General features: G+C 34.6%; 3 protein-coding genes, 1 long non-coding RNA gene, 1 other non-coding gene and 3 pseudogenes across 5 annotated transcripts; 4 read left to right on the top strand and 4 right to left on the bottom strand.

Annotated features, from left to right (window-relative positions):
* Positions 1–2,067: 2,067 nt before the first annotated feature.
* On the top strand, positions 2,068–2,956 carry LOC120198336. Its single transcript, XR_005523360.1, has 4 exons — positions 2,068–2,148; positions 2,367–2,467; positions 2,555–2,796; positions 2,863–2,956. It is a non-coding gene; the product is annotated as an uncharacterized LOC120198336 (long non-coding RNA).
* A 5,117-nt stretch (positions 2,957–8,073) lies between these two features.
* Positions 8,074–8,897, bottom strand: LOC120198034 (annotated as a pseudogene).
* A 423-nt stretch (positions 8,898–9,320) lies between these two features.
* On the top strand, positions 9,321–11,088 carry LOC120198124 (annotated as a pseudogene).
* A 1,760-nt stretch (positions 11,089–12,848) lies between these two features.
* Positions 12,849–13,351, bottom strand: LOC120198123. Its single transcript, XM_039199504.1, has 3 exons — positions 13,262–13,351; positions 12,967–13,177; positions 12,849–12,862 (listed from the first exon to the last, which is right to left on the bottom strand). The coding sequence occupies exons 1-3, from the start codon at positions 13,349–13,351 to the stop codon at positions 12,849–12,851; spliced, it is 315 nt and encodes a 104-aa protein (XP_039055435.1).
* A 985-nt stretch (positions 13,352–14,336) lies between these two features.
* On the bottom strand, positions 14,337–18,440 carry LOC120197951. Its single transcript, XM_039199349.1, has 7 exons — positions 17,947–18,440; positions 16,663–16,722; positions 16,314–16,562; positions 16,009–16,085; positions 15,240–15,316; positions 14,658–14,790; positions 14,337–14,568 (listed from the first exon to the last, which is right to left on the bottom strand). Exons 1-7 carry the CDS (start codon positions 18,374–18,376, stop codon positions 14,413–14,415), a joined length of 1,182 nt encoding a protein of 393 aa, XP_039055280.1. The 5' UTR covers positions 18,377–18,440; the 3' UTR covers positions 14,337–14,412.
* Positions 18,441–19,696: 1,256 nt separating this feature from the next.
* Positions 19,697–19,767, top strand: TRNAG-GCC. The gene has a single exon. It is a non-coding gene; the product is annotated as a tRNA-Gly (tRNA).
* A 3,388-nt stretch (positions 19,768–23,155) lies between these two features.
* LOC120197824 lies at positions 23,156–43,862 on the bottom strand (annotated as a pseudogene).
* Positions 43,863–55,733: 11,871 nt separating this feature from the next.
* LOC120198122 lies at positions 55,734–58,279 on the top strand. The gene is made up of 9 exons (XM_039199503.1): positions 55,734–56,253; positions 56,335–56,431; positions 56,644–56,685; positions 56,776–56,859; positions 57,018–57,072; positions 57,171–57,262; positions 57,383–57,501; positions 57,719–57,776; positions 58,262–58,279. Exons 1-9 carry the CDS (start codon positions 55,754–55,756, stop codon positions 58,277–58,279), a joined length of 1,065 nt encoding a protein of 354 aa, XP_039055434.1. The 5' UTR covers positions 55,734–55,753.
* Positions 58,280–60,948: the final 2,669 nt, after the last annotated feature.

Below are 60,948 nucleotides of genomic sequence, written 5' to 3'. Positions count from 1 at the left end.
TGAAATCTGCTACTTTTTAACCTAATTAATCCAATAAAACTCATATCCAAAATATACCCAAAATAGATATAAATCATTAATATCCAATCGAAAAATAAAGAGTAAATAACAATAAATCAACAATATAAAACACTCATCAATAATGATAGACAAATGGTGGATGAAGGTCGAAATAAGATTGAGAATTTAATTTACTTCAGAAATGTACTAAATACGAATGTTTTAAGATTTAACAAATACTCGGGCTAAAGTAGAAGAATATGTTGTGTTAGAAAATTTATGAAGGTATAAGTTGCATGATATTTATAGTTCCAAGTATGTTTAAAATAGTAAAAGTTATCTGAACATTAGAGTAAAATTAAGAAGAAGAAAAACATTCGAACGTTTGGTTAAGTGAAGATGTTGATAGATGACTTAATTGATCAAAGTGTGAAACGCAAAAATTTCAAATTGAAATCATTCGACAAATTAAAAAATAAAATTAAATATTAAATATATTAATATGAAAAAAACGGATTAAGCCTATAATAAACGAGATATTATCTTATATTCACTCTAAATTTATCAAAAATATCAAGATCAATAAATTTTAATAAAGAAGATTAGATTCTTTTGAATATTGCATAAACTTTTAATTATTTAAGGAAAAATGGTGAAAAATTAATAATTTAGACCAAGTTTGAAATTGTTTAGTAAATTACGTCCAAATGAATTGTTATAAGTAAAGGCATCCACAAATGATGAAAACAAAATTGAAGTACCAATTAAGAAATAAATAACAAATGCCGAAAACAATTTCAAATATCAATTAGTTTTTTTAATAGAAAAATATATTAAAAAATTAGTTATATTAATCCAATTATAGTTGGTAATAAGATTTTCAAAATGAGAGGCTGTACCTTCTCTTCATTCTAATTACATATTTGCCATCCATTTCTGTCTATTGAGAACTTGTCGGCGAGTTGATCGCGAGATTACATTGAAGATACTTTATGTTTGACGACCGCAGTCGACCGATTCCTTACCTATTAAGCTTATCCTTTTTGTAATTAAACCTGAAATGTAACATATTTTCGTAATAATAAAATAAAAAAAATTAAAGAGCTTAATATTTTGTCAATAATTTTTAAAATAAATTGTTAAAAACTCTTAGTTGATATCTCGTTTTTTCTTTAAATTATGAATTTAATATTTATTTATGAATAACTTTTTTCTGTAAATAAAATTTGTTCAAAAAAATTACATTTTATTTTATTTACAAAGGCCAAAATTTTATTATACATGAGAATTCAAAAAGTGTTCGGCTTATAAATACTGTTATCGTCCTATTTAACGTAATGAAATTAATTTTAAATTAAAGTATTAAATATATTGTTTTCTAGCTTTATTTTAACGCTATATATAATGATGTAATAAGCATATTAAAAATTATGTTAAAATAAAATAGTTATGATAAATTATATAAGATAAAATAAATTGAGATTAATGATAAAAATTATTTAAACACCGACAAAATCTGAAAACAACCTAAATACAATATGGTACAAAACAAATATGTCTATCTATTTAATACCATGAATACCAAAAGAGTAAATTACAAATTTCATCACTAAACTTTACTCTCTCTCCTATTTTGCTCGCTAAACTTTAACAGTTTTCAATTTTCTCATTGAATTTAATACATTGGGTTTTTTTAATCACTCCAATATTAAATAGTTAACAGCGTTAAAACGATTCCGTTTTAAATAAACAAAACTTTTATCGAAACGACGTCATTTTGCATCTATATGAAAACTCATTTATAACGCCGTTAGTGAGAAAACGACTGAGTGACCAAAAAAACAAATGTACTAAGTTTATTGAAAAAATTAAAATATATTTAAAGTGTAGTGAGTGAAATAAGTGAGAGTAAAATTAAGTTACTAAATTTGCGATTTACCCGTACCAAAATAACACGAAAACACATGAAACGGACATTCTTTCTTTTCTTTTTTCGGGAGAACTTGTGACAGTAAAAAAAAAACATTATAAATAATGAAGTGCTTGGAGAGCCATTGGGCTTCACAAGTTCTTCACTTTCTCCTCCCTCCTGAGCCAGTTTGGTGCGAGTAACTTGCAGATTTCTAATCATCAAAAAAAGACTTGAAGGTTAGTTTTGTTTATAAACTATTGAATTTCTCAGTTTATATCTATGAGTTTATTGGATCGCTGCATATCAATTTCCAGTTTCTCATTCTCCCTTATTTTTCTTTCCAAAAACGTCATTGAAGCAATCAGCAAGCATTTTATAGGATACTTTGGAATCTTCAAAGAAAATAAACTACTCTTTCAATTATTATTTTAAAACGCACCGATGTAACTTGCAGAAATGGGGAAGAAAATGAACCATTTGCTGGGCTCAACTAACCAAACCCTAGGCAGGGTTTCTCAAAAGAAACATCTTAGGTCAAAGAAACCCAAGTTTGAGGTATTCTTTTTCATTCTCTTAATACATACTTTTCTTGGGTTTTTGCCTTCTTATTTATTGTTATTGTTTTTTGAAACTTGTGTTTAGATTGGCAAAGGAAAACCAAAGCACAACCAGAGAAAGGATAAGAAAAAGAAGCATAGGACTTTGGCCACCCAGATTGCAAAGCGACTGGACGAGTTTCCTTTGATGTTTGCTGAAATTAGGGCAAACAATCAGCGGGCGAAAGAACTGATGTCTGAGATCGACGCTCACATTCTTAATCAACTTAAAGCTTGGGATGATGAAGACAACGGCTTTTGAGTATTTGATATATATATATACATCTGGTAGGTTTTCCCCTAACTTTATCAGTTATCTATTGGAATTTTGCCTGATGGAACTCAATTTTGTAGGAAACTTAAATCCGGCAGCTTCAGATGAATAAAGAGAAGATAAGACCAACAAAAAGTTTCGATTTCTTAGGGTTTCTCAGTTGATCTATCTGTCAAGAACTCAAGTGGGTGTGTTTCTGTTATTGAAAGACAATCCGTTTGCATCATTTAATATTCCACTTTAATTTGGGTAATAATCATTTCTGATTCTTGTTGAATGCTGACTGCATAATTACGTGAGTGATGCATGCATAAAATATTTACCCATCATTATATGCATTAGAATGCACTCTAACTACTTTAGTAATACAAGCATGAACCAAGAGATTTTAGTGGTTACAAAATTATTATTATTTCTTGAGGCCTTGGGTTTGAACATCATATATCGAAGGATATGAGTGTTCATTGTCAAAAGGTTGAAAGTTTTTGAACAACTATGGTGTGAAATTATTTTTCCTTTTTTGATATTCCACACATCTTGTAATGTAAATTCCAAGTCATTGTTGCCAACAAGTTTTTAATGACATAGTACCAAATTGAAACATGAACTAAACATTATGTATGATTTAAAAAAAATAAAATTTAGATACTAAAATGAAATAAAAATGATAGTTTAGGTACTAAATATGTAGTTTACCCTTGATTTTAAGTCGTGAAGATTCAATTTTGGGATGATTTTGAAACTATTCTTTAGTTTAGGCTGTAGCACGAAATGTGAACTTTAATTGGTTTATATGTTATATAAAGGGAACTAAATTAATCTGGGTAGAGTAAGAGTGATCAGACCAGTGAACCTATGGCCTTGGAAACATGTGTTTTCATCCACCATAGGTTTTGAATCTGAATTTGTAAACTAAGGTACATGTAAGCTTCATTTCCATATGAATACATCCCTCGGATTTATATTTTGAGTCTTGAGGACTCAAAGTAGACTAAATGATTATAATTTTGAAATTTAGGAAAAGTGAGATTTTTTTTCTTAATGTCGTAAAAATAAAATTTAACTAATATTTGACATGTTTTGATGTAAATTGTTACATTTTTATTATATAAATTTTTATTTTTATTTTTATTTTTCAAAAATAATTAAAAGGTTTGAATTTTATTTATTGAGTAGATTGAAAAAAAAATCAATTTCAATTGAACCTCATTATGTTTTTTTACCTTCTCAATTCCTAAGACTTTGCTTTGATTATTTCGAATTGATCCACATCTTGTTTGAATTGTTGAGACCTAAAGGCCATATGTCAAGCTTTATTGACATGATCGATTTATGAGTGAATAAAATAAACCCGAGTATGGCTTAAATCTCTCTTGTTGAGTTTTCATTATAAGGCTTCTCTTACTCTACTTCCACCTATTTAATATGTTGTGCTTTTTTTCAAATTGTCCAAGTGAGTTTTAGATCTTGTTCATCTTAATTGAACACTGACTTAGACATTTAGCTCATGTTTCAGTACCTACGACCGTACGATTTGCTAGATCCGACTCTAACCATGTGACACATGCACCTAGTGTTCCTTGCAAACTAACCGAGTTGTTCCAGCGTGCACATTTAAAAGGTTACAAATCCCAAAATCTAAATAGATTCTAATTATATATTTTTTAACACTTATAAAGATCAACTAAATGCATAATGGTTCAATCAACGGGAATTAATTAAAGTGGTAAGCACCTTGATAATGATTTCTAAGTCTTGGTAAACTGGAATTGTCGACTAATTTCCTTTGAACCCATTCAATCTTGAGGCATCCACCTTGGGTTTGAGTGCAACAACGTCACGGTTGCTTTGCACAAAATCAATTCTCCTTTGAGTTCTTGTACCACTTTCCTAAAGGCCATTATCTCGGCTTCAAAAGCATCGCTCCTTTAGCCCATATTGTTCATCGTCTTATTAAGCAACCCCTACGTCTCTTCTTTGAGCTCATCTTCCTTGGAGTCCAGCTTGTCAAGACATATCTTATGCGAGTCAAGTTTCTCCTTCGTATCCTCCATGGATCCTTCAATTCATATGACTCTCTCTTCCAACAATGATAAGATGTCCCTCGAGCGTTTCCTCTTTTGCTTACCAGATCGAGTCTCCATACTCTCGTGTACGGTAACCTCGCTTTCTTGTTGTGCCATCACAAAACAACTTCACTCGCAAACTTGGTTCGGATATCATTTAATTTCACGGGGCTAGAGTCAAATTTAGCAAACCACGTGGTCTTAGAAATTGAAGCATGAGTTGGACTAAGTCAACCTTCAACCTAGATGAACACGCCCTAAAACTCACGTAAGCAACTTAGAAAAAATACAGCAGATTGAATGAGTGGAAGTAGAATAAGAAAAGCCTTAAATGAAAAGATAAAAAGAGAGATTTGAGCCAATGCTCGGATTCATCTTGTTCACTCATAAATTGATCATGCCAATTGAGGTAGGAATAACTTCTCTTTATACTCGAGTCTCTTTAAAATTGATGGTGTCCTAATCGAACACAATATATTTACTCCATCGACTAGGATTAAAAAGTTTATGTACAAGCCGAAGTCTTAAGACAACTCAAAGTTTATCTTTTATTCTTGGATCCTAATTTGACTAGGTCTCTATTTAATTGATGGGTTGAGTTTCTCAAAGATGAGCCTTTTGGATGGCAGCAAGCACAATCCAACTTTGGTGGACCTATTGGTCACGATGCGTTACAAGAAACTACTAGGACGTATATGTGCGCACAAACCTTAGTCCGTGACACAAAAATGCATAAAACATGATGAAATATGGATAGCTGACTGGATTATAAATAAATAAATAAAGGGCTCAAAGAACTACTCATAATCTTTTTGTATATTGTTGATACAAAACTCTAACAACTCAAAGAAAATATTGAATATGTTTTTGTAAGTGAATATGAATCTGAACGCATGATTGGTAAAAAGTTATGATTTTTTTTATCATCTCACTTTTAATTATTTTTAAATAAAATTTATAAATATATTTTTATATAAAATATTTTCACTCGTTTTATATGTGTGACATAATTTAGTTTAATTTTATATTTAAACGAGTAAAAGGATGGTTAGAAATTAATAATAAATATGGATGTTGTGTTTAAAAAGCTATGATTTCAAAATTGATAGCAGATGAAAGTAATAAAATTAGACATGGACCTTTTTACTATTTTCAAATTCATGCACATCGATCTCTATTTAGGTACTTTTGAAATAACTTAGTAGTTTAGCATATTTGAAATTCATTTATTTAACACAAACTAAGCGATTTTAGTTGTTAAGAAATTGTTATTATTCATTGAGGTCTCGGATTCGAACACCAAATATGTAAGAGTATATGAGTATTCAATGTCAAATAATTGAGAGTCTTTGAACATATATTACCTTGTATACACACTAGGCTAATAAAAAGAGAGAAATTCATCTATTTATAAAAATGGAATGAACCAACGACAAAGCTATGATAAAATATTGTTGGGACAAGGCACATAACTTAAAAATAATATGAACTTATTACGTATTTAATCTAAAATTAAAAGGGTAAAAATATAATTTTATTTAAATTTAAATTGATATGGATCTAAAATACTATTAGACTAATAATTTTAGAAGAGACAAGAGTCATTCCTACTCTATATACATTCGTCTCTGGAACGAATATCAGTTAGTTTCACTATCTATTAATTCAGTGCGAAAATATTATTATGGAAAATATATTTTATTTAAATTAATTGTAAAATATATTTTTAAAATTATTTTTGAAAAGTTATATAAATGGAGGATAAACCTATTTAAAGTTGGATTATCCGTCTAGACTTGAAGACTTCGTCCTGAATATAGGAGGGTTACAAAACCCGAAAATTTTATCTCATTTTTTATTCGGTTCGGCTTTTAGCCTGACCTGGCTCAATCATTTATAATTTATTTTATATATTTTAAAATATAATTCTATAAATTATAAATAATAATTTTAATTTATACCATAAAATCTAAGGTAAACTATGTATTTAATCACCCAATTATTCTCGTGATTCTATTTTAGGAATCCAACTATTTTTTTTTTCAAAATGATACCTAAAGTTACGTTTTTGTTTTGTTATCTTATGGTGACATGTCAGTATCATCGGTATTGTTTTTAACGGTGGGTGACTAAAACGGAATAAAAATGTAAGTTTAGGTATGATTCTGGAGAAAAAAATAGTTAAGTGGTAAAAACAAAACCTAAGAAATAGTTAGATGACTAAATACATAATTTATCCTAAAATCTTACTCAAAAACATTAACTTAGAAATCCAAACCCACACCTTAATATCTACAAGTCTGGTTAAAATCAGATATAAAATAGAGTAAATTTGCAGTTAAATAGGAATTAGGAACAACAAAATGAAGAACTAAATCTTAATATCAAAGAGAAAGGGGGGAAAAAAGTAAAGCCGAAGAAGATGATGAGACTTACTTGGAGTAGTAAAGAATCCCCATTTCTGGAATTGTAAGCTTGCTTTGCTACTGATGACTTACTCGCTCAGTCTCACAAATTTATATTCTTTTAAGTCAACGCAAGACTTATTAAACAAATTATTACTATCTAAATGCCTGGCATTAATTATTCATTTTCATTATTCTAATATGCTAACACTTACACTAACCCACATTAGCCATGGATTCGTTCTTATCCTCACTAATAAAATACGCAATGTAATTAATCTTTGGCTTAATATAAAATATGGTCCAAATTATACCTCTTTTCTCATTTAGGTGTCTAAATATTTTTTGATTAATTTAGGTAACGTTTTAATGTTATCATTTAGGTGCCTACGACGTAAAGACCGTTAAAAAATGTTAAAATTAAGTCAACCAATCAATATTAAACATGTGACTTAATTTTTTATTTCATTTACTTTTTTAAAAAGATAAAATTCATAATTTAAAAAAAATCTCAACTTTTCATATTTTTCATAAAATACACCAAGGCCTGCAGGCCACTACCCACTCACCCGCCGACCACTCACTTGTCGTCTAACTATTTAAATATTTTAATTAAGTCACCAATCGTTAATTTTTAACAGATATAATAATATGTTCGTTAATAAAATCAACATAATTCTATATTTAATCTTTAATATTTACCTATTCTATCAATTTTTTTTTTCACAACAAACCATAATTCTTTTTCTTGGGCAATACCAAACTAGAATTCACCCATCACGAGAACCCATACATACAAATATCTACATTCGTTTCCCCTTCACCACATCGCCGACAACAAGTATTTCCGGCCATTAACGCCGTTTGCATTATAGCTCGCCCCGGTAGTCTTCTCCACCAAAAGATTACCCGGATATCCCGGGTACGAACCCGACCCGAACATCTCGGTGCAAGCCGAAACCGCCTCCAATGGCGCGTTGGTCGGCCCCTGGAAAAACCCGTTATTAAACGGATTGGTAACGGTGCTAGCCAAAAGGGTGGCCAAGTTAATGATCATTCCATCAACCCCAACGTCTTCGTTAGGAGCAACCAAAGGCGGCATTTGGGGACCATAAATAGGCTGGTGAAACGGCCAGGCGCATTGACCGGGACACTGAGTCTCCGAGTAGACCTGTGAGTCCCGCACCTCATGCAAAAGCCTTCGACGGCTACATCTTTGATCGTGAGGATGATGCTGATAGTATTGGCGTCGTTAAATTTTTCGGCCAAGGCCGGCAAGTGTGGGTTCTTAAGGGTTTTACCGAGTGGGTAGTTTTCGAGGAGGACTTGCCCACAACTAAGGTGGATGAACCGCTCCTGTATTTCTCAGTCGTTTTCCACCATGAAGATGCCGAAGGAAGCTTGAGGTTGGCGGAACTTAACGAGTTGATGAAATCGACGATTATGGAGCGTTGGGAAGGGGTAAACTTGCCGTACCAGATGAGATTGAATGCGATTTTGCCCTTTAAAAGAGGGCCATTGTGGTAATTCAACACCAGAGGATGCTCTCGAAGCTGCTCGCGGAAGGAAGAAGGGATGATACAGAATAGGAAAATAGTGGCAAGTTTGTAAATAGAAGCTGCCATTGTTTTAGTTAGGGAAAATCTTGAGAAAGATATCGACCGGTGGTTTGATTGATAGAATATGTAAATATTAAGGATTAAATATAGAATTATGTCAATTTTATTAACGAACACTTTTTCACTTTCGTTAAAAATTATCGGTCGGTAACTTGTTTGAAACATTTAAATAGTTGAATGGTTTGATTGATTCAATTAAAACTTCGGTGGTCAAATTGATTTTTAATTATAGTTTAGTGGTCTCTCGTGTATTTTACCCTAAACCTAATGATAAAAAGAATGTTAAATTTCATGTTTAAGCCCTAATTTTATTACCACTGCTATTTTACAATTTCATCCAACATAGTTTCGCCCCTCGTCTAGATCGAGCTAATAACTTTCACCTCTCCCTTCATCCACTCGACATGTAGATCTTATGCTTTTCGGTTTCAGACATTGGTAAAAAGATATGCACTCGCTCTCCTTTGATTTCAAGTCTTCGTCCGCGAGCTCATCGTAAACTCAATCTCATTCTACTAGACAAAATTCTTGTCGCCAAGATAGTCATGGTACGGTAAATTGGTCGTTCGAGCACGGGAGGTGTTTGTGCAAATGCCTCAACCAAACATGCTCTCTTCTACCAGGGAATTCCACTGACGAAACGCCCAGATCAAGCACCACTCAGTTCTCGCCTACCTTAAATCTCAGTCACGAGTACACTCTCGCTTTGCAGAATACTTCTTACAATGAGATACTCTCCATTATTGAAGCTCAAATGCAAGCTGATAATGTGATTGAAATCGAGGGTACAGTTACCCATCACTTGCGTTTGACGCCTTTTTTACGTCCCAGAAGAGATTCTGTCCATCAAGCTCTTCGGCACATCAATCCCGATGCCACACGGACTCGCTTGGTTTCTACATACTTTGATCACGGCGAAAATATTACCACTCTTTGCCTCATGCTCCGCCAATGCGTGTCTCGTGCTCGTACCCTGTATGCTCCCATTTCTGACCTTCTTCAAGAGCTCCCTTCTGACCAAAGCTCTATCCGTCTCTCGCACTGTAACTGTGCCCTGGATGTTTTCGTCCAATTCGACAGCCTTGACAACCCTTTTCCATCTCCTGATTCCCATAACTTCAACGAAACGCACCGCAGTTTCTCCCAGCTCAATGAGCAGCTTGATCACCACCGCAACAAATCTCTTTCTAGACTTCGCTTATTGAACCGTTCAACTACTGTCTCTGCAATTTGCCTAATTGGCAGTGTTATTGGAGTTGTCATTTCAGCTGTTGTCATATCCACTCATGCCGTTGCTGCCATTGTAGGCCTTGCTGCTACCCCTCTTTGTCCCTGTGGTGTTTCAAGTTCTCTCAAGATGAAACAGCTTACCCATAAGGCTCAACTGTATGCTGCTACCAGAAGTGGAACTTTTTTCCATATCAATTATCTCGTGTCTATTGTCTGCCTGGTTGATTTGTTGCATTCTGCAGTTAAGGACGACAGGAAAGCGGCGGGGACATATTCCCCATCTATGTCCTGAAATATCTCCGCAATAACCACAACAAGTTTTTTGACAAGCTCAAAGAACTTGAGGATCATATATACTTTTGCTTTGATGCTGTCTATAAATCCAGAGCTAATTTCCTTGACCAGATCCAACTTCATCAATCTTCTAATTCATGATTGATCGATAGCTTTTTATCTTCTTCGTATTTACATTTTACGTCAGTGTGTATAGCAGAAAACTCCTTTGACTATTGTCACTGGCCCTTCATTTTAACTTTGGGCTGTTAGGATCTCATATGCACATATAAAATATGTAAGTATTCAATCCTTATGTCTTTAAGAGCTATAGATTGTTGGATTGGTCATTGTGGGAAGGTATACTTGGTACTTCAACCTTTTCTTCTTGCCCTTATTTGGATTCCGTGTAAAACAGATAAGATGTGGGACGCAGGAGGCATTTAACTCTTGATTGTCTACAGTTAATAGAGTTGGAAGCAGCATATATGCCGGTATTGGTGGCTTTGCTTGGTTCGAAAGATGGAAAGAAGTGAGGATGGGTAGTTTGCTACACAAATGGTTAAGATTCACAACATTCCTACCTTGCACCTAAGCTCTAACATCATCAGAATAGTTGCAAGGAATTGAGTAAAAATGGGTGCAGATGCTCCTAGTGAGCTGAGCTGTGGTAAATTTTAGCATCCCAAACTTCTATGGTACAATTGGATTTGGGTCAACTTACAAAGCAGAGTTGGTCATTGGAGGAATTCGACATATGAACCTTATGACTCTTATTGGGTATTATGTAGTAGAACATTAAGTTATCTTATTGGGTATTATAGAAACCATTAGGCTTCCATTCATCACATGCTTGACAAAAATATACATTCTTTGATATGATGACATTTTTTTCTTTACTTGAATTAAGTTGAGCTTATAATTTCATCAAATGGGGTGGATTCTAACTCATTAATGTCAGCCTTCAAATTTTCCAACATCAAATGAACTATTATTTAAGTATATTTTCCCAAACTAAGCTTTTTCTCAACAACAAAAGGTAATACTAAACTAAGTAATTATCCAGATTCCGTTTGGCATTTTTAAGTACAAAATTTCCCACTTTTATATTTCTGATTGTGGTTTTGGTCAAAGTTATAGGATGTAAGAACTTGGAGGGAATTTTTCATTTCAGTTTAAGCATTTGTGTTGGAGTTATCATGCAATCGTAGGTTGTTTTATATTGTAAATAATAATAATAATAATTCTTGTTATAAGGATAAGAATGGAGTCCCCATCTCGCGTACGTGAATGCAGTTCTGGCATTTTCTTAAAGTAATTGAAAATAGGATTAATTAAAAAATGAAATATTTAAATTATATTTTTATTCATTTCAAGTTTCTTTTGAAAGTAGGTGTCCAGCGGTTACTCCATTATCATTTAAGGTGTTTAATTATTAATAATTATTAAAAAAAATCTGTCAACCGTTCAAAACATGACATGTTTATACATTTTTAAAATTATCTTAAAATTTTCAAATTTATTATTATTATTAAAAAGAAAACTCTAAGATTTCTTTAAAATCTCATAATTGCTTTCATCGATGGAGTCTCAGTAAGCAACACAGCCTGATACAAGTCATGAGCTGAGGCTCTATACAACAAACATTTGGGAAGATGATGTTACTGTAAGTAAGTCCTCTCTCTCTCTCTCTCTCTCTCTCTCTCTTGTTCTTTTGTTTCGCCTATTGGATTAGATATTAACATTTTGCTGATCAACTTATTGATTATCTCTTTCAAAAAAATGATTGAAAAAAAGTAACTGACTGTTGAATTCTGAAAAATAGAATCATGTTATATATGCTTTCTCCATATTTCCCTTCTTTTGTATTTCCATTTGGGATTTATGAATAAATTTATTTTAATGATGTTAAATGATTATTATTTTAATATTTCATCTAAACAATCATAACTAACACCCAAATAATTATGTGAAATATGGGATCAATTGGAATTAAAAAAATATATTAAGAGAAAATTAAAATGAATTAAAAATATTATTTAATTGATTTGATCAATTTAAATATTTTTTTGGTTAAATATAGGATGGATGATTACAAGGTAGTATCTTCAAAGATTCTTCACCATTTGACAATGAAAACTCAAATATCCTTACTGTTTCTGGTGCTCAAACTTAGGACCTCTAGTGACAATAACCATAACTTTAACAACTAATTTGATTTGATTTGTGCATCAATTTAAATAATTTTAATCCATCTCTAAGAATATATAATTTAATATATACTAATCAATTCACTAGGGATTGTATAAATGAATCCATTTTATTAAGATATCGTTTGAAATAGAAATCCCAAGAGAATTGAGTACACATATCCAAAAACACACCAACTCAGCTATTGATGGTTAAAACGATAGACAGAGAAACCCTAAGACTAGGAATCAGCTCCTTGCTTTTCTCTCCTCTTATCTTGTCTTTATTCAACGGAAGCTGCTTCAAAAATAACATGTACAAGATCAACTAAATACCAGCATCAAACAAGCTTTCAAAAACCATATGATTGTAAAACTGATAAAATTTAGGGCAAAACCAACCTTTGTCTCCCTCATCCCAGCTTTTAAGCTTATCCAGAATGTAAGCATCGATCTCAGTGTTCAACTCTCTCAGGCGCTGTCCCATTTCCCTTACTTGAGCAAACATCAACGGAAACTCTTCCGGCCCAAGTTTGGCTATCTGCCTGCCCAACTTCTGCTTCCTTTTCTTATCCTTTTTCTTGTGATCATATCCTTGTTTGGGTTTCCCAACCTAGAAATGAAAAATAAAGCAAGAAATAAAGAAAATAATAGAGATTTAAAACCCCTAAAAGAGCTTCCTAGTCATTGAAACTACCTCAAACTTGGGTTTCCTTGACCTTCGATGTTTCTTCTGGGAAATAATTCCTTTAGTTGCACCCTGCAAAATTGTTGTTTTCTTCCCCATCTCTTCTAAGTTTCCATCGGTTCTTTTGATTAATAATTTAAGAGAAAGAAAGTGAGCGAGAGAGAAAGTGGCAAGCAAACCCATAGAGTTGACACAGAGAATGAAAGTAGCTGTGGAGCGAAGAATGAAGAGAAGCTTGCTATCCAAGGCACTTATTTATAACTGCATTTCTTTCTAGTTGGACATTTGATTATATTAATTCGTTCGTAATAAAATTGGATTTAATTAACTGTTGATGCTTTTATAATTATGATTAATTCAAAACACCCCATGGATGATGAATTGCCCATTTGAAAAGATAATGTTAACTTTTGTCATAGGAGGGTGATGGAAGTAATTGGCCGACTACTACCGTTAAACATAACAATGCTTCGAAGGTGCCGCGCGATCCACAGCATTACAATTAAACTCACCTTCTAGACCATCCTATATTTGTTTATTTAATTTCACAATCATAACACTAGAGGATCTCGGATTCGATCAAGTCATCTACAAGAGTTTTTTAATATTTACTGTCAAATAATTAAGTCTTTTGAACATATATTACACTGTAATGAAAAAAAACTTTTTTGCTTTTTAAATATCTTCATAGCTTTTGATTTTACTCATTACCTAAATTAACATATTATTATTTTTTCAAAAACTATAATAAAGGTTACTTTTTTTTTTATCTATCCAACTCTTAATTTTATAATTTGGTTAATTACATTAACAATTAATAATAATTTAATCACGAAGATATTAACTCCAATGACATTAATAATGTGACATATTAATAAAAATGATTTGATAAACAAGTTTACACTCTCCTCACAAGCTTTATTTCCTTCGTTAGCTCATAGAATTAGAACCGACTTTATCGTGCCGAGATGAGCTACTTTTTCCTATGCGAAACTGCTAACCTCTTCAAAATGCAAATGGGGAAATGAGATTATTGCATTATCATATTTATTGAAAATGATATGCTCCGTCAAACATATTTATTGAAAATGATATGCTCCATCCAACATAATTATTGGAGATGCTCCATCGAACCAGTAAATTTGGAGCTTCAATATACTTCATCTGCTGGAAGACATGACTTCCTCAATTTTCCCAACTATGACACTAAGATTGCCGCCATTTTCCATAGCTTTGAAAGCAGCTCGATGAGCACGTCTATGCCATTTAAGCAGATTGTACGATTGTAGCACTGACCATCTTGCTTGATTTGACATCTTTTCAAAAGCAATGGAAAACTAGGTCAATATTAAATCAAGAGAAGAATATCACAAACGCTTGAAAGCTAAGACTGTCAAAATGGTACCTGAGCTACAGAGAGTGGGGGTTGAAGAAATACACAGATGCTTCTAAACAAGTTTTCATCATTCTCCCCACCCTCAGCTTCACCATAGACAAGAGCTTCGGCTGCAATGCCGGCAAAAAGTACCATGCAATATCTGTTCAATAAATCATACCACATTATAATTATTTCAGGCTTAGGCCTTCATTGAAGGCTTAATCATTAAAAATGGAATCATATTATCGCATATATGCCGGTTCCAATGATGACTTTATAACCTGCCATAAGCAAGCGCCCCTGAACAGAATTATAGGTCAAGCGGTAATCAGAAACAACATTGTGCTAAAACAATAAAGTGGAGAGCTAGTTTGATTTTATAGAAAAAGTAACGTTTTTTCAAGGATCAAGAGAGAACAATATGATTAAAGTTTCACTACATAACTGGAAGAAAAGAACCCTTTTTGAGTGCAGTTTGAACAGATTATTCCACATGAAAATTTTCAATTGAATTTAGGAAAGAGACATGCATCACAAATCAGATTACCATATAAAATTGTGTTCAATTGTTTCACATATGAAAAACAGGAACCAACTTGTCCTACAAACCTGTCAAAGGTGGAACCACTCAATTGTCCTTCTGCCATTTCATTATTCATTTTTTCATCCCAAAACTGAGTTCCAGCCTGTAAAAATGTGAGACCATTCAAGTAACACTGTCATATGTTGATCCAAACTAATCAGATTCCTTGAAACATCATCTCAAAGACAGCCAAGAGGGGTTACAAAAGAAGTACATTATCACGGGCCATTGGCTCGTGAAAGGGTAAACATAATGCTACGCTATACAGAAAACACCATGTTAAGTCAGGAAGGCTACTAGCCTCCAACTTCATTTCATGTAAAACTCATGAGGTGATAAGACCATGTCCTGCTCACCACTCACAACTCGGGCATCTTAGACCACCCTAGCAATAGGATTTTTCTTTTTCTTTTTTCAAGTGTGATAATAACTAATACATAAATCAAGGTAACATAAAAGAGAGGTTTAAACGAGAGGATTTTGGAATAATAGAACTGAGAAATTCAAACATGATTAAGAATCACAACAAAAGTTATCAACAAATTCACTGTATAATAAATAAATGTAAAGTGGCTCCTTCCTTTGACAAATTCCTCTTGATCTGACACAGATAAATAAAACACTGAATCTTTTGCTTGATATTTGTTCAAGCAAAACTGCAGCCCTTATTTTAATATTCATCTTGATAAACTGTCTCGAAGTTAATGAAATTGATCACATCGCATTGAATGGGATAGCACCCAATAGCATAGAGAAGAAAAGGTCCACGAAAACAACAAATGGTAACTTAAATACCTGCCCTTGAATGCCCATTTGCATTGCAACTATCGGGTCTAAAATCACTCCACGAATAGGACAACCCATAAGATAAGCTGTGAATAAACTAACAGAATCAATTATGCTTCTAACAAAACAAAACAAATACAAAGCAACAGTATTGTAGAAACAAATCAAATCACGCAAGGTGCTAAATGTGAGAAAAAAGACATCTAGAGATGGAATAGGCATAAAGACTTTCATATATAAAGGTTCAAACCTAATGTTTTCTTTTGTATGCACTAGTTGCTTTGACATAAAAAAGCAAACAATTGATCACATACCTACTAACAGATGCCCTGCTTCATGAACTAGAATCCTACGCCTAGATGGAGGCCAATAACTAGAGATTTGAGCTAAACAGGTACCACCAAGGAGGATAGAGACTGTGAAAGCTAGCGCCAGTATAACTGCAAGTTGAGGCCTGATATCAATTCCTTGTTGGAGTAGATAGGACACCCCACCAAGAAAACCCGCCAGCACAACACCTGAGCTTCCAGAAAGACCCCACTTCTTTGGGGAAAATTTAGAAGCTGTATATGAGGGAGGGAAAAGTTCATCACCTCAAATCAACATGAGATGATATCGTATAGAACAATTTAAACCATTCAGGAAATTAATATAGATATATACCTTCTAGGCCAGTAGAAGACCTCAACACAGAAGGTGTAACATCTCTATTCCCCTCTAAAACTGCAGAATGTAGGAACTTTATTATGGTCCAGCTTAGTTATTTAGAAATATAATTTTAATTAATGACAAATAAATATATTGGGGGATGGGAAATGTTCTCATAAGGCTATTGTTATTCCTAGTCGGACAAGAATGTAGTTTGAATAAAATTGCTAAGACATTAGCAGTAAGGATATTTCATTAGAGTATTATTGCAAAGAATGATGGGAACTGATGTATTCTTTCCAAAAACTAAGAAACATACGAAACCATTACCTACACATCAACATTTCAAACATGACAATACCAAATATTAAGATTACATTTTTTATAGTCTAGCATGCAAATAATTGCTAACGGGAAAGGCCAACAGGCTTGCAGTAAGATAAGCCAAAAAGTTCTAAAATACTAATGCAGCAGATCAGTAGTAGCAGTTAATGACAGTTATAAAGTATATCGGCATTTAGAATCCAGGTATAAAGCAAGGCTCTTTAGAAACAATGAACCTAGCAAATGAATTGAAAATCATGCCAACAAACACAAGATGGTAAAACTTGCTTTTCAGTATTAATTACATAGAAATCATTATCAAGTGATATTACTGGCACTAGCATGTAAAGCAAGCTAATGGACCAACCAAACTGCAACACATTGTGCCTTATCCATAAGAAAATATCTATCATTCCCACATATTCGTTAAATTATTTTACTGTCTATTCCATGTTTTCTACTTGAACAAAGACATTATAGGGACACTTTAAGGTACCAGTTCGAATACTAATTATATGAGTTTTCTTTATAATCAGTTCATTCTTTTTGTGAATCTCGCACTTATCTATTCTTCGAATACCTGGTCCTTATAATGTCAAATGTTCATCACAGAGTACACTTTCCTTCGCATTTTATGAACATTTTTTTATCCTCTCTTAAAAATGTTTTTTGCTTCTCCATGGAAACGCATCTTGTTTAAAAATTAACAAATGAAGTAACAAGTCTTAATCAATTCTAAACTTTTCTATCTTCTCCTCTGACCAAAACTAACATCAGAGTCCTCAAAAGTATAAATTCATTTTCCTTTTATCATATTATCGACTGCATGAAAATATATAAAAGAAAAAAATAGCAGCAAGCATCCAACATTCAACAAAATTTAGAAATCAAGATATGAAATCAGCATCCAAAAGTTACTAAAAATCAAACATGATACTAATAATTTAGCTTGAATATAGAAAGTAATTTATTTACCGATGCTACTGAATCTTCCAAAATTGGGTAAAAAGCCTTTGACCTTAAGGAACTCATAAGCAGTGCCAACAAGTCTCATATCATCAGCATTCAGGCACGTGTCCAAGACCTCCCAATCCCTCACAGACCCACCAAGAAAATTCAAATCGCCGGGTCCTGACCGAGCCGACCGAGTGGACAAGGAACCATTTTGCTCAACAGGGTTGTCGCTATTGTCTTTTTCAATGGATATGAGGAACCTTAGAGCGGTAGCTAAGTCCTTCTTCTTCACTGCTTCCTCGTATTCTTGCCATTCCCTGAGAGCTCTTGGGGGATGATAATGGATGCCTTTTGATGGCGGAGGTGGTGTTTGGAAGAAAAGAAAGGAAATTTGATGGTGGGAGAGAGGAAATGAGTGGGAGCGAGGAAGCGTGAGAAATTTTGGGGACATGATAACGTAGAAGAACCGGAGAGATCCATAAGAATTAAAGAATAAAAATATGATTTTGATATAACAACTCAAGAATTTGTTGTTCAACAAAATGATAAAGAAAAACAAAACAAAGGCTTTATTAAATGAAAAATGACGATTCTTAAATAATATCAAAATATTTTCTTTTTGAAGACATTTCTTTAACCTTTGTTACTTGGTATAGATTTTTTTTCAAAAAAAAAATCAATACACTTCAATATTATAAAAATAGATCCCGATGTTTTTTTCTTCTTCGAGGTGTCTAATAAAAATTTTCAAAGAAACAATTAAAATTTTTTGAAAAAAATTAAGGATTTAGTAAAAAAATCAGAACTTTTAAAATAGCTATCAAGCGATCCAATCCGTCATCCGAACAAGGAATTAATGAGTTCCAAAGCTTTCAAAGGCGAAACAGAAGCATTTGGTCTGGTTGATCGGTTTCTGTGAGGATAGTGGTGAAATATTGGTTTATGACTAGATGGCTCTTGGGGATCACCTTTACAACAAGAAGAAAGCTCATCGCTCATGGCCAAAGTTTCGAATTTCAGGCTGTAGAAATGAATCAAGGCCACTTAAGTAAGTTACCTGGTCCCTGAATATTTCCAAAGGCTGCAACTCACGGAAAAATCCGATGTTTACTCATGGAAGACATCTTCAATCCTCGTCTGAAAGGGAAAATAAAGATGTTTGCCAGCGAAATGCTTATCCGATCAGGGAATGGAGCGGCGATGTCTCATGTCTCATGGAACCTCGATTTTGCTCTTCAGCAATGGATAGAAGTCAAGCATCATAGGAAGGATGAAGCAGTGTTGGAATTGTATAATTTGAATTATGTTCCTTTAGTTTTCATTTTCAACAACTTAATTGCAATATGGACAGCCATTTGTTCTGTCTCAACAGTAATGCAGAGACTGCAATTTATTTTCATTGTGATATAGATTAGTTTCACTGATTTTGTCATGAAATTATAAATATTTTTTCCTCTCTTCTTTCTATTTTCATTTTAATTTATGAACTCAGTGACAATAGAAGTGAACATTTCATTACATTTTTTCATGAGACAATTTTTTTGTGATAAAGGTGTTGGGAATGGCTTTTTTTTTAAAATTTATTTTCTTCACCCAGGAGGTTATGGTTTCATTATAAAAGTTTTTATTGATTATAAAATTAAAGCTCTGTGAAACTTCTATTCATCAGAAAACCATATTTCATATTTATTTATTGAAATAAATATATTTTAATAGTTAAACATCTATTATCTAATAAATTATATTAAATATTTCATATTCTGTGAACAAAGCACCAGTGGTCTAGTGGTAGAATAGTACCCTGCCACGGTACAGACCCGGGTTCGATTCCCGGATGGTGCATAGGCATTTTATTTTTTTTATTTTTTTGTAGGCTTTCAAAGTTGGGATTTGGCTGTATGGGGCTTAGCGGAGCGTACAATGGTCCTGTGGCTGATATCGATTATCAAGCACGCTTTTGTCACTTTCTTTGATACATCAGATCTCTATGGATCCAAAACTCTCAGAAGAAATGACCTTTGGTAGTTTATAAAGTCTTTGCAATGAACAACTTTGACTTGGAACAAGTGAGATCTTTAATGAGTGCATAGCCTTGGAGAAAAAAACAAGAAGAAGCTAGTATCTCCCTCTATCATCATCAGAGGCTAATCAAACAAGATCCTCAAATCATGAAAGATATATGAAGCAATTCCTCCACCTTGAAGTTCTCGAAGAAATGGCTTCAAGGAAAACATGTAGTGGATATCCAAAGTTTGGATCAAGATGAAGAAGTGGATCCAACTGATGTAAGTACCAAAGGAAGTAGCTACTGAGGATCCCATTGAAGCAAGAGAGCAACTGACCTTGCCGACGATGCTACCTCGAGAGCCCAGCTGCTGCAATTCATTGAAGTAAAGGTCACATCAACTTAAGTTTAATATATATGTGAAGAAAGACTACCAATTGTTGCTACTGCGTGTTCGTATATTGTTGCTACTTTATTTCCTTTTGTTTCCTCAAGATTCAAACTTTCTGATTTAGTGTTTTGATATGTTAAAACTTGTTTATGATGGTTGTGACTTCTACTTGTTGTGGATTTAATTGTTACATCAAGGGGAACATTTTCTTCATGATGGATGAATTGATGTTTCCATATGCCTATATGCCGAAGTGGATGATCGTTAATCATTAGCATTGCATACAAGTCCATTTTTGAGTTTTGAAAAGAAAAGAAAAATCCGAAAGGGGAGATTGTTGACATAAAAACTGAGAACTTGATTCTTTTTTTGTCACCCAATGGGAGAGACAGTAGCCTCTAAGCACTGAATTGTGTAGATTTTTAATATATATTTTTTAAGGATTGGCTTATTTTGTTGAAATCCATATAAGAATCCACATTCAACTAAATTAACACCTCTTAGTTAAGTTAAGTTAAGTTGAGGCTTAATCTCTCGTTGTGTGATTTTTTTAATTAGTGAATTTCTCTTTAAGAAAGGTTTTGTAGAGATAGATTGTTGATGTGAACTGTATAAACAAATCTTGGTGTCTGTTGTTTACGTTTATGCCTCTATTGGCTCACCAGTTCCACCTAGGTCTGGTATTGATTCACAACTGTAATAAAAATGATCTCACCAAGTGCTTCAGAAATTTCTACACAAACTTTTATCAAAATCTGAAAAATAAATGAAGTATTTATCAAACAGCTTGAGGGTACAATCTTCGATTTATATGTTTTTAAGTTTAGGAATATCCTTTGATTAATGTTTTCAATATAAATCTGATTCAAGGGTTTTAAAACTTGATCTTAGATCAATAAGATATGCTTCAAGTGCGCGTGGTTATGCATGATCTTGAAGATGTAACCAAAGAGATGATTTCTTGACTTTTGTTTTGAGAATATGATTTAGATCCAAAGGTCTTCAAGATTTGATAATTTTTATCTTAAAAAACGGGATCATAAATATGTTTTCTTGAATTTGCTTGAGAATGGAGTATCGATGCAAGTGTCTTTAAGACATGATTTTTGATGGACGAGTATATATGTAAAAATGAACATGATATCATTTGTGTTATTTGGATGAAGTTTTGATCTGGGTTTTTGACACTTATCTTAGATAGATGAGTTGGCATCATATGCTTTCTAGACTTGGTCTTAAATTTGGATTGATCTCCTTTGTTCTATCATTTGTTTCGTTTTCAAAGACTAGGTTTTATTATTAATCCTTGCAGTGCTCCATAACGACCAATCCAGCTAACTGCATGCATAAGACCTTGAGATTCAGATTAAAATATCTATAATCATTCACAACAAATTCACGGGGAAACGCCGTCGAAGAGACCTCAATCGCCATTGTTTCCAGCAAGCAAGGCGGCAGTGAGTTAAGCATCCGGCGAGTCAGGTGGCAACAGGGGACGAATCCTTTCCCTAATTTGGGTGATAGCAAGGTGACGCTCTTCCAAGGCTCTTAACATGCTGGTTGTTTCCGACTTCACATATGTTAACTTGGCTTTAAGCCTCTTCACTTTCTTTTCTGCTTTCTTTCAATCATCGTTGAACACCAGAAACAAAGATTTATCAGAAGGAGAAAAAAAAGAGATCGAAAACACAGTCAGTAAAGTGATGTTTTTTGTACCTTGACCCTCTTCCATGAATTGTTCTTGCTAATTGCTTCCTTTTCACTTGTTGGGGACATAATGTTATAATTTCTCCTATTTCAGGTACTCAACTCTGACAAGTGAAGTGAGGATCATGTATCTCTTACCCTTTTATATTACCAGAAAGTCGGCATTCTTTTTCCTACAGTAATATCTTTGAAAAGTTGCGTTTAAAAATTTACAGGGCATTAAAGGCCGGTGGTCACCAACTCAGCATTCTGTCTTACGTCAGTCGTTGGTAAAAGATGCTTCCCGTGAGAAGGACAGATCCAAGTTGGGGCGATTGCCTATGATATTTTCATGGGTAAATTACACAAATAATCACCAAACGTTTAGAATAGTTATATTTTAGTCACTAAACTTTTGATATTTATATTACAATTACAGTTGATAATAATGATCATAAAAAAAGTAATTTAAAAAATTATAATTATATTATAAATTTTAAAATTCTAATGATCAAAATGCAGGCACCCTGGTGACTTAAATATATAGTTGATCTCGAATTACAAAAACTGATGTTTTGCTTTTTATTATTTTATTTAAGTCAATTTTTATTTCTGGTCAATTTAGCTCTCATGCTATTATTTATGAAATAGAAGATTCTTTTTTGGAATAATATGACTCTTTAGTTGCAGTAGACAGGTCGACAATAATGACAAGAAATTGAGAAACACAAACATCTAAATCACTTACAGAGGATGAACAAATCGGTCGATCCCATCAAAGACAGTTGTGTTGATAACCAAAAATCGGTCGGTTCCACACTACGTTGCAATTTAGAAATTTCTATAACTCACTTTGCCACTCTAACCACATCGTCTCACAACGTAGAAAACTGACACTTTTTCTTTTCCTCTTATTTTCAATCTTTTATTTTTCTAAAAATATCAATTAAGTCCTTAAAATTTTAAAAAAAAACTAATTTGACTCTCGAATTAATTTTTTAGCAGTATGATATCATATCATATCATATCCGTGACATGCACAAAGTTAATCCAAAGGATTTTGTTTTGGAAAGAAGAAGAGAAAAGCACAATATTAAAAGTTATATATTGTACATAAAGAGGCGCAAAGGAGTTGATGGATGGTTCTGTGATTAGAACAAGTAGATTGGAGAGGCTATATTTCAAGAAGCGCAAATAGAGAAATCTACTGCGCCAAAGCACTGGTGTTGTAAACAAGAAGTGCACCTCCGGCAAGATTTCCGGCTAGGGTAACGGCCCAGATTGCCAATCCGGTTGTACCTGCACCGATCACATATTTAGTTTCACAGTCATTCCAAACTTATTTATGTTGAATCAAAGTGAGAGACGTACCGCCGACATAAACATCCCCACTGGGAGACCACTCGTCGGTGTTGAAAATAGGGCTGCATTCCGATCATCAGAAATAGACATATATTAGGACTTTTATACGTAAATAGGTCAAACGTGAAGTGTGATGGCCGCCGCACATACCTGAAACCATCGACGTTAGCACCATATTTGTCAACATATTGGTAAACACCCTTTCACTGCATCAAATTTTCAAGAATCAATTGTCAAAGATATCTACAATAAATTTTCAACTGGTTTTTGGCACAAAAAATGGGGGCTGGAAAGCGTTTGAAATACCAATCTTACCCTTCCTTCCAGAGGCATCAACACCATCCCTCAAGCTCATGCCACCATTGATTCCTGTCAAAATAATTCAAAAATAACTATTAAAAATTTATAAAAGTTTTTTGGTAAACCACATCATATACCAACAAACTTTTGGATTTGTATATTTTCTACAATAAAACTTTCAAATTTTCCAATTATAGTATTAAACTTTGGTTATAACTTTAATTTTGCCATTGGGCTGTTAAAATCCAAGGGGTGTGTGACTTTGACAAACCACATCGTTTTGGTGCAGCTATTGATGCTTAAACCGATGTCGTTTTAGGCACTAAATTTTAGGAGTGTCGATCTTACTGCTAAACTTTTAAACACTCTACTTTTTGACACTATATTTTATCAGTCATTGCCGACAACCAAGTATTACCCGTAATCTATTGTATTTCACGGCAATAACGGTAACAAAATTTTGCAAATCACTCCTCTTTTTCTACCGATTGATTTTCCATGAAACCAAATCAAAATTAACGAAATTAATTAAAAAAAATCTATCAATTTTAAGGGTTTGGAGTCTTTCTTAGATTTGAGGGATTTGGGATGTTTGTTCAAAAATCCATATGGAAAGAAGTATTATTTCGAGAAGACAAACTACATATCTCAAAATTAGCCTCATCGGATTAGAAGAGATCGGAGTATTAGTATATTGAACTTTTAAATGAATTTCCATCGATTTTGAGTGGGTTTCATGGAAAACCAATCATAAGAGAAGAAAGATGAGTGAAATGCGAATATTTTGGTATTAATCTTGTTGCAAAAAGTAACCAGTGATGGGCAATGATTGACTTTCTAAAACGATAAAAAAAGTACAGTACCAAAAAATAAATTGTTTACAAGTTTAATGGCAAAATCGATACACCCCTTAAGTTCGGTGCTTTAAACGATGTCGTTTTGGACACCAATAGCCGCAAAAAGACGATGTCGTTTTGTCCATGTCACAGTTACAAAAAAGATATGTCCACTTCACCATGCCGATAAAAATTAACAGCCCAGTGACATAATTGAAGTCAAAATCAAAGTTTAGTGTTATTGTCGTAACCGGTTTTCGTCCGGGCACGAATATATTAAATTTGGCGGGGAAATTGATGTGAATAAATGGTTTTGAAAATAATTTGGGAGTCGCCATCGGCCTTTTGGGTCAGGTAGGTCGAATACCTAAAATTTATTTTTTTAAAAGAGTTTTAAGAAAACACCAATTAAAAAAATGAGCTGATCTGCGTTTATAACCAAAAATTCGTTCTTTTTAATAATAAAAAGGGATTCGTGGTCGGTTACGTTTAGGGAAGGATTAGCACCCCTACAACGCCCAAAATTGGTACTTTTTAATTATAAATTGTCTCTATTATTAAAATTTTAAAAATTCAAAAATATATAATTTATAATTCTATTATTTCAAAATATAAAAAATATTTATTTATTTAAAATATCAGAAAAACTTCTAGGTGCCTTAAGACAGCTCTTTTCTTTGATATTGATAATATTGTTTACTTTTTAATTTTAAAATATCAGATGGGACATCCAGTTGTATTAAGACTGTCCTTTTCTTCGATATTAAAAATAAATATTTAAAAATTACTATTTATTATATGTATTTATGAATATATAAAATATTTAACAATATAATAAAATAAAAATAAAAATACTAAAACAATATATTTAAAAACAATAAAATAAATGAAAACATATAAATAACTGACTAAATTACAGTAAAAATAAAATTAAAAATCTAATTCATAATTAATCAAAATTATAGGGATTAAATATGTTATTTTCTTATTTAATAATTTAGTGACTAAAATAAATCATCTAAAATTCGGATATTATAATAAAATAAAAAAATATAAACTAGGGATTAAAATATTATTTATTAAAATTAAGTGATTAATTCTGTTATTTATCCTAATATATTATTTAATAAAAAGGACTAAATGAATAAAATTGAAATTCGAAGACTGAATTAAAAATATTATAAAATCGATTTAGTGACTAAAATGTAATGTTTACAAATTAGGAGGACGGCGGACGGGGTTTAACTATTGTCTAATTACACGCATAGTCCTTCCCGAAATGACGTCGTTCGGGAAGGACTATAAAAGGTCCAAACCGGCTGGCCCGAAGGGCTAGTCTTCATTTCTACTTCTCCTCTCTCTCTCTTCTTTGAGAGAAAAAAATTTTCTCTCGCTTCTCTCTAGAACAGAGAGAAGCCAGTCGGCCGGCAGCCGTCAGTCGGCTTCGTCCGCCGTCAACCACCGCCGCCGGCCACCGTCTTCGGTGGCCGGAAATTTTTTTTTTTACATCTAAACATAGATCGGACCGTCCTAATGACGGTACCGATGCTCTTTTCCGTTAAACGGCTCCCAATCGGAGCAAATCTAAAAAGAATACCTTCGGTTTTTCGAAGGTTTTGATGAGATCCGGCGTTTGGCTTCCTCGGTAAGTCTTTCTCTTCCTTTTTCTTTCTCTTATGTTTCTTTGCTACTGATTGTTGAGATCGTTGGTAGTTTTTAGTATCTAGTTTTTTTGTATCTCTCTCGATTTCCTGTGTAGTCTCTGTCTTTTTTTCTTTTTTTTTTCTTTCAGGTTCGGGTGGTGGCTTTTATAGCCACCACCGGTGTGGCCATCAAACCGGTCCGAAGAGAGGGTCTCGGTGAGTCACCGGACTGCCAGTGGTGACTCACCCCGTAGCTATGGCGTGGACGGCTGGTGTTCTAGCTTCTGGAGTCTTCGGTTGGGACGTGGCAGCGGCGGAGGCGGCGAAAGAGTGTCGGCAGCCGCGTGGCCCTAGGGTATCAGACCCTAGGGTTTCCATCTGGAGCCATCTGGACCGTTGGATCTTGCCAGATCCAACGGCGGCAAGCTGAGGTGGCTGGTTAGATTAGGGTTAGGAAACCCTAACTGAAACCCCCAAATGTTTAGGGTTTCTGGTTTGATCTGGACCGGTTCTGGTTTGTTTGTAACTGGGCCGGTCCAGTTGTAATTGGTCTGTAATTATTATATTATTTAATATATTTAATAATAATAATATGATAATAATAATAATAATAATAATATAATGATAATAATAATAATAATAATAATAATAATAATAATAATAATAATATGGATAAAAAATTAGTATCTTCAGCTGCCCCTCTTTGCTCATTCTTGTGTTAACAAGAATAGGGCAAAGATGAAAAGATAATAAATTTTTTTATCCATTTGGCTTTACTTTGATCATAATGGATATATTGAATAAATTCTTCTCTCTCTCCAGATGAGTTCTTCTTATTATGAACTTTTTGCTGGGGATGATGACCTCCTTTCTGTGATAGAGTCATTCAAAGGTTGAATAAGCTCTTGATGAGTTCTTCTTATTATGAACTTTCTCTAGAAAGGCTGATGCTAATCTATCTCCTTCTGTGATAGAATTATGCAAAAAGTTGAACAAGTTCTTCTTATTATGAACTTCTTCTTTCTTCTTCAGATGAGTTTCTTCTCATTATGAACTTCTGGAAAAGATAATCCATCAATTGATGAATTCAGGTAAAAGGTTGAACAAATTCTTCTCATTATGAACTTCTTCTTCCTTCTTCAGATGAGTTCTTCTCATTATGAACTTTCTCTGGAAATGATGATCCATCAAATGATGGATTCAAGTAAAAGGTTGAACAAATTCTTCTCATTATGAACTTCTTCTTCCTTCTTCAGATGAGTTCTTCTCATTATGAACTTTCTCTGGAAAAGATAATCCATCAATTAATGAATTCAGGTAAAAGGTTGAACAAATTCTTCTCATTATGAACTTCTTCTTCCTTCTTCAGATGAGTTCTTCTCATTATGAACTTTCTCTGGAAATGATGATCCATCAAATGATGGATTCAAGTAAAAGGTTGAACAAATTCTTCTCATTATGAACTTCTTCTTCTTTCTTCAGATGAGTTCTTCTCATTATGAACTTCTTCTTCCTTCTTCAGATGAGTTCTTCTCATTATGAACCTTCTCTGGAAAAGATAATCCATCAATTTGATGAATTCAGAAAAAAGGTTGAACAAATTCTTCTCATTATGAACTTCTTCTTCCTTCTTCAGATGAGTTCTTCTCATTATGAACCTTCTCTGGAAAAGATAATCCATCAATTTGATGAATTCAGAAAAAAGGTTGAACAAATTCTTCTCATTATGAACTTCTTCTTCCTTCTTCAGATGAGTTCTTCTCATTATGAACCTTCTCTGGAAAAGCTAATCCATCAAGTGATAGAATTAGGCAGAAGGTTGAACAAATGCTTCTCATTATGAATTTCTTCTTCCTTCTTCAGATGAGTTCTTCTCATTATGAACCTTCTCTGGAAAAGCTGATCCATCAAGTGATAGAATTAGGCAGAAGGTTGAACAAATTCTTCTCATTATGAATTTCTTCTTCCTTCTTCAGATGAGTTCTTCTCATTATGAACCTTCTCTTGAAATGTCAATCCATCAAATGATAAATTTGAATCTTTGCTAAAATCTTTGAAATTCCTGTTAAAAATTCAACAAGAATAAAAATGAATGAAAATGCATATATTTTTGCAAATGCCTAAATATGATGCATGAATGTTAAGTTGTTTGATTTCAGATTGGTGAATTGAGTATTTCTTCAATTGTAAAAACCCAATAGATCTTTCTTCTTCAAAACAAAGAATCTATCATCTTTGACAAATATAGATGTAGATATAATGTAACAAAACCTCTTGAGAATAAAACTCAATAGTATAGGCTCTTGAAAAGCTTGTATTCAGGCAACATGTTGATTCTGATAACAATTCATCTGATTATGAAGTGACCTTTCAAGATGATTTCACAGATATCGATAGTTCTTCTAATACCGAGAAATCTTGACTTCTGATTCTGATGAAGAGAATAAACTGTTATACTTGACAAAAATGTGATTCTCAGAGGCTGAAACTTCAAATAGCTTTCTTCCGGTAAAAGATGGGAAGCCATTATGTGATGATCCCAGTTACAAGCAAAGGCGAAACTTGTGCTATGATTTTTGGGAAAGGAATAAGCAAAAGAAGCTTGAAAAGAAACTTCTTAATGAAGACGATCATGCAGTTCATCTTTTAATTCTAATGATTGGTTCTGTAGTTCTTACCAAACCAGATCAGATAACTCAAAGAACACTTACAGAAGATACTATTAAGTCTCCTTCATCCTCTAAATTCAATGATTGGTTCTGTCCAACCAGATCAGATAACTCAAAGAACACCTCCAGAAGATGCTATTGGCAAATTCATCTTTCAAATTCAATGATTGGTTCTGCCAAATCAGATCAGATAACTCAAAGAACACTTCCAGAAGATGTTATTGGCAAATTCATCTTCCAAATTCAATGATTGGTTCTGCCAAATCAGATCAGATAACTCAAAGAACACTTCCAGAGGATGCTATGAGCACATTCATCTTCAAAATTCAATGATTGGTTCTGTCTAACCAGATCAGATAACTCAAAGAACACTTCCAGAAGATGCTATTAAGTCTCCTTCATCCTCTAAATTCAATGATTGGTTCTGCCAAACCAGATCAGATAACTCAAAGAAAACTTCCAGAAGATGCTATGAGCACATTACATTTGTTCCATTTAATGTTTGGACTAGGATATCACTATGCTTATTAGATGTAAAGCCAGAATTTGTAGATTCGAAACATTTCCATGCTACTACACTGAAAAGGGCTATATTCATAATTCTGCCAATTGAGAACAGATTTTCTCTTATTCTGCTTCCTCCATGTGCTGATGTTTTTTCATTGACAAAGAAATGATGGCTTTCATGTGATCTAAAAACAAAGTTGAACTGTTTATAAACATGTACAGGAAGTGCCAAATTGACAGAAAGGATCTGTAAGACTCTTGAAGCTTATGACAATGAGCCACCTTCGAGTGTCCAGAAGTATGTTCTTGATGAGTGCTGAAAATGGAATCTAGTATGGGTTGGAAGGAATAAAGTTGCTTCACTTGAACCTGATGAGGTGGAAATGCTTCTAGGTTTCCTTAAAAACCATACACAAGGATCTGTATAGAGACATGTTTCCCAGTGATATCAATGTCTTGTTTCTTTTTGCTGGAATCAGTGCTGCAAAGATCATCTTCTACTGTCTTAGTATATATTTGAAAACATATGTGCAAGAACTGAATGGTGATCGGTTAGAGCAATTGATGAGTAGATTTGGAGGATTTGACCTTGTTGTTGGTAGCATCCCGTGTAACAATCTTAATGTTCATGGCTTTAAGATGGTTATGATTTGCTTATTTCGTATTCCATGTATTTAAAAGTATTAACATAAAGTGATATTCAGAAATCTTTAACTTATTTTAAAATTATATTAATTCATAGAATAATAAATTGAATTTCCAAAAATAAATTAAATCTCAAATAAATTGAACTTGAAATAGATAGAATTGTATTCAAAGTTCTGGCAAGCATAAAAATGATAAAAATTCAAATGTCTCAACAAATTATAAGCATAAGTATTTCTAAATTAATCAAGTTGACACAATTTAGAGAAATGATGTAAGCTTTTGTCTGGAAGATCTCAAACGTTGTCGAAATGCTTGTAGATGTGAAGTTTCTTCCAAACTGTCAAAATCTTAAGAGAGTTCAATTGCCAGATGCCTAATATCAACATGTATTTGAGCCGCCTTTTCAGGTTTTCAACTCAAATCCTCCCTTTGGTTACAAGATGCCCTTTGCGGGTTTTCACCTTGACCCCCCTTTTTCTTTTTTCTCTTTTTTCTCTCTTTTTTTTTCTTTCTTTTTTTTTTCTTCAAGCATAATATTTCTTGACAGAATCCGAGTTTATTGGATTTCTCAGAATTTTTCCATCCATTTCTGCCAAGATCAATGCTCCTCCGGAAAAGGCCTTTTTTACAACGTATGGCCCTTCCCAATTAGGCATCCATTTCCCACGGAAATCTTTATGTATAGGCAAGATCTTTTTTAGTACTAGATCACCCTCTTGGAACTCTCTTGGATGTATTTTTTTGTCATGAGACTTCATCATCCGTTTTTGATACATCTGTCCATGGCAAATAGCTTTCAATCTTTTCTCCTCAATAAGGTTCAATTGATCAAATCTAGCTTGGATCCATTCAGATTCATCCAATTTTATTTCTCTCAATATTCGGAGCGATGGAATCTCAACTTCAATTGGTAAGACTGCTTCCATCCCGTAGACTAAAGAAAAAGGCGTTGCCCCAGTAGATGTTCGAACAGTAGTTCGGTATGCATATAGAGCAAAAGATAACTTCTCATGCCAATCTTTGTAAGTTTCAGTGGTCTTTGTAATGATTCTCTTGATGTTCTTGTTTGCTGCTTCAACTGCCCCATTCATCTTTGGACGATATGCCACTGAGTTTGCATGTTTGATCTTAAACTGCGCACAAAGTTCGGTCATCATTTTGTTGTTCAGGTTCAGAGCATTATCTGTAATGATCCTTTCTGGTAGGCCATACCGGCAAACTATCTCTTTCTTTATGAATTTGCAGACTGTGGATCTCTTAATATTAGTATATGAAGCAGCTTCAACCCATTTGGTAAAATAATCAATTGCCACAAGGATGAAACAATGTCCATTCGATGCTTTTGGTGTGATTGCACCAATGACATCTATTCCCCACATAGAAAATGGCCAGGGTGCTGTCATTACATGTAAAGGAGATGGGGGTACATGAATCTTGTCTGCATATATCTGGCATTTATGACATTTTCTTGCATAATCAATGCAATCTGTGTACATGGTAGCCCAATAGTATCCATATCTCATTATCTTTCTGGCCATGGAAAGACCATTTGCATGTGTTCCACATATTCCACTGTGTACTTCTTCAATGACATTTCGAGCTTCGCTGGTATTTAAACATCTCAATAGCATTTGATCATTGCTTCTTCTATACATAATCTCTCCATCAAGAAAATATCCAGCAGCCATTCTTCTCAAAGTTCTTTTATCAATTTCCGATGCATTTGGTGGATAACTTTGATTTTTGATATATTGCAGGATATCATGATACCATGGTTTACCATCTACCTCTTCTTCCACACTATAACAATGTGCAGGAATTTCATATACTTGCATTTTGATTGGCATCATATCAACTTTCTTAGTTGCTTGAAACATAGCAGCTAATGTAGCCAAAGCATCTGCCATTTGATTTTCTTCTCGATGGAGATAATTGAAGGTAACTTTCTCAAATTCCTTCACTAATTCAAGGGTAAAATTTCGATATTCCAACAATTTGGGATCTTTTGTTTCCCATTCTCCTCGCAATTGATACACCACCAAAGATGAATCTCCATATATCTTGAGAAATTTGATTTTTCTTTCTATAGCTGCTTTCAACCCCATGACACAAGCTTCATATTCTGCCATGTTATTGGTGTAAAAGAACTCCAGTCTGCTTGTAAAGGGATAATAAATATTTTCTGGAGAAATTAACACTGCCCCGATTCCTCGTCCCAAAGCATTAGATGCTCCGTCAAAATAAAGCTTCCAAGTTGCAAATTCATCATTTGTTCTGACTTCTTCATTCATGGATATGCACAACAAATCTTCATCGGGAAAATTGAAATTCAAAGGCTGATAATCATTTGATACACGACTGGCCAGAAAATCAGCTATTACACTTCCTTTTATCGCTTTTTGGTTGACATATATAATATCAAACTCAGATAATAACATCTGCCATCTAGCCATTCTGCCTGTCAAAGCTGGTGATTCCATTAAGAATTTCAAAGGATCAAGTTTTGATATCAACCAAGTAGTATGGTATAACATATATTGTCTAAGTCTTCGAGTAGTCCACACCAAAGCACAACATAATTTTTGTATTGGTGGATATCAAACTTCACAATCAGTAAATTTCTTGCTCAGATAATAAATAGCTTTTTCTTTCCTTCCTGATTCATCATGCTGTCCTAGTACACATCCCATCGAATTTTCGAAGACCGTCAAGTAGAGAATTAATGGTCTATCAGGCATTGGTGATACTAAAATTGGGGCATTGGATAAATATTTCTTAATAATATCTAAAGTTTCTTGACATTCTTCATTCCAGACTTCAGGATTGTTCTTTCGAAGTAATTTGAACACTGGATCACATTTGTCAGTTAATTGAGAAATGAACCGAGATATATAATTTAATCTTCCCAAAAAGCCTCGAACTTCTTTTTTTGTATTGGGTGGTGGAAGATCTTGAATTGCTTTTACTTTATCTGGATCAATCTCGATTCCTTTTTTGCTGACTACAAATCCCAAAAGTTTCCCGGAAGTTACCCCAAAAGTGCATTTAGCGGGGTTGAGCTTTAATTGATACTTCCTCAATCTCTGGAAAAGCTTTCTCAGATTTTTAATATGTTCTCCTTCAGTTCGGGATTTGGAAATCATGTCATCTACATATACTTCAATCTCTTTGTGCATCATGTCATGAAACAAAGTTACCATGGCTCTTTGATATGTTGCCCCTGCATTTTTCAATCCAAATGGCATCACTTTATAACAGAATGTGCCCCACATGGTTATAAATGTTGTTTTTTCCATGTCTTCAGGATTCATTTTTATCTGATTATATCTTGAAAATCCATCCATAAATGAAAACCATGCGTGCCCTGCAGTATTGTCCACCAATGTGTCTATGTGGGGTAATGGAAAGCTATCTTTCGGACTAGCTTTGTTGAGATCTCTGTAATCCACACACATTCGAACTTTCCCATTTTTCTTTGGTACGGGAACAATGTTGGCTACCCATTCTGGGTATTTAGATGCCTGTAGGAAACCTGCATTGATCTGTTTCATTACTTCTTCCTTAATTTGCAACAACATTTCTGGCCTCATTCTTCTGAGCTTTTGTTGGACCGGTTTATATTCTGGATTGATTGGAAGCTTGTGTATCACTATATCTGTGCTTAAACCGGGCATATCTTGATAAGACCATGCAAAGATATCTTTGAACTCTTGAAGGAGATTTATCAATTCTTGTTTTATCTGGACTGTCAGAGTGGTACCAATTTTCACCTCTTTTATTTCTTCATCTGTTCCCAAATTCACAGTCTCAACTTCTTCCTTGTGGGGTAGAATTTGTTTGTCCTCTTTTTCTACCAATCTTAATAGTTCAGTAGGAATATCACATTCCAGTTCATCCTCACAACCATTGATTTCTTCCAGACATATAGGATGCTCTAAATTTATCACTTGATTAAATTTAGGAATACACATGCTATTAACACGGTGACACCTGCAAATTTAAGTCGGACATATTTCCGAAAGAATATAGTAAATTTATGAAATGTAAAAATGTAATAAAATGTAAAGAATGATTGCCATCTGAAATTTTAAAGAAAATTTCTTATATTTAACATAATTTCTTTTACAAGATAACAAAAAGTTTTCATATTTTTGAGCTAAACATAAAGATTAGTTCTGAATATTACTCTGCATTAATATTAACAACTATAGGAAGATCTTCAATGGTCCAATTGGTGAGTGTTTCTCCAGGAAGACATGGGCGAATCCTATCCAAGTATTTGCCAGTTTTATTGTCATTCATGATCATGTTGATAAATAATCCATTCATAGCTTCTTCAACTATGTCTTGATCTTTCGTCAACTTTTCTTCTTTAAAGGCTTCAACAAGCTGCTGTTCTACATTAATTGTTCCCCCTGATCTGAATGTTGTCTTCAACTGTGGGAAAGACATGTGTTTCCAAAGGATTTCTCCCCCTTTCAATTTTGCCTTTCTGTCTTCACATCTTCTTTTCATCTCTTTGTTCTTTTGCTGAAGATTGGGCTTAAACCCTAGCCCAAAACGGTCTTTTTTCATCTTTATTCTGATAGGAACTGAAATCCCTTGAAGATTCTTTCCTAGACCTCTCCCAACTTTAGCTCCGATGCCTAAAGTTTGTTGTACCGTCATCTTGGTGCAATCAGACAATCTGGGATATGGAATTTTGCTTCCTTCTGCAATAAAGGTTGCATTTACAAATTCAAGAGCTCAGAAAGAGCATTCAAGAGCATCATCATTGGTGTCGATATATGGAACATCACTTGTTACCGACGCAATGATTTCTTCTTCAGCTCCTACACATATTAGTTGTCCATCAACAACAAATTTCAATTTCTGATGTAGTGAAGAAGGAACGGCTCCTGCTGAATGAATCCATGGCCTCCCTAATAGACAATTATATGTGGGGTGGATGTCCATCACCACAAAGTCAATATTGTACACTACTGGGCCAATTAACAAAGGTATTTCCATTTTCCCAAGCACTTCTTTTTGAGTACCATCAAATGCTCGTACTACATTCTGATAACTCTTCATGTGTGAATGATCCAGAGGCATTCTTTGAAGTGTAACTAGAGGCATCAAGTTGAGAGCGGATCCATTGTCAATCAATACTCCTGGCAACACATGACCATGACAATGTGTCGTGATGTTCAAAGCTTTTACTGACCCCATTCCGCCTTCCGGTATTTCATCATCTGTGAATGTTATGTAATTGTCAGCGGCTATATGTCCCACAATTCTGTCAAGTTTATTGAGGGATATATCTTCAGGGATGAATGTTTGATTGAGAATTTTCATCAAAGCATTTCTATGTTCTTCTGAATTCATCAATAAATCAAGAATAGAAATTCTCGCTTGTTGTTTGTGTAGTTGTTCAACCACACTATACTCACTATGTTTCAAAAATTTCAAAAATTCTTGAGCTTGTTTTTCTGTCACAGGCTCATTAAATGCTGGAAGGGATTCATCCTCAAATACCTTCTGAGGTATTGCCATGGCTTTTCCTTTTGCTTTCGCTTGTTCTGAAGCATTGGATGTTTCGGGAGAGTAACATCTCCCACTTCTTGTAAAGAAACCGACCTCGCTCACTGCTTCAGACGTCGATGTTGTACCCAAACTCTGTTTTTTCTCTTCTGTTTTTTCTAGAGAAACAGATCCTCCTACCATTGAAACATTGGTAGTATAATTCCAAGGTACTCTGCGGGTATCTTTGTATGGAAATGGTAGAGGAGTAGTGATAACTACTTTCGGCTTTATTGATGCAGGAATTGCCGTAGATGATTTCACATTAATGATCACAGGATCATTTATTCTTTGACTTGGTTTAGAATCCTCTGATGAGCAAACATCATCTTCTTTTTTCCCTGGTTCTTCTTCAAAGAATTCTATTTCTCTGTTGTTCATCAATTTTTGCACCAAATCCCTAAACTCAGGACACAGTTGAATTTTATGCCCTTTCTCCTGATGATATTCACAATAATTCTTGCCTTCATTCTGCTTTGGCCTGAATTGTTGTGGAATTATACCGGCTAAAGAGAGTTGTTGGAATACCCAAACAAACGGAGATTTAATTTCAAAAATGTCAGTCTTTGCTTTCTTTCTGTTCTCTTCCTGAATTGCATTTACGTTTTTATCTCCATGATTTGGCAATGGATGATTTGATGCAGATGGTGTATTGAATTCCAACTTCCCAGTGTTGATCAAATTTTGAACCACCCTTTTGAATGCTAAACAGTTTTCAATAGAATGACCTGTAATTCCTTCATGGTAAACACAGTGTGCCTTTGTATCATACCAAGGAGGAAATGGTGGTTGCATGGGAACCAAAGGATAAGGCCTTATGACATCTGCTTTTAACAGTGAATCATAGATCTCCGCATATGGTACTGGTAATGGTGTAAAAGACAACCTTTCATTTTCTTTTCGAGATCCTCTGGACTCTGTTCGATTAGTGTTTGTTTCCTCTTTCTTAACCCTTGGCTGGGTTATTGTAACACTTTTCGATGAATCCTTGCTGTAAGAATTTGCATTGTTGACTTCATTCTCCTTTTTCCGGTACGTAGGTCTTTTGGAACTAGACCCATCATTTGATTCAATCTTGCCACTTTTCAAGACATTTTCAATGAGTTCTCCAGAAATGACCAAATCTGCAAAATTTCTGGTTGCATTCCCCATTAGATTATTTAAATAAGGAGCCTTCAAGGTATGAACAAATATTACTGTGGCCTCTTTTTCTGACAAAGGTGGTTGAACTTGGGCCGCAGTGTCACGCCATCTCTGGGCATACTGTCTGAATGTTTCGTTGTTCTTTTTCTCCAAATTTTGGAGAGTCCATCTATCAGGGACCATGTCTGTTACATGGCGATACTGCTCTAAAAATGCTTTAGCCAAATCTTTCCAGGATCTAATGTTGGCTTTGGTCAATTGAGTATACCATTTTAAAGCCGGTCCTGTCAAACTATCCTGGAAGCAGTGAATTAACAATTTCTCGTCCTTCACATATCCTGCCATTCTTCGACAAAACATAGTAATGTGGGATGAAGGGTATGTAGTACCATCATATTTATCAAATTCGGGAGCTTTGAACTTGATAGGGAGGATTAGGTCTGGAACTAAACTCAATTCACTAGCATCAAACCCATAGAATGATTCAGTTATTTCTACAGATTTCATTCGTTCTTCTAAGTTCTTGATCTGTCTGGTCAGTTCTTCATTTACTTTTTGTTTCTCATTCAACTCATTCAAATCTGGGATCAAATGCTCAGTATTAAGATCCCCTATTTTCACATCGGATATAAGTGGATTTTTGCTTAAAGATGCAGGATCCACTTGTTGGTTTTCATGTGGTTTGGCTTCTTGAAATGCAGATGTACGAGCATTGATTTGTATAGGTGTAGTACCAGAATGATAAATTGGTTCTGGTGGAAACACTAGAGGATATATGGGTTCTTGGTCGAAAGATACAGGATTTTCATGCATTTTTCCACTGATAGCATGCCTTTTAAACAAGTCCTCTATTTTCTTCATCATACTGTCTTGTGAATTTGCAATACTGACTTCAATTTTTTCCAGCTTCATTCTCATTTCTTCTTGTTCTTTATGATGTTGTTCCTTAATACGCTGTATTTTATCCTCCATAATTCTCTTAGTAGCTTGTCTAGTACCGTAGTGATGTTGTATTTCTCTTTTGGCCAGAATAACTGCGATTGAGAAATCTTTTAATATTATTATTTTTTCTCAAATTTTAATTAATGAATTTCATCTTAATAAAATAAAATAATAAAATTATTCATAAAGAAAATTATGAAATGAATGATGAATGGATGCAAAATGTATGTATGCAAAAAGGTATTGATCCCAAAAAGTTAACTGTCATAGAACAACTTTCATCGGCATACAAAAGTTTCTTTATAATAGTTCAGAACTACAGATAAGGCGTAGCTTTCCTATTAAGCTCTATAATTTCTTTCATTAACCATGACACCTTCTTTCCGCACTTAGAAACTGGATCAACGTGATGCTCAATTATTTTGGCTTCAACAGCTAGTTCCCCAACATATCTAGCAACTTCGCTCATTTGAACCATGGCCTCGAACACCATATTACTTCTTTCTTCACTTCTTTCAACATAGAACTCAGTTGACTTTTGCCATTGTTCATTAGTTCCTTCCAGAGTTTGCTCTAATTCAGTGATTCTGACTTGACAATTGTGCAAAATTTTTTCAAGATCTCTAATGCGTCTTCGCAGTGAAGCATTTTCCTCATTACTTTCTTTGAGATCATTAGGCCCTAGACGAACCTTTTCTTGAAATAATGATTCTTCAAGTTGCAAAATGTAAGCGTTAAACTCTGAGTTTTTGTTTCTAGACTGATCCAGATTTTCTTCAAGTTTTGTTCGTGCTTCTTGCGTTCTTTGATTAAGCTTCTGGATCTGAACATCTTTGTTTCTGCATCTTCGCATCCAATTTCTAGCCACTTCCTGATCTACCTCAAGTCTGGTGTTGAAATTTTTTCTTTCCAGCTCACATTTTTCTTTTTCAACATTGGATTCTTCCATCTTTTGGCCTCTGACTTCAAGTTCAGCAATCAACTGGTTCATTTCAGATTCAAATCCCTTGAACATGATATTTTTCTCACCTTCAAATTTATTAAAGATGTCATTCTTCATTTCTTCTACATCTTTGGCTCGATCCCTTTCTTTTTGCATTTCATTCATGATCTCGCGGTGTTCAGCCTTGTGTTTTATAATTCGCTCTCTTCTGTCGACCTCAAAATCTTCCATTTTTTGCTTTCCTTTCTCAAGGCTTTTGAGTAGATGGCTATTCTTTCCTTTCAGATCTTCAACTCGTCTTTTCTCGATGTTCAACTCTCTAGTCATCTGTATTGTTGCTTGGCTTGATCCTGATGCTTTCCGGGATTTATATAACTCCTGGTAATTTTTCTGTAAGGCTCTGAACTCATCATCACCTTTTTCTTTATCTTTTCTCAACATTGCACATTGTGATGAATGAAAGTCAATGTCAAACCCCAACATAGCTTTATCTTGTCTCATTTGCTCTAATTCTTTCGACCAGCCTTCTCTTTCTGCTTCAAACTCAGCTCTCAAGATTTCAATCTCTGGCGGAACCACCTTAATGCGATCTTCCATAGAGATATCCTCATTTTGATCTGGTAGAGGAATATTTTCGTTTTTTCTGACAGATCTCCATTCTTCATAATCAGGAGTTAGCATTTCTTTTGCTGCTTTAGCTCGGATACAAAAAGTTGTTTTCCAAGCTATAACGGCTTCCATGATATTTCTTTTATAATTTTTGCTATGGAATGCGAACTCAGATGACTGTAATCCAGCAGTGACAGGTACAAATTGACGACCTTCATACTGTCTTATGACCAGAAGTGGTGCATATCCAATTCCTCCCCATAATCCGAGTAGCATTATCCAGTTGTAATCTCCACATTTGTAAAAGAATTCCCTTTGTATTTGCCACGGGGCTCGCCAAACAATGTCATTGCTTTGCAGATTTCGAAAGGCATTAATCCACATATCTTTCTTAATTTCTTTCGGCCATTCCTGCTCCAGAAATTCTTTTAATGGTGAGTAATCCGTATTAAAACGTCGGTATGAAACCTTTTCTTTCTTCCAGAAATGACTACGGATCCAAACATATAACAACTGGGTACACCCTGAGAATCGTCCACCTCCTAACTTTCTACAAGCATTTAACGATCTGAAGGTCTCTGCTAGAATTGCAGAAGCAGGATTAATCTTTTTCGGTAGCTGTTCAAACAAATGTACCACTGCAGCTTCAACATATCCCAATACTTTTGGGAAGATGACCATACCATATATACCCAGAGCAAATAAATCGAATCGTACTTTAATATCTGGATGGCTCTGAATAAGTTCTCTAATGTTGGTCCAAGCAATGCCTTCGCTTTCGCCTTTTTGTTTTGTACGGGCTTCTACCCATTCTTCTCGTACCCCGGCAATCTTTGCTAATTTAACTCGAAAGGGTTGAGTTTTAATTGACTTTGAATAGATTCGATTCTCCAAAGCCTCTTCGATATGTAGCAAAGTTGTGTATTCTTCAATAGTAGGGACCAAGTATTCCTTATTGAGAGTGAAGCAATTGTACCCTGGATTCCAGAATTGAATTAGGGCTCTGAGTAATTCATCATCAACTTCAACATAGAGCAAATATGGGATGTCTCCGTAAATCTGATAAAACTGCAATTTTTTGTTTGAATCCCAACTTTCCCAAATGCTTCGCAAATCTTGCATATCATTTCTTTTTAGTGAAACTGGAGCATAACTGGCCAAGTCAGATACATAATCATCCTGCAGACTGTCTCCTTCTTGTCTTTGTAAGTCCTCAGCCCACTGTCTTACTTCTGAGTTTAGAATTACTTGATTTGAACACTTTTTATCCATAGATGAAGGCTTTCCAATGAGACAATTAACACAAGGATCAATGTCTTTTATCCTGTATGATGCAATGCAAACAGAAAAATAAAGAACACATAATAAAGAAATTTAATAATAAATTTACATAAATATTCTTTATTTAAACATGATTTTCTAAATTTAAATAATTTAAATATACATGTAATTTAATCAGTAAAATAAATAAACAAGAAAGTTTAGAATTCATTTCTCCTGTGTGTACACCTATTTTGGACAAAATTTCGGCATGACTTCTGATCGGAAGAGTTTCTAAGGTTTTTTATATGCAGGGTTTCAGATCTAAGAATAAAGGTACCCGAATTGTCATTGTTAGTGCCCCCTTGGGTTGCTAACCCTCAATCCTAGTCCATCACAGACTAAAATGGATCGAGTTCAATTCGAGGGGATACATTTCTCTATGCCTGACACGGAGAATAAATTCTCACGAAGACATAGAGCATATGAACCCCGAAAGTTACTTGCTAGGTCTGACACGGAGAATAAATTCTCACGAAGACGTCGCTTTCACTCCCACTTAAAAGGGACAACTCAATTATAGAGCTTTATGTTTATGCAATGCAAGTGTGGTGTGTGAGGAGAAATGTTCAAACCTTTGACAGAAAAATAAATAATAAAATACTTGCAAATAAAATAAAACATATAATTATTATAAAATAATAAATAAATAAAAAAATTTGAAAAAAAAGAATTAAAAATTAAATATATGAATTTTTAATTTTTAATTAATAGAGACAATTTATAATCGATTTTTAAAAGTTTGACCGGTCCCCAGCGGAGTCGCCAAGCTGTCGTAACCGGTTTTCGTCCGGGCACGAATATATTAAATTTGGCGGGGAAATTGATGTGAATAAATGGTTTTGAAAATAATTTGGGAGTCGCCATCGGCCTTTTGGGTCAGGTAGGTCGAATACCTAAAATTTATTTTTTTAAAAGAGTTTTAAGAAAACACCAATTAAAAAAATGAGCTGATCTGCGTTTATAACCAAAAATTCGTTCTTTTTAATAATAAAAAGGGATTCGTGGTCGGTTACGTTTAGGGAAGGATTAGCACCCCTACAACGCCCAAAATTGGTACTTTTTAATTATAAATTGTCTCTATTATTAAAATTTTAAAAATTCAAAAATATATTTAATTTATAATTCTATTATTTCAAAATTATATAAAAAAAATATTTATTTATTTAAAAATATCAGAAAAGAACTTCTAGGTGCCTTAAGACAACTCTTTTCTTTGATATTGATAATATTGTTTACTTTTTAATTTTAAAATATCAGAATGGGACATCCAGTTGTATTAAGACTGTCCTTTTCTTCGATATTAAAAATAAATATTTAAAAATTACTATTTATTATATGTATATTTATGAATATATAAAAATATTTAACAATATAATATAATAAAAATAAAAATACTACTAAAACAATATATTTAAAAACAATAAAATAAATGAAAACATATAAAATAACTGACTAAATTACAGTAAAAATAAAATTAAAAATCTAATTCATAATTAATCAAAATTATAGGGATTAAATATGTTATTTTCTTATTTAATAATTTAGTGACTAAAATAAAATCATCTAAAATTCGGATATTATAATAAAATAAATTAAAAATATAAACTAGGGATTAAAATATTATTTATTAAAATTAAGGGATTAATTCTGTTATTTATCCTAAATATATTATTTTAATAAAAAGGACTAAAATGAATAAAATTGAAATTCGAAGATTGAATTAAAAATATTATAAAATCGATTTAGTGACTAAAATGTAATGTTTACAAATTAGGAGGACGACGGACGGGGTTTAACTATTGTCTAATTACACGCATAGTCCTTCCCGAAACGACGTCGTTCGGGAAGGACTATAAAAGGTCCAAACCGGCTGGCCCGAAGGGCCAGTCTTCATTTCTACTTCTCCTCTCTCTCTCTTCTTTGAGAGAAAAAAATTTTCTCTCGCTTCTCTCTAGAACAGAGAGAAGCCAGTCGGCCGGCAGCCGTCAGTCGGCGTTCGTCCGCCGTCAACCACCGCCGCCGGCCACCGTCTTCGGTGGCCGGAATTTTTTTTTTTACATCTAAACATAGATCGGACCGTCCTAATGACGGTACCGATGCTCTTTGTCGTTAAACGGCTCCCAATCGGAGCAAATCTAAAAAGAATACCTTCGGTTTTTCGAAGGTTTTGATGAGATCCGGCGTTTGGCTTCCTCGGTAAGTCTTTCTCTTCCTTTTTCTTTCTCTTCTGTTTCTTTGCTACTGATTGTTGAGATCGTTGGTAGTTTTTAGTATCTAGTTTTTTTGTATCTCTCTCGATTTCCTGTGTAGTCTCTGTCTTTTTTTCTTTTTTTTCTTTCAGGTTCGGGTGGTGGCTTTTATAGCCACCACCGGTGTGGCCATCAGACCGGTCCGAAGAGAGGGTCTCGGTGAGTCACCGGACTGCCAGTGGTGACTCACCCCGTAGCTATGGCGTGGACGGCTGGTGTTCTAGCTTCTGGAGTCTTCGGTTGGGACGTGGCAGCGGCGGAGGCGGCGAAAGAGTGTCGGCAGCCGCGTGGCCCTAGGGTATCAGACCCTAGGGTTTCCATCTGGAGCCATCTGGACCGTTGGATCTTGCCAGATCCAACGGCGGCAAGCTGAGGCGGCTGGTTAGATTAGGGTTAGGAAACCCTAACTGAAACCCCCAAATGTTTAGGGTTTCTGGTTTGATCTGGATCGGTTCTGGTTTGTTTGTAACTGGGCCGGTCTAGTTGTAATTGGTCTGTAATTATTATTTATATATGTATTTAATATATTTAATAATAATAATAATAATGATAATAATAATAATAATAATAATAATAATAATAATAATAATAATAATAATAATAATAATAATAATAATAATATGGATAAAAAATTAGTTTCTTCAGTTATGATTGAATAAATAGAAAGTTTAATGATATAAACGATACACAATTTAAAATTCAGTAGTATATGGTATAGTTTACCCAAAGTTTTCCAAAATTGCATGTTCTAAAATGACCCTTTTCTCAAATCTATGTTCTCGATCAAACCCTTCTTAAATATTAACCTAACCCTAAGATAAATCTAATCTTTCCTTGTTACCCTGTAGTACTTAATTGTACGTTAAAAAAAATTAGAAAACCAAAACAGTGATTTTTCATAATTCATAAAATGTTGGAATCATATAGTAGAAATTAGAAGACAATTACCATAAGGCTTCTCGGTCTTGATCTTCTTGCCACCCTGGCTTCAACTTTGAAGGAAGAAGGGGTCCTTGCAAGGGAAGGGACACCCCTCACACCTGATCTTTCAACACTAAAACAAGGCTTCAGGCTTACTGAGGCTGAGGCTGTCATTTCTCTCAACCCTAAACACACAACTTAATTGCCTCTGCTTTTCTTCTATATGTGAATGAATGGAGATAATGAGATTGAAAATCTGAAGATGGTGATTGTGGTGCGGCCACGTGGACATTCATATGTGGCTCATATTTTGATATCAGGGCTTGCAAAATCACAACATTATCACAATTTCATTGAATGAACCCCCGTTTCGTGCCACGTCGACGACTTGGTTCTATTATTTCGTTTTTTTGTCTTCACAAATTCTTCAGATTATACCGTCACCACAGCTTTTCATTTTTCTTTTTCTCTATTTTTATAAGAAGGGAGAGGGATTGTCTTTATTAATGAAGTATCCAAGATAAGCCATATATGCCCAGATAGCAAAACCAGAGACGAAAAACATCAGATGCAAATCGCCTGAAGCAAGCCAAATATACTAACTCAAATTTGGATAAACAACACCATTCTCACGCCACAAATCCACACGTAGCGGTCCACCGGAGGTCGAGAGCAGGGCTGTCTTGTAAATTTTGGTGGCCCTATGCCATAACAATAAAATAGGCCTTTTAAAATTAAAATATTATTTAATGTGGGCATTGGACTTGAAAATTCTTGGGCTAAACATCTTAAATACACATATATATACAAAAGACTTAAAATTTTTTGGAGGCTTTACAAAAATTGGGCCATGTGCAGTTGGGTAGCCCGCATAGGCCCAAAACCGGCCCTGGTCGAGAGTCCCGGTAAATTCAGCCCCGAATCATAATAACCTAACAAAAACATTGACAGACTTAGGCTTGCGTCTGCCTTGTAAGTACTGCCGGATCTCGACGCCTCGAAGAAGAACAATAATTTTTTAACTATTAAAATCATTTGGTTCGTGTATGAGTTAACCATCTAAATTTAAGGGTTTGGTTAATATATTTTTGGAAAGTTTCATAAAAATATTGAGTTTGAAAGTAAGCGAATAAAAAAGCCACGTACGTTTGAAAAATGAGTCGGGTTTAGGTTTCAATAAAGAGAGTTTAAATTTTACCCCGTTCGATTATTTTTTTACTTTCAGAAAATATTATTTTCCTCTTATTTTATAAAATTTAATATTATATTCAAATTTATCCAAACAATGATAACAGGTTGAGGGTTGAATAATTTGGAGAAATTATTTGAGAGAAAATCGCCTCAGTGACCAAAAAAAAGTTATAATATACGATTTTAACCAACTTTTTTTGGATTTGCCAAAATGACCAACAAAATCGCAACGCGAAATAAAAATCGCAACGCGATCCCCAGATTCGCAAATCAGTTTCCAAAATCGCAACGCGATTCTTGAAAATCGCAATGCGATAGTACAAATTCGCATTGCGATTTTCAAAAATCGCAACGCGAATATGAAAATCGCAACGCGAACACATAAATCGCAACGCGTATCCGTAAATCGCAACGTGTATCCGTATATCGCAACGCGTATCCGTAAATCGCAATGCGTATCCGTATATCGCAACGCGTATCCGTAAATCGCAACGATAATCCGTAAATCGCAACGAGAATCTGTAAATCGCAACGATAATCCGTAAATCGCAACGAGAATCTGTAAATCACAACACTGAAATTTTGGGTATATAACACTGAAATCATAAACTAAATCCCTAAATCGCAACTCATTCCATCTCCATCTATCACTCTCTCCGGCGACATCCGTTCCTATATCCAACGACATCCTTCCCAATCCGGCAACAGGTTTTAGTTTCGCAGCTCGTCTGTTTAGTAAATTAATTTACAACCATGAAATCATCTAATGTTGATCATGTTTGGATAGATTTGTGTTTTGGAGGGTCATGGGATAATGTTCATGGTGTTTTACAATATATGCCTTTACCCATGAATCTTCAACTAAAATTGTCTTTACAAAAGTTAACTTATGAAACTCTAATGCTACGTGTTTCAAATAAATTGAATTTAGAGCCCCTAAGTGGATTTAGGCTATCTTATCAGAAATGGTAAAGTTTATTTGTTAACCGACAATGAAGATGTTGAACGATTCATTGCTTATATTAGTGTTTCACAAGATGATGTTACATTGTATGTTGTTGAACCTAGAAGTAGTATTGTTGGGTCAGTAGCGGGTAGTAATCAACTAAGTTTTTCTCAAAACCCACAACCTTTCTCTAATCCAAATCCCAATCAACTTTCAGCACCAAATTCCGGTTTTCGTATTGACCAGTTAGACGATGATGAGCCAACAGAAAAAATTGTGAGTACTAGTCAGTATTCGAAATTTGGTCTTGGTCAATATCCGGACTTTGATATTGGTCAATACACGGATTTTGATGATGTTTCAGAAGAAGAAACAGACCCTGCGTGTAATGATTTTGATATTGGTCAATACCCGAATTTTGATGATGAAACAGCCGTTGCCGAAGAATGTATTGTTGATGATAATGAGGAGGAAGTTACGACTGTGAATGAACATGTTGAACATCCATTCTATAATTCATATAATCCTGAAGAAGAAAAAGAAGAAGAAAAAGTCCCCGAAGAAAGAAAATGCCACGGGCGTATAACTGGAATATGCCAGAATTACTTCAGATACCGGAAGAAGAGTTGGTAAAGAAAGCAGTTGATTGTTACACAAAAGTTATTCGTATCAAGAAAGATGATTGTTTTGATACAAAGGAAGACTTGAAGATAGCTTTGTATATGAAATGTGTGGAAGATGGCTATCAACTAAAAGTTAACAAATCAAGCAAAGATCGTTTCGAAACAAGGTGTATGATTGACAAAAACTGTATGTGGCGAATGATTGCAAAGAGAATAAAAGATTGCGAAATGTTTCAAGTTAGGACTTTTATTGATAAACATACATGTTCAAGAACCCAAGTTTTTCCTCACCATAGACAGGCAAACAAAAAGGTGTTGGGTGGTTTTCTGGCTGAGTTAATGTTTTTGAATGGCAGGGTATATCGGGGACATGAAATTATGACTGACATGAATGCTCGGTTCAAGATTAGTATATCATATTCTCAAGCTTGGAGAGCCAAATGTTATGCCTTGGAATTGTTGAGGGGGTCGCCAGAAGCATCGTTTGCCCAACTGCCGGCTTATTGTCACAATTTAAAGCTGAAAAATCCTGGGTCGGTAACTCATATCAAAACAGATAGAGATGGACGCTTTGAGTTGCTGTTTATCGCCATTGGTGCTACGGTTAGTAAATCAATATAATTTTGTTGACTCATTTTTGTTAGTTACATGCATTTCACATTTAAATGATTATATTTCTTGTGTATATTATTTTGTAGATTCGTTCGTTTATTACTTGCATGCGCCCAGTTATTATAGTTGACGGAGCACATTTGAAAGGTCGATACCTTGGAGTAAACTTATTAGCAGTAGCCATGGATGCTAACAATGGGATATTGCCAATAGCTTACGGGGTTGGCAAATCTGAAACCTCTGATTCATGGTCATGGTTTATGGGGCATCTTAGGGATTGGATAGGTCCTATTAGCAATCTGACAATCATATCCGATAGGGCAAACTCAATTGACAACGCTGTTAGAAGGTGTTTCCCAGATGCTTTTCATGGACTTTGTGGTGTTCATTTGTATAGAAATCTAAAATCAAGGTCTGCTGGTATAAAAAAGCACAAATGGACATACTGGAAGGCTGTAAAAGCTTATCGGGAAGTGGATTTCAATAAGCATATAAATTGTTTAAGACGTGTTTTGCCTCAGTGTGCTCAAACACTAGAAGATGTCGGGTTTGAAAGATGGTCAAGAGTACATCAACTTGGAGCAAGATATGGTTTCATGACGTCTAATAGTGTAGAATCAATCAACGCTCTAAGTCGTCATTCCCGGAAATTACCCATTACTATGTTAATGGAGTTTTTTCGAGCCTCTATTCAACAGTGGTACTACAAGAAAAGAAACCATGCAGGTATTATTTCTTTGAATTCGTAACTTATCATATTTATATATTTTACTAAGTATTGTTTATTTAAATTTACAGGAACATTGGAACATCGTGTTACACCATGGACTGAAAAAAAGATAACGAAACGTGTTGTGAAGTCAACGTCATGGAGAGTTGAACCATGTTCAAACACTTTGTTTCAAGTACTGGATAATAACTTAAATGGGCTAGTCGATCTAAATGCAAAGACGTGTAGTTGTATGAAATGGCAAACATCTGGTTATCCGTGTGGCCATGTTATAAAAGTTGCTCTTCATTTAAACCAAGATGATTCAAGCGCATACGCTATGGATTGCTACACTACAGAAGTTTATCGACAGACTTATGCCGAGATTGTCTACCCTATTCCACATCCTTCTGAGTGGGACATACCAGATGACTTACAAACAGTTTTGCCACCAGCCATGGACAGAAGGCTACCTGGCCGACCAAAAAGTCACGATCGTATACCGTCTAAGGGTGAAGAGAAGAAGAGATCGACATGTAGTCGGTGCAAGGAAAGTGGTCATACAAGGTTGACATGTGGATCACCAGTGCCATCAAAATCATCTTTTCCTCTACCAAAATATGGATCCTCATCAAAATCACAATTGGCTTCACCTTTTGGGACTGTTAACTTAGGTGATTTGTAAATGCAAACGTTGTATTATGTGGATTTTATGTGTGAACTTTTAACATTTTCAGTTGAATTAATGACTCAGGCCAACCATTTTGACTTAACCAACTCTTTTTATTCAGTTGTTATCACTATTAGGCATGCATTTGACTATCGCAACACGAAAATTACAATCGCAACGAGAGAATCGCAATGCGAAATGAAAATCCCAACATGAAAATCGCAATGCGGAAATGAAAATCGCAATGCGAAATGAAAATCGCAATGCGAAATGAAAATCGCAACGAGAGAATCGCAATGCGAAATGAAAATCGCAACGAGAGAATCGCAATGCGAAATTAAAATCGCATTGCGATTCTCCCGTTGCGATTTTCATTTCCGCATTGCGATTTTCATTTCGCATTGCGATTCTCTCGTTGCGATTTTCATTTCGCATTGCGATTTTCATTTCGCATTGCGATAGTCAATTTTGCCTTCAACATAATGCAGATTGAAATCAACAAAATCAACCATTACATTTCAATCAATTAAACAAGCATAAATAAGAATTATATTCGCATCAATTACACAAATCAACTTTTACAAATCATCTTTTACAAATCAATTAAACAATCAAAAAATAAGCAATAATTCTTATTTCCGATCATCTACTATTGAATCAACTTTTACAAATCAATTAAACAATCAAAAAACAATCAATTAAACTATTGAATCAACTTTTGCAGCCATACATCATTTTCACGCAGTTCACTTCTGAGATTAACCTGCAGAAACCAAACATTTGCTCAAACAACACTTTCTACACATCTAAAACCTACAAACAGCAAATTATTGAATTCTAGGTACTTAACCAAACATTTTCAAACCAAAAGTATATAAACTTACCATTGTTTATGGACATTTTTATAACGCGGATGCAGGTAGGCAGCGTCTCGTATATATCGATTTAGCCATATAATGCCGAAACCACAAGCCTACTGCAGCTCTATCTCTATCGGTGGGAGGTAGATACTTGATGCTTCCCGTCGTCAAACGCTCCAACGCCAAGCATACGAGAGGACCACAATCTCCTCTGGCTCTGCTCGTTTGTTGTGGCGCGGTCTCGTCTCTAATAACTGTAATATTGAGCTTCTTTGGCTTCTTGTTTCCAGAACGAGTCCAATAATTGATCGCATCCAAGAATTTAGCCAAATGAGAGCTCCATCCCTTAATAACATCTCTTAAATCAGCCAATGATATGTAATTTATCATGCTGTCATACACTATTGTCTTAAGGGATGGGAGCTGAAGCTCGACGAGAATCCAATGTTTACGTTCCAAAACAGGGATAAACACCTGCAATCATAAGTAATAATTCATTCATTTGCGCACTTATTTCATAAAACCTTTAAACTCAATCTAAAATAAATACTAACCTTATCGACCTCCCACTATGCAGGATAAAGTTTAGCTTGTCCATTGCCCAAATCAAATGATTCATCTCGTGCATTCTTCAAGTGAACGGCGTGAAAAGACGTCGGCATAATTGTATATCGTATATTTTTATTTTTCTTAAGTTTTCTTATTATTAGAAGACGTGTCACCCACGCATCGATATGCTGTTTTACAAAAAAAGACATATATTAGTGACTTACATAAATTTAAAAAAAAAATTAATCAAATTGAAATATAAGAAAAATATAAGACTTACCCCCCCCATCGAAATAGCCATTGTCTTCGACCCCTAATAATACGCCCCACCAAGACCGATCAAGCAACAAATAGATATCATCGGTGAGCTTGCATATGTCAGTGAAACACCCCTGGCTCTGCTCATGTAGATAAAAATCAACAGCGGTCTTAGCCCAAAGGGTGTTATCCAGAATTGTGTCCGGTAGTTGATCCCTCTCCTCTTCAGATACCGGTATGGTACTGGCCGGTAACTCATACGAGAGCCAACTTGAATCCATCATGTCCGGTACGTCAGAGGGTTTCTCAAGAAGCCTACATATGACGCCATGTGAATCGGGCTCTTGAATGGTGGGAGGGACCTCTTCAATGATGACAGTGGCCTCTTGAACGGTGGGAGGGGACTCTCGAGGAATGATAGGGGGGGCCTCTTCAACGATAGGAGTGGACTCTTGAGGGATGACAGGCGAGTCGGGCTTCTTCTTGCGGTGTCTTCGCACTATTGGGGTGTACGGAGACTTAATAGCACGTGCACGCTGTCTGATGCGTGAACTCCGTCGTGCAAGCATAACCCGACGTAAAGCATCCACTCTATCGGGCCGCTAAATAATTAAATACAAAAATCAGTAAATAAACAGACATGATATTTAAACAGTGAAAACAAAGACAAATATGTTTCAAACTTGCATTGTATTCACCCAAGTCATTATTCTATCATAGTTCACAAAATGCATCAGATAACAAAGAAAAATATGTTTCAAACTAATACCCTGAAGTTAGTATTTGTCTTTGTTTTGTCTATTGGTTGAAGTAATGCAATCCATTCAAGTTTCAATTTGCAGAAGAAGAAATAGTTTACTTTCGCAACACGAAACTTAAAATCGCAACGCGAAACCAAAATCGCAACGCGAAATGAAAATCGCAACGACAGAATCGCAATGCGAAATGAAAATCGCAACGCGAAATGAAAATCGCAATGCGATTTTGGTTTCGCGTTGCGATCTTGTCGTTGCGATTTTGGTTTCGCGTTGCGATTTTAAGTTTCGTGTTGCGAAAGTAAACTATTTCTTCTTCTGCAAATTGAAACTTGAATGGATTGCATTACTTCAACCAAAAGACAAAACAAAGACAAATACTATTTCACAGTGTTAAAGAATACACAGTTTAGCAGAATTGGCAGCAACCGAACAAATTTACTTTCAACCAAAAGACAAAACAAAGACAAATACTATTTCACAGTGTTAAAGAATACACAGTTTAGCAGAATTGGTAGCAACCGAACAAATTTACTTTCAACCAAAAGACAAAACAAAGACAAATACTATTTCACAGTGTTAAAGAATACACAGTTTAGCAGAATTGGCAGCAACCGAATAAATTTACTAAGCAATCTAAGTGAAATGGCTAATCTAAGTGAAATTACGAGTAAATTTATCATTAAGTTAAATATGGAAAATCTTAAACTTACCTCGTTGCGTAGAGTATGAACCTCATTCTGCAACGATACTATCATCTCACGTAGAGCGGCAACCTCACCACGTAAAGTTGACACCTCCACACGCCATGCACCATCGTTATCGCGTAGAGTACCGATCTCCTCACGCAAGGCATTGACCTCATCACGTAACTCCCTTGACTCATCCCGTTGAGGTGGAGGTGGAGAACAGGGAGATAGGAGTCGTGGCATCTTTGCCGGTCGCCTATCATGAGGTGATGGTGGAGAAGAGGCTCGATGATGTGACGGGATAGGTGATGGCTCTCGTTCTAGAGGTGTATAGTCGGGTCGATCGGGTGATGGCTCTAGGTGAGGTGATGGCTCTCGAATTGGAGGAAGTGGATGCTGCTCATCATCCGTGCCATCAAAAAACTCTGACTAGCTTGCCACCAATCAGTGGCAAGCTCTTCCTCCGTGGGTGTCAGTCTTTGTAATGGAATGTTGGCCTCCTAAAATATAAAAACTCAAACAAAGTTAAACGTCTACTATTAATAACTTGTTTATATATTATATGAAAGTATTTGTGTTAACTTACATTATTTATTGTCGCATATGGTATTAAGTCTTCCCAATCCAACAGAGTTTTCCTCTTCCAGGAAATAGCCCTGGGAATATCATTTGACGTTTTTATTGCATATGTACGCATGCTGGGGAAAGCCTCGAATATCCAAATCTACAAACAATATAATAACAAAATTAGTAATTGTTAAATAATTAATTATAATTTTAGAAACATTATATAGAAATTCTTACCTTAAAGGCCCAAACAAAGCCTGACAAAGTGTATTTGGACCCATCGCCCCGCAAACTTTTGCGGTCATCAAAGGCAGACGACAACTTAGTCCAGGTAGCTTTCCATATATACGAACCCCACGGAAACAGATTCCATGCATTCAGGTCCTCTACCAATATTATTAGCTCCCGATGAATAGGTTGTCTGGCCTCTCTGCCTAAAAAGCCGGCATACACAAGTAGTAGAAGGCATACTCGGACAACATCGACGTCATCCATCCGAGTGAAACCAGCTTTCTTATTAAACAATTTCTTCAGGTCGTCGACATGTAGGTTCGGCTTCTCCATTGACTCATCCGGAAAAACCCGGGATAACCATGATGGGCGGGCGATATGACGAGTGTACCGGCCTACATCATCGTGTCCGAATCGTAGACCAGTGATTAAGCAGAACTCCTTCCGCCCAAAACAAGTATACGCTGGTGGAAAATGAAACCATATCTCTTCCTCACCACGTTGTATACTGTCGGGTAGATTTGATGTCATGGTCTGAAGCCACAAATGGGTCAAATTAGCATCTCCACTCGGATGCTGTACTCTCAGCCATGGCTCGAAGCAGGTTTCCTCAAACAATTGTCTTTGAGCAGGTGAAAGCTTCGAAGCAATTGTAGTGGCCAGGCTGACTTTATTTCTCAAGGTCAATTGAGCCGAAAAAAATTTCTACAAAACAATAAACATACCAAGTTAGATATACCAAAAACTACACTGTGAAGATATACCAAAAACAATAAACATAAAAAGTAGTAGTTTATTCTTGAAACTAAAATTTGCAACACTGTTTTGTCTTTTGGTTGAAATGAAAATCGCAACGAGAGAATCGCAACGCGAAATGAAAATCGCAACGAGAGAATCGCAACGCGAAATGAAAATCGCAATGCGATTTTGGTTTCGCGTTGCGATTCTCTCGTTGCGATTTTCATTTCGCGTTGCGAATCTCTCGTTGCGATTTTCATTTCTCTCGTTGCGACAGTCATTCTCTCGTTGCGATTTTCATTTATCTCGTTGCGACTCTTCTGCAAATTGAAACTTGAATGGATTGCATTACTTTAACCAAAAGACAGAACAAAGACAAAGACAAATACTAACTTGAAAATCGCAACGAGAGAATAGCAACGCGAAATGAAAATCGCAACGACAGAATCGTAACGCGAAATGAAATCTAAGTGAAATGGTTAATCTATTATTGAAATGACCAGTAAACTTATCATCAGTTTCAATATGAAAAACCTACAATAATGCAAACATTTCAAAATAAAAATAATTAAAAAAACTAACCCTCGGAGGTTGATTTTCCATTTCTGAATATTGTGAGGGATTTCTGACCGTGAATGGTTGTGAGGGATTTCGCCGGAGATGGGGACGGAAATCTTCGGAGATGGGGACGGATTTCTTCGCCGTAGAGAGTGAGAGATGGAGATGGGACTGAGTTGTGATTTTAGGTTTTAGGTTATGAGTTGCGATTACGGGATTTTGTCTTAATATTGGTTTTTGTAATTTGAAAATAAAATACGCGTAGCGATTATAATGGCGCTTTAAATATCGCGTTGCGATTTACGGATACGCGTTGCGATTTTATGTATTATCGTTGCGATTTACGGATACGCGTTGCGATATACGGATACACGTTGCGATTTACGGATACGCGTTGCGATTTATGTGTTCGCGTTGCGATTTTCATATTCGCGTTGCGATTTTGGAAAATCGCAATGCGAATTTGTACTATCGCATTGCGATTTTCAAGAATCGCGTTGCGATTTTGGAAACTGATTTGCGATTCTGGGGATCGCGTTGCGATTTTTATTTCGCGTTGCGATTTTGTTGGTCATTTTGGCAAATCCAAAAAAAGTTGGTTAAAATCGTATATTATAACTTTTTTTTGGTCACTGAGGCGATTTTCTCATTATTTGATAACATAAATTATGCTAAATCCTATTTATTTAATTGTTAAATCTTAAAATTTCACTACAGCAAAACAAGTATATAGCGGCGTTTGTCGCGGCGTTTTCAAAGCAAACGCCACTAAATTTGTACATATAACGACGTTTATATCCAAAACGCCACTAAATGATAACATTAACGGCGTTTTTCAACAAACGCCGCTTAAACTCGTACTTTAGTGGCATTTATTCGACAAGCGCCGCTAAAGATAAGTACTTTAGTGGCGTTTTTAAACAAACGCCGCAATAGGGTACATATATTGTGGCATTTTTAGATAAACGCCGCCATAGAATCGTTCTTTAGTGGCGTTTTTAAACAAACTCCGTAATAGGGTATATATATCGTTGTGTTTTTAAATAAACGCCGCTAAAACCTAATACTTTAGTGGCATTTTATTCAAAAACGCCGCTAAATACTCATACTTTAGTGACGATTTTAGACAAACGCCGCTAAAACCTAGTACTTTATTGGCGTTTAACCATTAACCCTTTCTCATTTTTCCCCCCTTAACCTATTTTTTCATTCCCGCCGTTTACTCAAACCCATATGATGCTTCTTCGCCAATCTCACTTTAAGCAACGCGAAACAATTGGTTTATCTGTGGGAAAAACGCCAATAAAGCGATTGAAATTTGCAATAAACGCAATCAGACAGATACCCACTTTTCTCTTTCAATTTACTTCTTACTTCCCAAAATCTGGCAACCGTAGAAGGACTGAGGGCTCGTTCATCCTTTAAACCTGAAATCTTTGATATTAACAGCAACGACGAAGCGTGTAGGCCTTGGCATCACAGGTTGTCAATGGCTTTCACCTGGGGCTCCTCTCTCAGAATCACTCTTCTTCTCCTCCTTCTTGCTGCTATCGTTTTCTCTTGTTATTTCTTCATATTTTTTTCACATACAAGTGAGATTTATAATATTAATTGATAAAGTAAATACTATCTAAAAATATAACATTTAAATTTATATATAATAATAATATTTTATTTTATTTATTTAAAAATAAAAAATATTAATTATATCAAAATTAAATATAAATAAATAAATTTCAATAAAATATATAAAATTACACCTCGTATTCATTTTGAATTATACTTCATTATAATTTAATTTTTATTATTATATGACAATTAATATAAAATTTAAATAGACAAAACCTAATAAATATTAAATTACACCTTACATTCATCTTAAATTTTAATTCTATTACAATTAAAACTATTCATAGTTTTAGATAAATAATAGTTATTGTTCTAAATTATACTTTTACTATAAATTAAATAAATTAAAATCATAAGATAAATAATATATTAATATTGAAATTTACAAGTAATTAAAAAAATAATTAACCACATAAATACACCTGTAATGTTACTTTGTAAAGAAATGGTCATTCAACAACTTTTGCTTGTCCTTTCTATTTTTATCAGAAAAATAATTGAACAATGGAACACGAAACTCAGCAGCAAGGAAATCCCAGTAACCTAACTGCCGATCAAAACGCTGCTTTGATCAACTCCTTCATAGAAATCACTTCTTCTTCCAAAGAAGAAGCCCTCTTCTTTTTGGAATCCCACCAGTGGGACCTGGACGCCTCCGTTTCCACCTTCTTCGATAGCAATTCTACCGCCGCACAACAACCGCGCTCAATCACGCCTCCCGTCTCCGACGTCGTTAACAACTCTCCGACTTCCTCACCCTCTGATTCCGCTGATTATTCTCCCTCGCAATCGCCTTCTAGGTCCCGCTCCCCTTCTCCTGCCCGCCCTTCTCGCCCCCCTTATACGCTTAGGTCGCGCCGCAACGCTGATAAGAAACCGTCTGGTAGCGACGGAAGCAACGCTCGTGGCGTTCGTACCCTCGCCGATCTAAACCGGTCCCCTCCTGGTGGGTCCGACAGCGATTCCGATGAAGGCCAGGATTATTTCACCGGCGGTGAAAAAAGGTATAACTCTTTTACCGTGGCCTTCATTTTTTGTTAGGATTTTTTGTTTTGCTTCTTTAGTTTGTTTATCTAGGTGAGCAGTGGGATGGTGGTTCGAGATCCTTCGAAGCATCACGATGTGGACTCTATTTTTAATCAAGCGAGACAAGCAGGAGCGGTGGAAGGATCTGATTATATTGCACTTTATTGCTTCTAGCTATGCACTGGAGTTGTTAAGATTCCGGGAAGCTGGAGTTGAAGTTGCCTTGAAGGTAATATTCTAATCTTCGATTCTAGATTTAATTGTATTTTTCATGATAAAGTTCCATTTTCATGATAACCTATATAAATATTTCAGGACTTCAGACATGGGACAGACATCCCCGTGCATTCTATAACTTATTTGGGCAGGCAGATAGGGTTGAGAAGGTTGCTGAAACCATCCAAAGATTGGTAGGGTTCGAGATTCCTATAATATATTTTGAAAGGTTAAAATAGTTATTGTGTTAAACTGTTGCAAAATGCTGCATATTACAAGAACAGGGTGATCTGAAGCTTAGAGTGCAGACTTTGGAAGCTGAAAGGGCTTTCCAACGTGTTAATGTTGTTCAGAAGACAATAGGAAGTGTGAGTTAAATTTTATAATTATATATATATAATTTTTTCTTTTTATCTAATTTTATAGTTTGGTATATGTTTTTAACCATGAAACCATTTAAAATTCCTTTAAACATTATTTTGCACTGCTGAATTATTGGCTTTCCCATATTTCCAAGTGGATGCAGGAAGTTTCTTTTTCTTTGGGTAACATTAAGTTCTCTTACATGCATCCTTCCATAGGTTGGCAACTTGTTAGCTAGGGATGTAGGCCCCGTATGATCCCCTTCCCCTACTGTACTTGCATTCCCTTGGCATTATGTTCTAATGGGGTATTCTAGAGAACTTTGAAAGTGATGGGATTTTTGACAATGGAGTTCACGAGTTGCATGATGTGCATGCTTTTCATGTAATCGTTGTAATGGTTTTGATGGTACCAATTGCAAAGTTGGGGTAAATATAAGCCAAGATTTATGAGGAATACAAGATTAAGTAGGGTCATGAATTCTTAAGGATTTCAGTTCTCCCTAGCTTTCCAAATATTATCTGTTAGTGCAATTACCCAGTTGGTTTTTCCCTCTATGTTGATGAAAAGAAGTTTTCTTTGCAGATTCTGAAGGATTTTCTGTTATGGGTTGACAAGGATCTTGGACCTTGGGGTCCACTTGTGATGTAAGTCACATTGAAATCCTCCTGTAATTTCTTTACGCTTCCATTAGCATCTATTTTTTTGTTTACTTTATGCATTGCATTTGATTTACTATTGTACCAATCTAATAAACGAAATATATATTGTTCATTGTTGTCAAGACATTTTTCAACTGATTAGTTGTGAATAAAAATATCATAACGTTTTCCTTTCAACTTATATTTCTTTGTTGACTTGCAGGGTTGTTGCTTACTTTCCTTTCACACTTAAAGCTTTTGCATTGAAAGCCACTGTTCAGGTATTTTATAGTGTACTGGTTCATTAAAATAAAGAAATATGCATTTCAACGTAGAAGAGAGTGTGTATACATTCTGTCCATCGCTCTTATTAATAAATATATGTGCATCAATAACAAAATGGTTCAGCGAGATCTAGATGGAAATCGATGTTTCAAGTGATGAGCATTGACTTTTTATTTACTTCCTAATCTTTCATAATCATAATTAATTATAGTTAATTTTGGTAAGTAGCTTGTATTTCATAATTTTCATTTGATATTATATTAAAACAAGAAAATTGTAAGATTTCTTTTATCTTCTTGTGGAAAGTTCACCATTAACAAAGGTAGCAAACCTTTGTATATGTTGTTTATCTTAATTAGGAACAAGTACAACCCTTTTCTAGGTTCATAACAGTTCCATGAATTATGCTCTCCTTTCTTTTAAACATTGCTTTCAAAGTGCTCATATTTGTCTACTTGAATGGTTTATTTAATGTCCCTAGGTTTTCTGTGACCGATAATTTTAGGCTTTCGACTAACTATGTAAATTATACAATTTGATTCAACTAACTTTTGTCAAACTTCCTGTTCTAGGACATGGCAGGGTTGATAGGCCATGAATTAGAGATTAAGCTTGAGGAGTACAGTAGTGGGCAGCCTCCAAATATAACACATTTCTTCTTTCCCATTTTCTGTATGACGAGAACTTTGAGTTTTATCACTAGTTCACTACTAGTGATGGTTGTAAATGGTCTGTTTGTGTGGTATAGACTACAAATTGTTCTTTCCCATCTTAGGTGTTATTATTGTTTATTCTAGTTAACAATGTTGAATTACATTATATTTTACGTAATTTAAACTTTGATTTATTATTATGGATTTCAAGTTTCTTGTTATGGATTTCAAGTTTGTTGTTATGGATTTCAAGTTTGTGTCTTAATTAAAATTTATGGTTGTTAATTAGATAAAGCTAAATGATATTAAATTTAGGTGTTGTAGAGCAGAAATTAAATATGCAAAATCAATTAATATTAACTAATGAAAGGTAATTAACGACGTTTGTATAAAAAACGCCGCTATAATTCTCGACCTTTTGCGGCGTTTGTTCCAAAAACGCCGCTATAAATCTCGACTTTTAGCGGCGTTTGTTCCAAAACGCCGCTATAGATCTCGACCTTTTGCGGCGTTTGATCCAAAAACGCCGCTATAGATCTCGACCTTTTGCGGCGTTTGTTTCAAAAATGTCGCTATATATCTCGACCTTTTGCGGCGTTTTTTGTTATCAAACGCCGCTAACTTTAGCGACGCTGGTATTACCGGCGCTTCTTGCGCCGTTTTTTCTATTGCCGCGATTACTTTTAGCGGCGCTTAAAAACGCCGCTATAGGACAATAAAAACGCCGCTAAAGCTCTGTTTTGTTGTTGTGTTTAAAACCTTAAGTTTTCAATCATAAGCTTTAAACCCTAAATTTAAATCTTAAACTTTAAAACCCTATATAGAATAAGTGTTGTTAAAACCTTAATTCAACCAGGTACTTAATGATAATATAGATAAATATGTTTACAATTTTAATAAATTTACCAAATATTAAATAAAAATATATTTAGAAATCTATATTCCTAAATGAGTTTAGAACAACCATCTATAAATATAGATGATTTTAAACATCATTTAGGGCCAATATTTTAGATTGACATGTAGTTAGATCGAACTTGAACAAATATATCTATCAAGTGGTCTTAATGGTAAAATTAAATTTTTTAGACGAAATTCAAGCAATTGTGTCTTAAGGTATACTATCTTATAATTATCGCTGACTATTAAAAAAATATCATATATAAATTGAATCCAATCTAGTTCGTAAATACCTCTAGCTAAGCCTTCTTAAAAGAAAAAAGAAAACTCTTAGCGAAATAGACAGGCCAACATGATCATCATTTTCCTTCATCAAGCATCCTTAAGGATATAATGGGCGGCCACCATTTCTCTACGATTTTGAGCGGGCTGGGCTGAATGAACTCAATTTAATATGAGTTAGACTTACAGAAAAATTAAGAATTCCTTTTCTGGGTCTGGTCCAATCCAAAGTTTGTTTAATTTTGTACCATATGAGCATTTAAACACGGTAGCTTTAACCGACGATATTGGTTCAAGTAGTAAGCAATTTGATATCGCTTCAGTAGGTTTAAGTTTGAGACCTTATGTATACAGAAAATTCCTATTAGGAGATTCACTCACCAAAACCAAGTGCACGGATCGATCCGAATTAGTCAAGGTAAAACATTGATTGCCTCGAGGAATCGAGAGAGAAAAAACACTTAAAAGTTTTAGATTTCCATATTTTTATTAATATTGATAACATGGGTGTATTTAAATTAATTTAAAATATTGTGAGTTAAAAAAATTAAATCAATTAATAGCAGTGCATGAAAAGTTTAGTTCAATTTGTAGATGTAAATGTATATTATTTAAAATAAGCTAAAAAAGTATAGCGATTTTAGACTTATTTTCTATGGCGGTTAATTTGTAAATTTCAAAAAAGTTAAAAATATATATATTTTTTAATAGATATTTTTTAACAAAATGAAAACCTATTTAAAGCGTAAACATTATGTAATTAACATGCGCATGTAAATATTTTTAATGGACGTGTAGCGGTTAAGTGGCATATTTTTCATGAAATAAAGAAAGAACCTTTTTCTTTTCTATTGGATATTTCAGGTGGCATTTCAACTACTTAATTTGATTGAAAGAAACGTATTCAATTTATAAAAATAGAAGATTAAAAAATAAACTCTAAACACGCTTATCTTACAAAATACTGCACTTCTCAAAACTTTGTTTTTAAAGGTTATAACAATATTTTGATTTCCAGTCAAGTAACAAGGTAATACCATTAAAAGGTCGTACCTTTAGAATCTACCAACTCCAATTCTTCACGTTGTCATAGCACCCAGCTTCGACTAACTACAACTAGGGATGGATCTAGAGAGGGCGGGTGGGAGCAGTTGTCTCAGCTAAAAGTTTCAAATTTCTATGTATTTTAGATATTTTAGTTGTATTTTATATTGAAAATATGTTTTCGCCCACTAAAATTTTATAAATTCAGTTTTATAAATTTGCCCCTCCTAACACCTAGTCTTGCATTCGTCCCTGTGTAAAACTCCAATCTTTCATATTGTCACAACAC

The sequence above is a fragment of the Hibiscus syriacus genome, unplaced genomic scaffold, assembly GCF_006381635.1.
Source record: "Hibiscus syriacus cultivar Baekdansim isolate YM2019G1 unplaced genomic scaffold, ASM638163v2 tig00117056_pilon, whole genome shotgun sequence".
In the NCBI taxonomy this organism is placed as follows: Eukaryota; Viridiplantae; Streptophyta; class Magnoliopsida; order Malvales; family Malvaceae; genus Hibiscus; species Hibiscus syriacus.
The sequence above is the reverse complement of the archived record's forward strand: the minus strand, read 5'-3'. Positions and strand labels throughout refer to the sequence as shown.

Bases quoted from the DNA above. Each gene is read 5' to 3' on its own strand.
- LOC120198123 (XM_039199504.1), bottom strand. From the start codon at position 13,351: ATGGGGAAGAAAACAACAATTTTGCAGGGTGCAACTAAAGGAATTATT. The intron at 13,178-13,261 runs GTAGTTTCAATG...TTTCATTTCTAG, and splicing joins CAAGGAAACCCAAGTTTGAG to GTTGGGAAACCCAAACAAGG.
- LOC120197951 (XM_039199349.1), bottom strand. From the start codon at position 18,376: ATGTCCCCAAAATTTCTCACGCTTCCTCGCTCCCACTCATTTCCTCTC. The intron at 15,317-16,008 runs GTATTTAAGTTA...ACATTTTTACAG, and splicing joins AAATGGGCATTCAAGGGCAG to GCTGGAACTCAGTTTTGGGA. The intron at 14,791-15,239 runs GTTTGTAGGACA...TTTATTGAACAG, and splicing joins AGTGGTTCCACCTTTGACAG to ATATTGCATGGTACTTTTTG.
- LOC120198122 (XM_039199503.1), top strand. From the start codon at position 55,754: ATGGAACACGAAACTCAGCAGCAAGGAAATCCCAGTAACCTAACTGCC. The intron at 57,263-57,382 runs GTACCAATTGCA...ATTATCTGTTAG, and splicing joins TCGTTGTAATGGTTTTGATG to TGCAATTACCCAGTTGGTTT. The intron at 57,502-57,718 runs GTAAGTCACATT...GTTGACTTGCAG, and splicing joins CCTTGGGGTCCACTTGTGAT to GGTTGTTGCTTACTTTCCTT.